General features: G+C 35.5%; 1 protein-coding gene across 1 annotated transcript; it reads left to right on the forward strand.

Moving 5' to 3' along the window:
• Positions 1-3,812: 3,812 nt before the first annotated feature.
• EMC2 (ER membrane protein complex subunit 2) lies at positions 3,813-55,949 on the forward strand. Its single transcript, XM_005891736.2, has 12 exons — positions 3,813-3,930; positions 9,901-10,014; positions 10,534-10,598; positions 14,745-14,830; positions 22,376-22,433; positions 34,166-34,251; positions 34,402-34,461; positions 40,331-40,412; positions 41,194-41,304; positions 43,342-43,446; positions 52,794-52,881; positions 55,778-55,949. The coding sequence occupies exons 1-11, from the start codon at positions 3,891-3,893 to the stop codon at positions 52,878-52,880; spliced, it is 894 nt and encodes a 297-aa protein (XP_005891798.1). The 5' UTR covers positions 3,813-3,890; the 3' UTR covers position 52,881; positions 55,778-55,949.
• Positions 55,950-72,089: the final 16,140 nt, after the last annotated feature.

Here is a 72,089-nt window from a genome sequence, read left to right on the forward strand (position 1 = left end):
TGGTGGAGCCTGGTGGGCTGCCGTCTATGGGGTCACACTGAAGTGACTTAGCAGCAGCAGCAGCAGTAGCAAGAACTTGAGCAAATAATTTAATTTCAGGACCTCAGATTAAGAGACATGAACAATGTCCATTAGTGATTTTCAAAATATGGGTCCTTACCGTATTACTGGGTCGTAACAAATATTTTTACAAAATAAAATGGAATTTATTCAATTTGAATAGAAAATATAGAGGACTTGCATTTGTGCTAAGTTACTTCAGTTCAGTTCCGTTCAGTCGCTCAGTAGTGTCTGACTCTTTGCGACCCCATGAATCGCAGCACGCCAGGCCTCCCTGTCCTTCACCAACTCCCGGAGTTCACTCAGACTCACGTCCATCGAGTCAGTGATACCATCCAGCCATCTCATCCTCTGTCATCCCCTTCTCCTCCTGCCCCCAATCCCTCCCAGCATCAGAGTCTTTTCCAATGAGTCAACTCTTCGCATCAGGTGCCCAAAGTACTGGAGTTTCAGCTTTAGCATCATTCCTTCCAAAGAAATCCCAGGGCTGATCTCCTTCAGAATGGACTGGTTGGATCTCCTTGCAGTCCAAGGGGCTCTCAAGAGTCTTCTCCAACACCACAGTTCAAAACCATCAATTCTTTGGCGCTCAGCCTTCTTCACAGTCCAACTCTCACATCTATACATGACCACAGGAAAAACCATAGCCTTGACTAGACGAAGTTACTTCAGCTGTGTCCAACTCATTGTGACCCTATGGACTGTGGCCTGCCAAGCTCCTCTGTCCATGGGATTCTCCAGGCAGGAATACTGGAGTGGATTGTCATGCCCTCCTTCAGGGGATCTTCCCGACCTAGGTATCAAACCAGTGTCTCTTTTGTCTCCTGCATTGGCAGGCGGGTTCTTAACCACTGAGCCACCTGGGAAGCCCCAATATATGACAAGACACATTAAAAAGCTAGTGTGCAAATGCTGTTTCAGTTTTAAATATCTATATGCATATTGTGTGATGTAAAATGTATTCCTTAATGTAAGATCCAGGCAAAAATGTTTGACATATGGTTTCCAAAAGAATCACACGTTCCTTATAAATCTAAAATGAAATTATTCTAGTTTACAGCTCAAAAACTCTACTGATTTCTTTTAACCTCATGTCACATAGTTTATTGACTGACAGACATCAGTAGCTGGCTACAAGGGCATTTAGTTAAAGGGAGTGGAAAATATTTATCCCTCAATTAGATGTACTTATCAGTTCAGTTGCTCAGTCATGTTCGACTCTTTGTGACTTGCATGGACTGCAACACACCAGGCTTCCCTGGCCATCACCAACTCCCGGAGCTTGCTCAAACTCATGTCCATCAAGTCGGTGATGCCATCCAACCATTTCATCCTCAGTCATCCCCTTCTCCTCCTGCCTTCAATCTTTCCCAGCATCAGGGTCTTGTTATACCCACTGTATGTCATTCAAAGACAACTCCTTGGGCTTTCATGCCCTCTGGGTAAATGCCAGACCCAAAGCAGATAGGAATTTGACATGTTTGAGAAATAGAAATAGATGAAAATGGTTGGGATCTAGTGAAAAGAGAATAGTAAGATATGAAGGAAGAGATGTAGGAGGGAGCTGCATTGAGTAAAACCCTGTAAACCATGGTAAAGTGTTTATAGAGTATATTTTTGTTGCTGGCGGGGAGCAATTTGAAAACTGTAAGCAAAGGACTTTTTGTGTTTTTGTTTGTTTGTTTGTTTTTCTTTTAAACGACCAGGAGGACTACTGCATAGAAAATAGATTTATACAGCAAGAATGAAGCTAAGGAGGTTAGGAGACTATGACACTCATTCAGGTGAGAGATGATCTTAGCATCAATTAAGGTAGTAGCAGTGGAGACAAAAAACAAAAAATAGATGGATTTGGAAAAACACAATACAGGATCTGCTAACAGATTTGATATAAAGGGGTTGCTAGAATTTTAGTTTGTGACACCAGGTGGATGTTTCACCAATTCTGATGGGGCCCACGATGGCAGGAATACAGACTTCTGTTTGGGAGATGTTAAATTTGAGATACATACTAGTTATCTAAGTGGATATGTCAAAAAAGTAGAATTGGGTTTCGGGGCAGAAGTAAGGACTGCTGGATTTGTACATTTGGGCATCAGTATATAGATACTATTTATAGCCACAGGACTGTTACTTCCCTGAGTGTCATGCAGTATCTCTTAATTTTGATAACAACTCAAGTAGATATTTTCTTTTTATATTGATGAGTAGCCTCTCTTTATATCTGAGCAACTCTCATATTCAAAAATACATACATTGAAAGTCAAGCAGCTACTAAATGATGGAGCCTGGAATTTCTTAATTTTTCGAATGAAGCCTTTTTTAAAAGATCTGGTCTGCAGAGAGTGAATCTCGTTCAGAATTTAAACCAAGTTTATAAATTTAGTAGTCTTTTCTATCCTTTTGCAACTTCCCTTGAGCAGGTGCCAGTGACAAGTTTTTTTTTTTTTTAAACTCTATTCCTTTGGCATATGGGATAGGACTCTGTTTCCCTTTTTTCTCATATCTTGACTGTTTCTTCTTCACTGGCCTTCAACTATATCTTTCATGCAGAGATTTCTAGCCTTCTTTCTTCTCTTTACATATTTCCCCTTTACATTTTTATGTTTTCATTGGTTCAAATACTAAACATATGCTTATCTCATAAGTGTTAGTCACTTAGTCGTGTCTGACTCTTTGCGAACCCACGGACTGTTGCCTGCCAGTCTCCTCTGTCCATGGGCTTCTCCAGGCGAGAATATTGGAGTGGGTTGCTGTTGCCTGCCTGTCTCCTCTGTCCATGGGCTTCTCCAGGCGAGAATACTGGAGTGGGTTGCTATTCCCTTCTCCAGGGGATCTTCCTGACCCAGGGTTGCAACCCGGGTCTCTTGCATTGCACGCAAACTCTTTAACGGTCTGAGTCACCAGGGAAGCCCAAATATACGCTTATGACCCTCAATTATTTTGCTTCCAATACAGACATCCCCCGCCCCCCCCCGGCTCCAGGTTCAAAGGTTTCCTGAAATCAATTAGCCTGGAGGTTCCCCCATGCGATTAAAGAGGAGGAGCGAAGTGCAGGGGCTGTGAAGGTCTCATTTGATTTGTATATTCATTCATATTTCCTTATAATCATTATATCGACTGCTTCTATGGAGTTTCAAAACTAGAGTGGCAAGCAGACAGTGACGCACGGGGAGCGTTAACTAAGGGTTTAGCGCGGCACGATGCCCTTCGTGTGAACATTAAGTCCTCGGCCACAGGGGCATAATGTACAAACACAGAACCCTGCTTAGTTCCTCAAACAGATTTAAAGAACATTTTTTGAAGTGGATCAGTTTTGCCCAACATTAAAAAAGAAATCGAAGGCAAATCCCTTCACTGAAGGAGTAAAGTTGGGCACAGATGAGAGATTCGAGCAGAATGCTGCACAGCAGCAGGTCATGAAGAGAATAAGGTACTGATTAGGGAGTGAGCAGAGAATGAAGCACCCATGTAGAAAAAAATGAAAAACCGGGGATGGCATACATAAAAAAAACAAAACAAAAACAAAAACCAAGAAAACAACCCAGCTTTTGTTAAGTCATGGTAAAACACACACCTCAAGCCAAGCCGGCTCCAGCGGCTCCGCCGAGGTGTCCTCACAGTCCCAGCGCGCCGCGCGCCGCCCAGCTCGCTCCGCCCAGTTCCCCGACTGCCCTAAGTTAGAGCCGCGTGCACGTGCGCAACGGATCCCGCCCCCTTCGCTCCCTCGGCCAATGAGAACTGGTGTCGTAATTCGCCACTGCTTGGTATCGTGTCGCGTGACCACGTCTCCCCGCCCCCTCACCCAGCCACCTCCAGGTTCTGAGAAGATGGCGAAGGTGTCAGAGCTGTACGATGTCACTTGGGAAGGTAACTGCGGGCGGGGTGGCCGCGGAGAGACCGAAAGCCGCAGGAGGCGGTTCGGGAGTACCTGCTGCCCTCGGAGACCTGGATTCTCCGATCTCTGTTCGGCTCTAGTCCGGCCGAGCTGGGGTGATAGCTGAGGTAGTTGGCTGAGGTGGAGGTGGAGGTGGAGGCTGACCCCTTCCTTGGTTCGGCCTCTGACTGGAGTCTGCAGTGGTCCTCACCGCTTGGGTCGGTAGACTGACTGACTGACCAACCGGCCTACCACTGCGCCCACCCAGCGGCCAAGGGCAGCTTCATCTATAAGGCAACCGGGATCTGCGGCTGTCACACTTTTCCTGTGGCTGCTGGGCGGCGCGGAGGAGGCGGGATAGCTGCCCGCTGAAGCGTCTTTACAGCCGAGAAATCCAGGGCCTGTAAAGGTCCTTCAAATACTCTGTAAGGGGTAACAACTCTGTGTAGTAAAGTGTTTGGAAAACCCGTAAACATATCTGATTATTTCCCCTGCCAGTTTACATTCCCTTCTCTCTTCAAAATTGGGTTTCTGATTTCCCCCCTTTTAAAATGATCCCCTGTCCCACTCCCCTCAAGACGAATTTACACACACGACCCAACTTGCTTCTTATTCCCTGCCAGTAATTCCTTTTCTGAAGGTGAAATAAGTTCTCGTTTAATGAGGTGGAGTTGGCTTTAAATTTTGAAGCAGTCAAACTTTGAACCAATTCTGAAAGAGATTTTCCCTTAAAATCTTGAGTGGGAGGAGTGCATGCTTAAGAAAAGAACCTTGAGTTTCTCTAAGGCATGGAATTTGTGTAATTGAAGTTTATATATCCAGCGTTTCACAGTAGACTTCAGTAGCTTGTTTGTTGGGATATTTCAATGATGTTATTTATTTAAAATATTTTATTAATGCCTAATGACATGTGGACTGAGAGTTGTATTGGTTGTTCAGTGTCTAGTAAATCTCTCGAATATTGAAAGTTGTGAACAATAATGTTAAATGGCAAAATTCCTTTATTCTGCAACTAATTAAGTGATTTATTATTGGTTTTGTGGCCTCTAGCATACTGTGAACCACTGTGTTCCTACCTGTACTGGGCAATCTATTAAAGTATTATGTTCTTAGTGCTAGATCTTGACGATACCAAATTAAGTAACACACAGTCCCTACCTTTAGGGAGCTCATAATCTGGTGGAGAAAGATAGACTTGTAAAAACGTAGTTTTAAAAGGCTGTGTCAGGATATATTCTTTTCAGTAGCTATGTGGCTATTATTTTTAATGCTTTTAAAAAATGTTTCAAATAGTTCATGGTTTTTTTGAAAGTGCTATTTTGAAGGTATGTTCAACATAAATTTCCTAGATGATAATATCATGTGTAGACACATAGGAAACGAGTAGATGCAGTAGAGGTGATTTAACTGAGTAGCTTAGACCTTACACTCTGGATATTGTAAAGATGAGTGACATAATTACTTAGATGAGTAAATAATTACTTCACAGGTTTGTTGAGGAACAAAAGGGAAAAAATATGTTGAAGTGCTTTTAAACTATTAAATAACAAAAAAAAATGATCTGGCTCCTGCTTGTGTCTCCAGCTTTATCTTAAGCTACTCTCCCAGTTCCCTGGTAGCTCGGATGGTAAAGTGTCTGCCTACAGAGCAGGAGACCCGGGTTTGATCCCTGGGTCAGGAAGATCCCCTGCAGAAGGAAATGGCAACCCACTCCAGTATTCATTCCTGGAAAATCCCATGGACTGAGGAGCCTGGTGGGCTACAGTGCATGGGGTCGCAAAGAGTCGGACACGACTGAGCGACTTCACTTCACTTCACTTCACTTCACTTCACTTCACTCCATTCTCCCCCATTACTCTTTGATCTGGCCATGCTGGCTTTTGTTGAATTCCCTATGTGCCATGCTCCTCTTGTCTTAAGACTGGACATAAGCTATTCCTTCTGATCAAAGTGTTCTTACCTCCTTCTTCTAGTCTTATACTCTACCTATTATACTCTATCTGATTTCTTAGAATTCTGCTCAAAAGTCACATTCATACTTCAGAGAGCCTTCCCGCCCCCCTTCCCGCCCCCACTCCCCATCCCCTCCCATTCCTATCCCCATACCAAAGTTTAAAAGAAAAAGACAACAAAAAAGCAACAAAATTTACCCTTGGTCTTTTAACTATGTATCCTCATACTATTGAAATACTTACCAATTGTGTTACATTTAAAAATTTTGTCTCTCCTAGAATGAAGAGAAGGCCCAGGCCTTTCTTGTTCTAGAGGGTGACATACTGGAGGAATTCAGTAATCTGTTGACTAAATGAATTATTAGTAGGATTAAAAATGAACATTAGGGACTTCCCTGGTGGTCCAGTGGCTAAGACTCTGTGATCCCAATGCCATGGATCCAGATTTGATCTCTGATCAGGGAACTATTGATGAGCCTCATCTAAGGGTGAGCATGCTGCATCTAAAGATTCCACAAGCCACGACCAAAAAAAAAAAAAAAGCCCCAAAGATCCTGCATACTCAACTTAAAAAAAAAAAAGAAGATTCTGCATGATGCAACTAACCTGGTGTGGCTAAATTATACATATACACATACATATATATAAGAATGTTAACAAATCATCACAAAGAAAGACTAAAGTCATTTTTTTAGTGTTGGAATGATTTTTTTAGTATCTTAGATGGTATACTTAACAGTATACCATTTGCTCATTTATAATTAATGAGTAGAATTAAAATTGTATTTTAGGGCACTTATAGGAAAAGAATATTATAGATTTTTCTTTCAGAGACTTAGGGTAACAAGAGGGTGATGGGAGGACCCTCAGGGATAGTTTTTTGTTTCAGATTTTTGCAGGAGGGAGTGTCAGTTGACCTGTGTCTTTTAAGAATTCCATTGAATACCATCATTAATTTAAGTAATGGAAATTGTTAGTTCAAAGACTAGTGTGATTCTTGTAATAGGAAAATTTATCACATATTTATAAAAGACATATACTAAAACTCTTAGTCTTTATTGGGCTCTGTAAAAAAAAGTAGGTATATGGTTTATTTATTCAGCCAGTTGAAAGTTACTGATGTTTATTATTAAATATATAGAGGAATTTGCAGGTGGGAAAGAGAGTTGAAGGAGGGTATAGTCAAGTCAGGTCTCTTGAGAATAGGGGGTTTGGGCAGAGTATGGGTAGGATGCCTAGCACAAAGCCTGGCCTATAATTGGCATTGAATGAGTATTTGAAAAAATAATTTATTGAAAATGAGGGGATTTTAGTTGTATATTCTCACTGTCTCTACTTCTCTTTATTCAGTCAAACAACCACAAATTGGTTTCAGTACTCTATTAGTTCAGTAAAATTTCTAGAGAGATCTAATGCCCAGTCTAATGTATCTGTTTTGTACATCTATTACATTTGTCATTGCAGATCATTCCCTCTGAACAATTCTTATGTTGGTTTCTTAATAGCATTAGGCTCTCTTATTATTTTTCAGAACTTTGCTGCATTCTCTACATCTGTTTGCTCCTTAATTTTTGATGTCCTCAGTAGTCCTTTCCTTAGCCCTCTTATTAATTTGTTATTGGTGATGATGAATCCTGAGTTCAATAGACTCCTGACTGATGCAGACATAGATGTTATGTGGTCTGTGAATGTCCTGAAATCATATGCAAAATTGAATGTGTGTGTGTGTTTTCTCTTTATTTATTTTTTTAAATGTATTTGTTTTTAATTGAAGGATTGGTTTCTACCAAATATCAACGTGAAACAGCCATAGGTTTACCCATGGCCCCTCCCACTTGAACATCCCTAAGAATGTTTTTGTTTTTTTTTTTTTCTTTTTTTTTCCTAAGAATGTTTTTAAACATGTACATATTTCTGGAAAAAGTTGGTTCAGAGGTTTCATCAGCTTCAAAGAGCTTGAAAAAGATTTAATGTCTTCTGTGGGTAATCATCTACACCTAGCTCTAATTACTGTATTAGTCTATATGCTAAATGACATATTAAACATATATTTCAGTACTTTGCGCCAGGCACTGTTCCCATTATGCAGCATTCTTAACTTGTAAAAAAAGCAATAGAATACAAAGGTTAAACTAAACGGAACAGATCAAATATGGAGTCAGGTTTGTTCTTCCCTATTTTACCCTGCTCTCTTTATTTTTCCTCTTCTGGTGACTGAAGCTTCAGATTTTTTTTTCTCAGGGTCTCTAGGAGAAGTCTTTGACAGAGAAACATGTTCCCCACCCCTGTAATGGGTTATATAAATGAAGAATTAACCTGAGCTCCATTTTGCAATGTCCAGTAGAAACTGCTTTCCTTTCCTTTGCCCTCTCCCCCTAATCTAGGTGTGTTGGGCAATTTCCCAGTCCCTTAGCACATTCAGTCAGTTCAGTTCAGTCGCTCAGTCATGTCCGACTCTTTGCGACCCCATGAATCGCAGCACACCAGGCCTCCCTGTCCATCACAAACTCCCGGAGTTCACTCAAACTCATGTCCATCGTGTCGGTGATGCCATCCAACTATCTCATCTTCTGTTGTCCCCATTTCCTCCTGCCTTCAATCTTTCGCAGCATCAGGGTCTTTTCAAATGAATGGGTTCTTTGCGTCAGGTGGCCAAAGTATTGGAGTTTTAGCTTCAGCATCAGTCCTTCCAATGAATATACAGGACTGATTTCCTTTAGAATGGACTGGTTGGATCTCCTTGCAGTGCAAGGGACTCTCAAGAGTCTTCTCCAAAACCACAGTTCAAAAGCATCAATTCTTTGGCACTCAGCTTTCTTTATAGTCCAACTCTCACATCCATACATGACTACTGGAAAAACCATAGCTTTGACTAGAGGGACCTTTGTTGGCAAAGTAATGTCTCCGCTTGTTAATAAGACCATTTTTTTGTAAATTCAGGTAGGGTCTATTATCATCTTATGATTATTTGTGTTTTCTTTTGTAGACTTTGAACTGTACATATAAAAGTAGTGAAAATCCCACGTGTTTCTCTTTTATTTATTCTCTAGAAGAATAGCATATTGTTATTGATAATTTAACTCATGTATTCAGTAACATTCAATAACAACTCAAATCAGCTATTTAAATCTATACAACATGTGTGTCAGTAGAAGGAAGAAGGTAACTTTATATGAATATGTAAGATTTTTCAGAGGTAAGAGTAGAAAGTATGTATGTACCTGGTGAATTGGACAGTTCATTCTACCTTAACTATATAAAAAAGGGATCTTTTTTTCTGATTAGGTACTCTCCCACCCCCAGTTATAATTTCTGCTTTTATCAAAATGCTGTTCTTTGAAATTCCAGAGTTCCCTATCGTATTATAACATGCAAAGTTGTTCTCTCAACTTTCATTGTTTGCTAGTGCCTTTGACCTTACTTTACATTATTCGTTTTATTCTTTATATATAAGCAAAAATTTCCTTTGTCTTAATTTTTCTGTGTTGATTTCCTTATGTAATTGTATTTTGTATGTTATATGGACTGTTGTAGTAATGTTTTAAGGGAGTTTTGTGATAAATGTTCGTTCAGTGCTGATAGCCTAATATGATACCCTTATTATGAAAATTTTATATTCTTGAGTCAGTGGAGCACTTTGAATTTTTTGAGAGTTCAGTGTGTAATATTATTCAGTTTTCTGAAAAAATAATCCTTAGCTTTTGTCAAATTCCAAACATTGTAACCTCAAAAAATCATGATCCATAGTTGCCTGAAGGGATAGAGGATCTTTGTAGCAGATCAATGCCATATAGTAAAGATAGCTGTAATATCAGTTGCATTTTCAGTCTTCTAAAGGATCTGTTGCTCTTGTTAAATTGATTTTCCACTTTATGAAATTTGAGACACCACAGATTTTATATTAGTGTGAGTGTATTTTCTTTACACAAGGTGAAAGTTGATTTCATCTTGTCAATTTGTTTGACATTAATCAAATATTTGTATATATAATTGCAAGCTTATTTTTTTCAGAAATGCGAGATAAAATGAGAAAATGGAGAGAAGAAAACTCACGAAATAGTGAGCAAATTGTGGAAGTTGGAGAGGAATTAATTAGTGAATATGCTTCTAAGCTTGGAGATGATAGTAAGTTTTTAAATCTATTATAATAGTTCATGCTCAGCACATGTTTCATTTACAGTTTAGTTTTTTTTTTTAATCCTGCCATTATTATTTTTCTGCTCTTAATATCAATCCATGATTTATTAATGTTTAAAATACTTCTCAGGAAGTCTGAATGATAACTTTTATTTTTAGAGGGACTTATAATTATTGGTAGTAGTGAAGCTATCAAATAGACATTTTTGTTTTAAAGCTCACAAGGCTGTAGTCCTGGGCAGATCAAAAATGTATTTCACAATGAATCTTTTAAAACAGGAAAGTTATTAAATAATGACTTTTTTTTAACCTGGTAAGATGTTAAAATATTATGCATTGCTAAAAATTTCAGGATGCTTTTTCCTTAATTCCAGATGTAATATAATAAATCACTTTTCAGTTGTAAATAATGTTCTTTAAAATATCAGAAGCAAGAAAAATTCATTATCTAATTTCTGTTGTGAGATTTTTATATTAAATTCAGTTTTTTCCTGTTTGTGTATTTAGTTTGGATCATATATGAACAGGTGATGATTGCAGCCCTCGACTATGGTCGGGATGACTTGGCATTGGTGAGTATATTTTATGTTATATTTAATTTCCTTCACAAAGTATGTATAAGCAGTATGTGGCTTGTAGTGAATGCTTTCTGTAGCTGCTTTTTAGTGCTAGTCTTGAGTTGGTAGGACGGACTAGGTACTTTGGGACACATTATGTTTTTATATCTTTTTAGCAATCCTGAAAAGTAGATATTTAGTATCCCAGTTTCACTGAAGAGGTTAAATTAGTTGGTGAAGGTAGTTTACTTAATAGGTGGTTTATACTATATTATAGAGTTAAACATATAGTTTAAAACAGATTTGTCTTTTGGGTTGTTAAATGGCTTATGTTGTACATAACATTAAATGTTGTTTTGAGATATTTTAAATGTATATCTTAAAATTATTAGAAAATCCTAACATGTACAGACGGAGAAGGCAATGGCACCCCACTCCAGTACTCTTGCCTTGAAAATCCCATGGATGGAGGAGCCTGGTAGGCTGCAGTCCATGGGGTCACTAGAGTCGGACACAACTGAGCGACTTCACTTACACTTTTCACTTTCATGCATTGGAGAAGGATATGGCAACCTACTCCAATGTTCTTGCCTGGAGAATCCCAAGGACGGGAAGCCTGGTGGGCTGCCGTCTATGGGTCCACAGAGTCAGACACGACTGAAGCGACTTAGTAGCAGCAGCAGCATCATGTACAGAACATGACTTAAAATACTCATCAGATCAGATCAGATCAGTCGACCAGTCGTGTCCGACTCTTTGCGACCCCATGAATCGCAGCACGCCAGGCCTCCCTGTCCTTCACCAACTCCCGGAGTTCACTCAGGCTCACGTCCATCGAGTCAGTGATGCCATCCAGCCATCTCATCCTCTGTCATCCCCTTCTCCTCCTGCCCCCAATCCCTCCCAGCATCAGAGTCTTTTCCAATGAGTCAACTCTTCACATGCGGTGGCCAAAGTACTGGAGTTTCAGCTTTAGCATCATTCCTTCCAAAGAAATCCCAGGGCTGATCTTCAGAATGGACTGGTTGGATCTCCTTGCAGTCCAAGGGATTCTCAAGAGTCTTCTCCAACACCACAGTTCAAAAGCATCAATTCTTTGGCGCTCAGCCTTCTTCACAGTCCAACTCTCATATCCATACATGACCACAGAAAAACCATAGCCTTGACTAGATGAACCTTTGTTGGCAAAGTAGTCTCTGCTTTTGAATATGCTATCTAGGTTGGTCATAACTTTCCTTCCAAGGAGTAAGCGTCTTTTAATTTCATGGCTACAGTCACCATCTGCAGTGATTTTGGAGCCCAGAAAAATAAAGTCTGACACTGTTTCCACTGTTTCCCCATCTATTTCCCATGAAGTGATGGGACCGGATGCCATGATCTTCATTTTCTGAATGTTGAGCTTTAAGCCAACTTTTTCACTCTCCACTTTCACTTTCATCAAGAGGCTTTTTAGTTCCTCTTCACTTTCTGCCATAAGGGTGGTATCATCTGCATATCTGAGGTGATTGATATTTCTCCCGGCAATCTTGATTTCAGCTTGTGCTTATTCCAGTCCAGCATTTCTCATGATGTACTCTGCATATAAGTTAAATAAGTAGAGTGACAATATACAGCCTTGATGTACTCCTTTTCCTATTTGGAACCAGTCTGTTCCATGTCCAGTTCTTACTGTTGCTTCCTGACCTGCATACAGATTTCTCAAGAGGCAGGTCAGGTGGTCTGGTATTCCCGTCTCTTTCAGAATTTTCCACAGTTTTTTGTGATCCACACAGTCAAAGGCTTTGGCATAGGCAATAAAGCAGAAATAGATGCTTTTCTGGAACTCTCTGGCTTTTTCCATGATCCAGCAGATGTTGGCTGTTTGATCTCTGGTTCCTCTGCCTTTTCTAAAACCAGCTTGAACATCAGGAAGTTCATGGTTCACATATTGCTGAAGCCTGGCTTGGAGAATTTTGAGCATTACTTTACTAGTGTGTGAGATGAGTGCAATTGTGCGGTAGTTTGAGCATTCTTTGGCATTACCTTTCTTTGGGATTGGAATGAAAACTGACCTTTACCAGTCCTGTGGCCACTGCTGAGTTTTCCAAATTTGCTGGCATATTGTGTGCAGCACTTTGACAGCATCATCTGTCAGGATTTGGAATAGCTCAACTGGAATTCTCTCACCTCCACTAGCTTTGTTCGTAGAGATGCTTTCTAAGGCTCACTTGACTTCACATTCCAGGATGTCTGGCTCTAGGTGAGTGATCACACCATCGTGATCATCTGGGTCATGAAGATCTTTTTTGTACAGTTCTTCTGTGTATTCTTGCCATCTCTTCTTAATATCTTCTGCTTCTGTTAGGTCCATACCGTTTCTCTCCTTTATCGAGTCCATCTTTGCATGAAATGTTCCTTTGGTATCTCTGATTTTCTTGAAGAGCTCTCTAGTCTTTCCCATTCTGTTGTTTTCCTCTATTTCTTTGCATTGATCGCTGAAGAAGGCTTTCTTATCTCTTCTTGCTATTCTTTGGAACTCTGCATTCAGATGTTTATATCTTTCCTTTTCTCCTTTGGTTTTCGCTTCTCTTCTTTTCACAGCTATTTGTAAGTCCTCCCCAGACAGCCATTTTGCTTTTTTGCATTTCTTTTCCATGGGGTATTTAAGTGAGGCCTGATGCATTATGAAAGTAAGTTGTAATTTAATTTTAATCAATTTTAAAGAAAAATAATAGCTATATTTTTAAACACTCATATGCTAGGCATTATTCTAAATGCTTTACATCATTTTTATTTTTATTTTGCATGCTTTATTTGATCTATATAATTATTTCTTAATTTGACTTGTTTCATAGTATCACTGTATTTATTGTATAAATCAGGAAGCAGTGGTTTCTGTTTTGTAATCCTGACCTCTTTAGTGCTCCTTCATGCTGCTTCCTCATAAGCCAAGAAGAAATACAAAAAAACAATACCAGAGAGTAGAAATACCTGGATAACATATACAAGTCTAATGGGCATTGTCCTTTTCATTGTAATTTATGTTAGCAGTACATTTATTCTGGTGGAGTTGCCCATGATAAAAAATATTCCACAAAAGCTTTGTATTACCTTTAAAACCTATGAGGCATAGTCTTTTGAATACCAAAGAGGTGGCAGCTTATTTTTTGCAGGAGATTTTGAAATTATTTTTTGTATAGCAAAATGCCATTTGATAAAGTAGGAGATCAAGTGATTAGATAACTTTTTTTGTAACAGTATTTTTTTAATGGTTCAGAATTTCAGCACAGTTAGCTTGACTGAACTAGTACTATGAGTTTTGCATGATATTAGAGAACTAATTGAACATCATTTCCAGTTTTAATTAACTTGAATATTTTTATTATAGAATTTACAGACACAGACTTTGAAGCTATACTGCCAAATAATATTAAAACTTATTTTCTTATGATTAATAATCTGTTAATTAGTTAAATGCATTTTTAATCACATGTTTTGGGGCACTAGAAAGGATCATTTTTATCATCCTTAACATTTCTAAGACTCTTATAATCCCTCATGCTCAATAAATATTTGATTATTTGTTTAGTTGAGTTGATGGGTGAATTATGAATATCTGCCAAAAGAAGATTGGTACTCCATTGATACTGTGTCTGTATTTTATGGCCTTAAATCAGGACAAGTATTGTGACAAGGTGATTGATTAATATATTATTTGAACAAGGCAAAATTAAAGTGTTAATAATATTTGATCAAGACTTCAGTGTACTACCAAAGAGCTTAATTTTTATCTAGAGACTGCTTATGCAGTAGTTAGGAAGAAAAGGCCAGTAAACTGTTGTAGTTAGTTAAGATGGGCTTGATTCATTATGGAAGCAGTTTTTAAGGAGGAGTGATATGATAGTATTCAAAGAGTTATTAGTGGATCCCATAATCTCATTTTCTTAGTTAAGAGTTTGACTAGTTTCTGAGAACTCACTATTGTCCTCACTATAAATTCACAGTTGTTCTTTCACTCCATTTTTCTTTACTGATTAATTTCATTTATGTCATTAGATCTCAGTAATGAAACTATTTAAGAAGATACACTGAAGACTATGAAAGGCATTCCTTGTAGATCATTTAGTATATGTAGTGTAATTACTGCCCGTCAAGTCTTTTTATAATTTTTTTCTTTTTTAGTTTTGTCTTCAGGAGTTGAGAAGACAGTTCCCTGGAAGTCACAGAGTCAAGAGACTAACGGGCATGAGATTTGAAGCCATGGAGAGGTAACTGAATCTTACAAATAGTGTGATCCTGTTTTCAAATGGCAAACATGGGGTCTTAAATTTAGGTCCTCCTGCACCAGTGGCAGCATCATTAATTATGCAAGATCTTTTGCTACTCAGCTTCAGAACAGTGTCAGAGTACTTCTCAGCATCAATCCTCCAAGTTATTACTCTTAGATAGAATTTGACATATGACTTGAATCCATTTATCATCTTTGGCCTTGTGGAATGGGATCATGCTTTGGAGTAAGAACTGGCTTCATATCCTATTTCTAAGGATTTATTATCTATTGACCTGGAAAATTATTTAACTTCTTTAAGTTTTTTCAGTCTTATTCTTCTATAAAACAAGAATATTACCAGCTTTTCAGGGTTGTTTTGAGAATTAGTAATGATATATGTATAGTACCCTCACAGGCACTCAAAATATAGAAGCTATTATATATATATTTTTTTTTTTTTAATTGAGATATAATTTATATAGGGACTAAGACTAAGGGGAAAATATGCTCAGTCATGTTTGAATCTGGAGTGGGTTGCCATGCCCTCCACCAGGGGATCTTCCCAACCCAGGGATGGAACACAGGTCTCCCGCATTGCAGGCAGATTCTTTACCTGCTGAGTCACCAGGGAAGCCCGAAATTGATATATAACATTATATTAGTTTCAGATGTATAGCATAATTATTTGATAAATGTATATGTATATTGTGAAATGATTACCATAATAAGTTGAACCTCCATCATCATAGTTATAAATTTTTATTTTCTTATAAGAATGTTTAAGATTTACTCTGTTAGCAACTTTTAATTATACAACACAGTATTGTTAGCTATAATAAACCATGTTGTATTATGTCCCAGACTTAATTTATTTTATAACTGGAAGTTTGTACCTTTTGACCACCTTCACCCATTTCTCCCACTCCCCATCCCCTCCTCTGACAACCACTAATCTGTTCTATGTATCTATGAGTTCATGTTCTCTTTGATTCTATATGTAGGTGAGATCACACAGTATCTTTCTTGGTTTGACTTACTACACTTAGCATAACGCCCTTAAGGTTCATCCAGGTTGTCATAAATGGCAGAATTTCTTTCCTTTTTATGGCTAATATTATATTGTATTAATATATACAGTTAATCTTTGAACAGCATGGGTTTGAATCATGTGGATCCACTTAACACATAATTTTTTATTGATAGTAAATATTACAGTGCTGCACAGTCTGTAGTTGTTGAATCTGTATGTAGAATCTTGAATAAGGAAGGACCAAGTATATGGAGGGCCTATTCTAAGTTATATATATATACGGAATTTCAACCTGATGGAGATTTGGTTTTTAAACCTACGTTTAAGTTATTATGTATTATTTATGGAATTTCAACTGTGATGTAGGCTTTCCTGATCTCTGTATTGTTCAGGGGTCAAACTTCTTTATCTGTTTATCTGTTGATAAACACTTCTGTTATTTCCATGCCTTGGCTAGTGTAAATAATGCTGCAGTGAACATGGGGCTTCAGATATCTTTTCAAGTTAGTGATTTTATTTCCTTTGAGTGAATACCCTAAATTGGAATTGACTTTATCAAATGGTAGTTCTATGTTAATTTTTTGAGGAACCTTTATATTGTTTTCCATAGTGACTGTGTCAATTTACATTCCGTCTACAGTCCAGTTCCCTTTTTTCCACATCCTTGCCAAGACTTGGTGTGTTTTGTCTTTTTGATAATAGTCATTCTAACAGGTATGAGATGATATAACATTGTGGTTTTAATTTTCACTTCCCTGATTACTGATGTTGAGTACCTTTTCATGTATTTGTGTGTCTTCTTTAGGAAAATGTATATTCAATTCCTGTGCTCCTTTTTACTTAGATTGCTTGTTTTATTTTTGCTGTTGAATTATATAAGTTCTTATAATATTTTGGCGAGTAACCTCTTATTAGATATGATTTGCAAATGTTTTCTCCCATTCCATAGGTTGCCTTTTCATTGTGTCGATGTTTTCCTTTGCTGTGCAGAAGCTTTTTAGTTTGATGTAGTCCCACTTGTTTATTTTTGCTTTTGTTGACTTTGCTTTTTGTGTAAAATTCAAAAAATCACCAATACTGATGTCAGGGAGCTTACTATTTATGTTTTCTTCTGGGGGTTTATGGTTTTGGATCTTCTGTTCAGCTCTTTAATCCAGTTTGAGTTTTTCTATGTGGTATAAAGACAGAGATCCAGTTTCACTCAGCTGTCTAGTTTTCCAACATCATTTATTGAAGAGAGTGTTTTTTTCCTATTGTATATTCTTAGCTCCTTTGTTGTAAACTAATTGACCATATATGTGTGGGCTCTCTGTTCTGTCCCATTGATCTATGTGTCTGTTTATGTCAGTACCATATTGTTTTGATTACTATAGTTTTGTAATATAGTCTGAAATCAGAGAGCTTGATCCCTTCATCTTTGTTTTTCTTGCTCATGATTGCTTTGGCTCTTTGAGATCTTTTGTGATTCTATACAAATTTTAGGATTGTTTTGTTCTATTTCTTTGTGAAATGCCATTGGAATCTTAAGAATTGCACAGAATCTATAGATTTCTTTGGGTACTGTGGATATTTTACCAATATTAATTTTTCCAATTCTTGAGCATGAGATATCATCTCATTTATTTGTGCCTCATTTATTTGTATCAGTTTCTTTCATCAGTATCTTAAATTTGCAATATATAGGGCTTTCAATTCTGATTAAATTATTTCTAGGTATTTTATTCATTTTTATGCAGTTATAAATGGGATTGTTTTCTTAATTTCTCTTTCCGATAAGATTATTAGTGTATTGAAACAACAGATTTTTGTATATTGATTTTGTATCCTGCAACTTCACTGAATTTGTTAGTTGTAACAGCTTTTGATGGCATAAGCGTTAATTGTCTTCACCTGTCTGGCAGTTTTGGATGCAGTGGCTTTCCCTGTAAGTTTAGTTGTCTGATGGATCTAAGAGTAGTTGGTTTATTATGTTTAGCTTTTTCTTGTGAGTATAGGAGTGATGATTTCCAGTCTTTATGTGCCAGACCAGGAACCAGAAATCTGAGTATCTTTTCATGCAGTTGTTGGACATTTATATATGTTCTTTGGAGAAATGTCTGTTCACATTTTCTGTTTTTAAATTGGATTAATTTATGTCTTTTTATTATTTAGTTGTAAGAGTTCTTTATATATAGTCTAGATACAGGTCTTTTATCACATATATTTGATTTGCAAAAATTTTCTTGCATTACATGGCTTGTCTGTCACTTGTTCAGTGATGTCCTTTGATTACAAAATGTTTTGATTTTTTAAAAGTTAAGTTCACTTTTTCTTTTGTTGCTTATCATTTGGGTGTTATTTCTAGAAACCATTGTCTAATTCAAGGTCACAAAAATTATACCTATTTTCTTCTAAGTGTTTTATAGTTTGGGTTTTTACATTGTGATCATTGACACATTTTGAGTTAATATTTTTTATGATATGAAGCAGATGCCAACTTTATTCTTTCTTTTGTAGATATCTGGTTGTCCTAGCACCAGAAAAAACTACATTCCCCATTGAATTGTCTTGGGCAATTACATCAGTTGAGTGTTAATTATGTGATTGTTTATTTCTGGGCTTTGAGTTCTGTTCCATCAATATATATGTTTATTATATACCACACTGTATTGAATCCAATAATGATATTGTAGCTTTGTAGTAGTTCTAAAATTGTAAAGTGTGTCCTTCAACTTTGTCCTTTTTTTTTTAAAGCTTATTTTGTCTGTTCTGAGTCTCTTAAGTTTTTATATTCATTTTATAGTCAGATTGTTGTTTCTTACCTTTATAACTTGGTGCTTTAGGTGAGACAGGGTTTACTTGTATTTCACTTGTATTTTTTTCTTGCAAGATTTATTGATACAGTTTTTCTTAACCCTTTTATTCCTTTGCTTTTGGCTTATCTGTTTTATCTATGTGTATTTTACTATCTTTGGATCTTCTAAGCAAAGGGCATGGATGAATCAAATAAAATAGTATTGCAGGTTCAGTTCAGTTCAGTCGCTCAGTCATGTCCAACTCTTTGCAACCCCATGAATCACAGCACGCCAGGCCTCCCTGTCCATCACCAACTCCTGGAGTTCACTCAGACTCATGCCCATCGAGTCAGTGGTGCCATCCAGCCATCTCATCCTCTGTCGTCCCGTTTTCCTCCTGCCCCCAATCCCTCCCAGCATCAAAGTCTTTTCCAATGAGTCAACTCTTCGCATGAGGTGGCCAAAGTACTGGAGTTTCAGCTTTAGCATCATTCCCTCCAAAGAAATCCCAGGGCTGATCTCCTTCAGAATGGACTGGTTGGATCTCCTTGCAGTCCAAGGGACTCTCAAGAGTCTTTTCCAACACCACAGTTCAAAAGCATCAATTCTTCGGCGCTCAGCCTTCTTCACAGTCCAACTCTCACATCCATACGTGACCACTGGAAAAACCATATCCTTGACTAGATGGACCTTTGTTGGCAAAGTAATGTCTCTGCTTTTGAATATGCTATCTAGGTTGGTCATAACTTTTCTTCCAAGGAGTAAGTGTCTTTTAATTTCATGGCTACAGTCACCATCTGCAGTGATTTTGGGGCCCAAAAAAATAAAGTCTGACACTGTTTCCACTGTTTCCCTATCTGTTTCCCATGAAGTGATGGGACCAGATGCCATGATCTTCATTTTCTGAATGTTGAGCTTTAAGCCAACTTTTTCACTCTCCACTTTCACTTTCATCAAGAGGCTTTTGAGTTCCTCTTCATTTTCTGCCATAAGGGTGGTGTCATCTGCATATCTGAGGTTATTGATATTTCTCCCAGCAATCTTGATTCCAGCTTGTGCTTCTTCCAGCCCAGCGTTTCTCATGATGCACTCTGCATATAAGTTAAATAAGCAGGGTGACAATATACAGCCTTGACGTACTCCTTTTCCTGTTTGGAACCAGTCTGTTGTTCCATGTCCAGTTCTAACTGTTGCTTGCTGACCTGCATACAGGTTTCTCAAGAGGCAGGTCAGGTGGTCTGGTATTCCCATCTCTTTCAGAATTTTGCACAGTTTTTTGTGATCCACACAGTCAAAGGCTTTGGCATAGTCAAGAAAGCAGAAATAGATGTTTTTCTGGAACTCTGTTGCTTTTTCGATGATCCAGCAGTTGTTGGCAATTTGATCTCTGGTTCCTCTGCCTTTTCTAAAACCAGCTTGAACATCTTAATGCCTTATGTATATAGTTTTCAAACTGTAAAGACAATGTAAGTTTTATAATAAAATACCAAAAAGACTAGAAAATCCTAAGAATTCAGATTATTAGTATCATTGTATTAATGAAATGAATGGTTTCCTATTTTCCTCTGTCATTTCCAGTATGTTTCCCAAAGGTTATATACCTGGGAAAAGATCCCCAGGTGATTCTCATGTACTTTGTCTTGTCAGAACCAGTGCTTTTTAGCATTAATTTTTGCCCTTGTTTATATACTTTATTGTTTTGTTTTATTATTATTTAATGATTTTATTTTCTGTTTCTGTAGTTGCAGATTCTTGTGAGGCTAGCATACCTATTATCAAATATTATCATGTATTTGATTTCCAAAGTGATATTCTTTTTCTAAGCTATTGCTAACTCTGATTAACTTAGGATGTAGTGATGCTGTTTGGCCTTTGCATGGTATAATCATATTTACAAATTAAGTCTGCTTTTAATTTTCTCAGTAGTCTGCTACCATTAGTTAAAATATTCTTATCTGTTGGCATGACTGTAATGACAAATACAGGCTTGATCATTAAAATTGTGGGGCAATGTTCGATTAAAGGACGTGTCATGTGATGATATAGAATATTCTATGTCTTGAGTATCATTAAGAGAAAAACTTAAAAAATTATCATAGAGACCTTAAGAATAGATCACAAGAGTATATCTTCTGTCCCTAGTTTTATAAACACTGCTATAAAATTTTTAAACATAGATTTTTGCTTTCTCTAAAGATCTCTATTTGGAAGTGAAGAAATTGATTGGAAGGGAGTTGGGGGTTATGGATATGATTAAGAAGGAATTTCAGAATCACTTAGCTATATCCTTGTACTCCAAATAAGATTACCATATATAGGAGTGTATTGTTAGATAAAGTGCTTTATGTGGTATCTGATGTATCACTCCTTTTCATTCACTATCATACAATGTTAATCTTGGCTTCTTAGTTTTATCCTGTCATATTTGATTATTTTTTCATTTGATAAATTTGTTTCCCATGTGAGATTGTGAACTATGGTGTTGGAAAAGACTCTTGAGAGTCCCTAGACTGCAAGGAGATCAAACCAGTCAATCTTAAAAGATATCAGTCCTAAATATTCATTGGAAAGACTGATGCTGAAGCTGAAGCTCCAATACTTAGGCCACCTAATGTGAAGAACTGACTCATTGGAAAAGACCCTGATCCTGGGAAAGATTGAAGGCAGGAGAAGGGGACAACAGAGAATGAGATGGTTGGATGGCATCAGTGACTTGATGGGCATGAGTTTGATCAATCTTCAGGAGTTGGTGATGGACAGGGAAGTCTGGCATGCTGCAGCCCATGGGGTCGCAAAGAGTTGGAAATGACTGAATGACTGAACTGAACTGAACTGATATGAGGTTGTAACCCAGCAGAGTATATTATGTGTACATACTTGGTTTAGTCACTAAATCATGTCCAATCTTGCGATCCCATGGGCTATAGCCCACCGGGCTCCTCTGTCCATGTGCGTGGGATTTTCCAGGCAAGACCAGAGTGGGTTGCCATTTCCTTCTCCAGGGGATCTTCCCCACCCAGGGATCCAACCCAGGTCTTCTGCACGCAGGCAGATTCTTTACCGACTGAGCCACCAGGGAATTCCTTAATAGGTGCTTAATGAATTGAACTTTACCAGCTCAACTAAGAAAAACTCTCATAAATATTTATTAGAGGAGAATTAACACTTAGATTGGGGCTTCTCAGGTGGCTCAGTAGTAAAGAATCCCCCTGTGAAGCATTAGTGTGATCCTTGGGTTGGGAAGATCCCCTGCAGAAGGAAATGGCAACCCACTCCAATATTCTTGACCGGGAAATCCCATGGACAGAGGAGCCTGGCAGTCTACAGTCCATGGGGTCACGAAAGAATCAGACATGACTTAGAAAATACTTAGATCATTTCCTTGTGAAAATATTTGTTAAAATTAAACTTAAAAAATAATTTATTTGCTGTAATTCTGGGTGTAACTAGGACCACAGAGGTATCTCTTTGAGCTGTAGTTTTTACCTTTGTATTTAGACCAAGTCGAATCAGTATGTTTTTGAAGTAAGTTTTTCTATAAATATTTTATTTACGATTTTTTTTTTTTTGCTTAGAAAATGACATTGTATCAAACTTACTGTTATGTGAAGATCAGAAGATGCTTAGTAGTAATTGTAAATACATATAAAGTCTTCCTAGGTTAATCTTTTCTGTATTTACTATTTGTCATTAAATTTTAAGGTAATGATTCTTAATATTTCTTTTTCTTTTTAAATAGATACGATGATGCTATTCAGCTATATGATCGAATTTTACAAGAAGACCCAACTAACACTGTAAGTTAGCTGGTTGTCCTAAAGATCAGTTAATTCTGTGTTAAGAAGTGAAATTATTTTAGAAATAATGGAAAAATACACATGGAAACATTTTATTTTGTTATTTGAAATATCTCATGATGGGTCACTTGAAAAAAAGTAGGTTTTAACTCTTCAGTTAAATCTGACTTACAAGATCTCTTATTAGAAAGCAGCTAGTTGAAATTTAGATAGAATAAATTTTATGTGCTTATAAGAACAAACACCTGTCAGAACTTATAGTTTCTGTAATATTTTCAAGTTTATTAAATACTAACTTGTCTTGTTTGGGTAGTTATATTTTAGTTCTCTTATTGAAGAATGAAAGATGTCATCTCAGTAATTAATGTATGGAATTAATTAATGAAAGGCTTTTTGGTAGTATGACCTGTTATAAAAATATCCTGGTGAAAAAAAATTTTTTTAATATTGAGAACATTTTAGTTGATTGGTATAATGGCTTAGATTATTTCTTTTAATATAATCCCACCCTAGGGAAATTTTCTCTGGTAACTTCCTAGGTGTTATGTAGATATTTAAATGGTAAGGATTTTCAGAATATAGAAATTCAGAGAAAAGTTTTGACAGCTGCAAGCCTATGTGTTATTAAAAAGCAGTTAATTTAGATATTCCAAATATCTAAAAAGTTGAAATTGAAAAAATTTAATAATCTTTTAATTTTATTTATCCTAATACGTTGCTCTCTGTTTTAATAAAATAATCCCTTATAAAAAGCACCATTTTTCGTTCCCTGAAGATTTTCTCATGTACTTATTTGAGCTGTAAGATTTCACCAGTTTTAAAGGTATTCATTTTTTTTTTGCAGCCATATATTGAAAATATGATACCAGATTTCTGAAAAACTTGTTTCATGTAATTTTCTCATGCTAGTTTAAAAATTGGTAGTTTGTAATGTATTTTCTAGAATTAGAAGTCAAATATTTCTGTGTCAGTTTAAGTTGGACATATTTTAAAGAAATTACTTCACTGCAGGGTCTAAGATAATATGTAACTAAATATTATCCTGTCTTTGTAGTACTTACCATGTTTTATGACTTGGCTCCCCTCATAGATTATCTGAGGGGGTAGTAACTAAATCATTTGGTTGTTAGGTAAACATTTTAGAACAAAGTGACTGAATTCAGCTTTGTTAGATGTATTATTCTTTCATCAAATGTTATTTTTATCTAATCTTCTCTCAGTCCCTTCTGTCCTTCTAGAAATATTTATTTGAATATCTGTCAGGAGCCACCAAAGGGTTGGTGTTACTAAAAATAAAGACAGTATTTCTGTTACCATATCCATAGAAAGCACTGTGGTAGACATTAAGGGAGAAAAACAAAGCCATATAAGACCTAGAACTAATAAAGTCTGGTAGGGGAAGACTTTACTTACATTAAACAGTACAGACAGAGTGCCTGAAGAACTATGGATGGAGGTTCATGACATTGTACAGGAGGCAGGGATCAAGACCATCCCCAAGGAAAAGAAATGCAAAAAGGCAAAATGGTTGTCTGAGGAGGCCTTACAAATATCTGTGAATAGAAGAGAAGCAAAAGGCAAAGGAAAAAAGGAAAGATATACCCATTTGAATGCAGAGTTCCAAGGAATAGCAAGGAGAGATAAGAAAGCCTTCCTGAGTGATCAATGCAAAGAAATAGAGGAAAACAACAGAATGGGAAAGACTAGAGATCTCTTCAAGAAAATTAGAGATACCAAGGGAACTTTTTTATGCAAAGATTGGCACAATAAAGGACAGAAATGGTATGGACCTAACAGAAGCAGAAGATATTAAGAAGAGGTGGCAAGAATACACAGAAGAATTATATAAAAAAGATCTTCACAACCCAGATAATCACAATGGTGTGATCACTCACCTAGAGCCAGACATCCTGGAATGTGAAATCAAATGGGCCTTAGGAAGCATCACTATAAACAAAGCTAGTGGAGGTGATGGAATTCCAGTGGAGCTATTTCAGATCCTAAAAGATGAAGCTCTGAAAGTGCAGCACTCAATATGCCAGCAAATTGGGAAAACTCAGCATTGACCACAGGAATGGAAAAGGTCCGTTTTCATTCCAATCCTAAAGTAAGGCAATGCCAAAGAATGCTCAAACTACCGCACAATTGCACTCATCTCACACTCTAGTAAAGTAATGCTCAAAATTCTCCAAAATTCTCTTCAAAATTCTTTGAAGCCAGGCTTCAGCAGTATGTGAACCGTGAACTTCCAGATGTTGAAGCTGGATTTAGAAAAGGCAGAGGAAGCAGAGATCAAATTGCCAACATCCCTTGGATCATCAAAAAAGCAAGAGAGTTCCAGAAAAACGTCAACTTCTGCTTTATTGACTATGCCAAAGCCTTTGACTGTGTGAATCACAACAAACTCTGGAAAATTTTTAAGGAGAGGGGACTACCAGACCACCTGACCTGCCTCTTGAGAAACCTGTATGCTGGTCAGGAAGCAACAGTTAGAACTGGACATGGAACAACAGACTGGTTCAAGATAAGGAAAGGAAAACTTCAAGGCTGTATATTGTCACCCTGCTTATTTAACTTATATGCAAAGTACATCATGAGAAAAGCTGGGCTGGATGAAGCACAAGCTGGAATCAACGCTGGGAGAAATATCGGTAACCTCAGATATGCAGATGACACCACCCTTATGGCAGAAAGTGAAGAGGAAATAAAGATCCTCTTGATGAAAGTGAAAGTGGAGAGTGAAAAAGTTGGCTTAAAGCTCAGCATTTAGAAAACTAAGATCATGGTATCCGGTTCCATCACTTTATGACAAATAGATGGGGAAACAGTGGAAACAGTGACAGACTTTATGTTCTTGGGCTCCAAAATCACTGCAGATGGTGATTGCAGCCATGAAATTAAAAGACTCTTGCTCCTTGGAAAAAAGGTTATGAACAACCTAAAAAGCATATTAAAACACAGATACATTACTTTGCTCACAAAGGTCCGTATAGTCAAAGCTCTGGTTTTTCCAGTAGTCAGGTATGGATGTGAGAGTTGGACTATAAAGAAAGCTGAGCGCCGAAGAATTGATGCTTTTTTTTTTTTTTTAAACTTTACATAATTGTATTAGTTTTGCCAAATATCAAAATGAATCCGCCACAGGTATACATGTGTTCCCCATCCTGAACCCTCCTCCCTTCTCCCTCCCCATACCATCCCTCTGGGTCGTCCCAGTGCACTAGCCCCAAGCATCCAGTATCGTGTATCGAACCTGGACTGGCAACTCGTTTCTTACATGATATTTTACATGTTTCAATATCATTCTCCCAAATCTTCCCACCCTCTCCCTCTCCCACAGAGTCCATAAGACTGTTATATACATCAGTGTCTCTTTTACTGTCTCGTACACCGGGTTATTGTTACCATCTTTCTAAATTCCATATATATGCGTTAGTATACTGTATTTATGTTTTTCCTTCTGGCTTACTTCACTCTGTATAATAGGCTCCAGTTTCATCCACCTCATTAGAACTGATTCAAATGTATTCTTTTTAATGGCTGAGTAATACTCCATTGTGTATATGTACCATAGCTTTCTTATCCATTCATCTGCTGATGGACATCTAGGTTGCTTCCATGTCCTGGTTATTATAAACAGTGCTGCGATGAATCAGGCTCTACTACAAAGCCACAGTTATCAAGACAGTATGGTACTGGCACAAAGACAGAAATATAGATCAATGGAATAAAATAGAAAGCCCAGAGATAAATCCACGCACATATGGACACCTTATCTTTGACAAAGGAGGCAAGAATATACAATGGATTAAAGACAATCTCTTTAACAAGTGGTGCTGGGAAATCTGGTCAACCACTTGTAAAAGAATGAAACTAGACCACTTTCTAACACCATACACAAAAATAAACTCAAAATGGATTAAAGATCTAAACATAAGACCAGAAACTATAAAACTCCTAGAGGAGAACATAGGCAAAACACTCTCTGACATACATCACAGCAGGATCCTCTATGACCCACCTCCCAGAATATTGGAAATAAAATCAAAAATAAACAAATGGGACCTGATTAACTTTAAAAGCTTCTGCACATCAAAGGAAACTATTAGCAAGGTGAAAAGACAGCCTTCAGAATGGGAGAAAATAATAGCAAATGAAGCAACTGACAGACAACTAATCTCAAAAATATACAAGCAACTCCTACAGAATTGATGCTTTTGAACTGTGGTATTGGAGAAGACTCTTGAGAGTCCCTTGGACTGCAGTGAGATCCAACTAGTCCATCCGAGGAAAATCAGGGTGATTTTCCTGATTTTTCCTGAAAATCAGGACTGATTTCCTTTATTCCAGTATTCCAGTATTCATTGGAAGGATTGATGCTGAAGCTGAAACTCTAATACTTTGGCCCCCTGATACAAAGAACTGACTCATTTGAAAAGATCCTGATGTTGGGAAAGATTGAAGGTAGGAGGAGAAGGGGACGAAAGAGGATGAGATGGCTGAATGACATCACCGACTCAATGGACATGAGTTTGAGTAAAATCCGGGAGTTGACTATGGACAGGGAGGCCTAACATGCTGCAGTCCATGGGGTCACAAAGAGTCAGATCCGACTGAGTGACTAAACTGAACTGAAACAGTAATGTTACTGTGTAGAAGTTTCATGGTTATATCCATAGTTAAAATTCAAGCTTTTATACTGCAGGGTTTTGGATTGTTTAACACTGACTTTATGACTCTTTCATCGATCTTGTGCTCCTGTATTCCTGGATATCCAGTATAAAAATGAGGTTATTCATTAAAGTTTTAAGGAGCTCTCTTTCCCTCTCATATGCATTCACTATTATTTCAAAAAATATTTGTTGAGTGCTTGCTTTGTGCTTGGTATAGAGACTAGAAGGATGATTTAGACATTATCCTTGACTTTGGTTTAGAGAGATAGCATGATATACTTAACAGATTATAGACCTTGAAATAGACTTACTAAATCCTGATTCTTTGGTGATTTGCTGCAGTATTTCTGAGCCTTGTAGGCCTTGATGGTTGAGCATGGCTTAATTAAGACAGATGACGGGCTGGGGAAAGACATCATATTCCATTATGTAACAAGTAAGCCTTAGGGTTATTAAAGTACAAGACTTACCTTGGGAGAAAAGAAAAAAGTGATTGAAGTGGAAGTTTCAGATTCAGGGAGGTTGCTAAAATGGGTCATCTCATCTATTTTTTTAAAATTGTGAAACGCTCTTTTGAAAAAAGTAATATGTATGCATATTAAAAATTACAAACAATACTAGCATATATGTTGAAAAATAAGTCCTCCGATCCCAGATCTCATGCCCTCCTTCACTTAGGCAAATGTTTCTTAAGAATTTTTCCAGAAATTTTTTCTCATGCACACACAAATAGGTCTGTATGCATGTGTGTGTATGTGTGTGTGTCCCTTTAATAGTGAGAATGGTTGGAAATGCAGATGGTGACATACTCTACCTTTTACGTAAAAGTGTTCAGTTGTGTCCAACTCCTCTGTCCATAGCATTTTTCAGGCAAGAATATTAGAGTGGGTTGCCCTTTGCTTTTCCAGGGGATCTTCCCAACCCAGGATTGAACCTGTGTCTCTTCTTCTTCTTCTTCTTTTTTTAATCCTTCCCTTCCCTCCCTCCCACCCCTGCTAAACTGTGTCTCTTGGGTCTCCTGCATTGGTAGGTGGATTCTTTATCCTTGAGCTCCCTGGGAAGCCCCAAACTCTACCTAAGTCATCTATGTTAGCACATCCTTTATCTCATCCTTTAAGTTGCTGCATAGCATTGTAGTATAAGGATGTATAATCCTTATTTTGATGAAAAACTTTCTTGAACTAATTAAGTCCCTTTGGTATCTGATGCATTCCTCCCAGAAGCAGTGTTGAAGTGCGTGTCATTTGTAGAATAGATTCCTAGAAGTGAAATCTGAGTCAGGAGGTCCATGTATCTTAAAAGTTAACAGATACTGCCTAATTTCCCTCCACAAAAGCTTTTTAGTTATCTATACTCACTTACATGGTATATGAGAGTGCTTCTTTCCCAGTATCCTCCCACATGGTGTATTATCACCTTTTTTCATTTTTAATTTTTGCCAATGGTGGCTCAGACGGTAAAGTGTCTACCTGCAGTGCGGGAGACCCGGGTTCGATCCCTGGGTTGGGAAGATCCCCTGGAGAAGGAAATGGCAACCCACTTCAGTACTCTTGCCTGGAAAATTCCATGGACTGGGGAGCCTGGTGGGCTACAGTCTGTGGGGTCGCAAAGAATCGGACACGACTGAGCGTCTTCACTTTCACTTTCAGTGTAATTAGTTAAATATATAATTTGCATATGAGAGATTCTGAGTATCTTTTAATATGCTTAAAAGGCCATTTTTATTTCTCTTTTTGAACTGCCTTCTTTAATGCAGTTATTTCATGAAATTTCATTTCTAGTCTTATTGAAGACAGCATGGTTCTAGCACTCTGCATAAGTTTAACCTACCCCTTCTTCACCACTGATTCACCACTGAGGAAGACTAGGGCTTTAAGGGGCAATATTTTATACCTTTTAGTTGGCTCATTGTCCTGAGTGATTGGCAGTACAAGAAGTTCAACATTTGTGAACAACCTGGTGTTACACTTCAGAATTTTTTTTTCTGCATTATCAATTAAGTTTTTATTTCTCTTTTTGATTTCTTCTTGTTTTAATTGTGGTTGATTTGCAATGTTCTTTTTGTTTCAGGTATCAGAATAGTAAGTTGAGTTTTTTTGTAGATTATTCCTTTATAGGTTATTACATGATATTGAGTATAACAGAATTTTAATTCTTAGAAAATGGGGAGTGAAGTCAAATTTGATTGGCAAAGTACCACCAGATTTTTTGTTTTAAAGATAACTGCCAGTAATGTGGGAGATGGTTTGAAAGGGGTTAAAAGAGATGAATTATGTAATTTGGAGACGGTTCTGTCTTAGGCTAGAGATTATGGGGATCTAAGGTGGCTTACTGGTAAAGTACAAACTAGAACTCCCTCTACCCCAGATGTTGAGATCCAGAAAGACCACTGCCTCTAAGGCTTATGCCATGCCCCTTATTTTGGAATTAGATATAATTGCCTCTGTGCCAAGCTTGAAGATGCTTTTAGAAGGCCATATTTCCCAGGGTCATGGCATAAGCCTTGGAAGCAAAAGAACCTGGAATTCTCCTTTCCCTCTGTTGGCCAGTGGTCTTTCTGGGTCTCAGCATCTGGGGAAGGGGTTGCTCTGCATTGTACTTACTGGTAGACCTTAGTCCTTTAATCCTTTTCTAGGTTCTCGTCCTGTGTGGCCTATTTTTTTTTTTTTTTGAAGATGTAACATGTCTTTCAGGAAAAAATTGATAGCTAACTATAGTAGATAATTGGAGAAGGCAATGGCACCCCAGTCCAGTACTCTTGCCTGGAAAATCCCATGGGCGGAGGAGCCTGGTAGGCTTCAGTACATGGGGTCGCGAAGAGTCGGACACGACTGAGCGACTTCACTTTCACTTTTCACTTTCATGCATTGGAGAAGGAAATGGCAACCCACTCCAGTGTTCTTTCCTGGAGAATCCCAGGGATGGGGGAGCCTGGTGGGCTGCCGTCCATGGGGTCACACAGAGTCGGACACGACTGAAGAGACTTAGCAGCAGCAGCATAGTAGATAATGGTACAGAGGTATGTAACAAATTTATGATCATAAGAACTTTTTGGCGTTTCATATTTTATAATAGAAATCCTGGCTCCATTATTAAAATATCTTGTAAAATGTGGAGCACTTTTCATTTTTGACTTAAAGATCAATCTAAAGAAGAAATTCAGAAGAATTCAAAACATTGGCATATTTCATAAGATGTGAGAAAGAAATATAAATGGAAATTGATAAGCACTTAAGACTCAGTGTTTAGTCTAATGCTATTGTTTAAACTATTTTGGCATATAATTTATGTAGAGTAGACTGCACATATTTAAAGTGTATAATTTAATAAATTTTGACAATTATATACACCTGTGAAACCATCACCACAATTAAGATAGTGAACAGAATCATCGTCTAAAGTTTTCTTTGCCCCTTCTGATTTTTATATTCATATATATATGAATATATGTAAATATTGTTTCTTGTAGTACATAATTAAATTACAAACAATTTTATCCTTTTGGGTCTTTGTGAGACAGGCCCAGAACATTGTTTATCCTGGGACTAATTATTCCCCAATAGGTCTATCTTAGTACTCTATCCACTGTCCTAGGAATCATGGCGGAGAAGGCAATGGCACCCCACTCCAGTACTCTTGCCTGGAAAATCCCATGGATGGAGGAGCCTGGTAGGCTGCAGTCCATGGGGTCGCTAAGAGTCGGACACGACTGAGCGACTTCACTTTCACTTTTTCACTTTCATGCATTGGAGAAGGAAATGGCAACCCACTCCAGTGTTCTTGCCTGGAGAATCCCAGGGGCAGGAGAGCCTGATGGGCTGACGTCTGTGGGGTCACACAGAGTCGGACACGACTGAAGTGACAGCAGCAGCAGCAGCAGGAATCATGGCATTTTCCAGTCTGGCTGGTAGAAAGACACTGTTCCCAGCCTTGTGTGAGCTCTGGGGCACTTTTCCCACTAAATGTTTCTCTTAGATATTTTCTTGGCATTTGACGTTTCCTCGTACACATGCACTGATCAGTACTGATCAGTACTAATCACTACTCCAGGGGATCAGTATTCTCGTAAACATGCGCCCATCAGTACATAAGTACTGAGTACTTAAGGGGAACCCTTGAGATTCAAAGGAAATCTCTTTAGAGTCTTATATATTTTTCTTTCTTTTCTTGTACTCTGCCCCATGAACTCTAGCGTGTTGATCTTCTTGGACTCTTGAGTGCTTTCTGAACTCATGGATTCGTCTGGGCTCAACCTGGTTTTCTTTTCTTGCACAGCACCCTTGAAACTCTCAAAGCAGTTGAACCAGGGCAATAAAAATAAGGCTCACCTTGTTCGTTTCTGCCTGTCAGGAATCTCTCTCTCTTTTTTTTTGCCTTTTGTCCTCTGCCTTAAAAATAGTTGTTACATATATATTTATATATAGTTACAGTTGGCATTTTCAGGCAAGAGGATAAAACTGCTCCCTGTTACTCCATCTTGGCTGGAAGTGAAATCCCTGCTTAGTAGTCTTTTTAAATGATCTTGATAAGTGAAGTTTTTTGTTTTCCAAAATGTTATATTATTTTTCTGTAGAAGGACTATTGTGTGTGAATTAATGATATATTGTTGCCTGTATGATGCTGATTGCCATGTAGGTTTTTCTTTAAACTGTCATGTGTAGTTTCATTTAAGAAGACTGATTTTACATAGTTGAATAGTTACTACTTAAAAGTTTGCTTTTAACCTTAGAATACTAGGAGATAGAATACTGTATCTTAGGTTTAGAGTGGTTTAGCAATATATTGCTTATATAGTAGAGATTTGGGAGCATGTTTCCCAAATTGATTAATAAAACCTTATATTTTAAGTCTTTGCTTGTACTTCACTGAGGTGTTTATAAGGTGGAAAACTCTTTAGTTTTTAAAATAGACTATTAAAAAGTTAATACCAATTTTTTTTGTCTTACATTATTTTAAAATTGTAGTATTCCACCTACTACCAATATCTGTTCAAAATAATAGTAACAAATTAATTTGTAATATCTCAGTTTTTTTCAGGAACTCTAATCAATGAATCTAGAATGGTAATGAGAAATTTGAGATCCCTACTTCTCATCTTTCCTCTCTTGATGCATTTAGGTTGTTTAAACCTCTGTTTTCCGTTTATGAAAGGGTTTTTTATTTTGTTTTAAAGGCATTTAAAAATATTAATTATCTATGAAACACTAGTAATGCTTTGTAAACAGTATTCGACAAAATGCTGCTGTCCTAAAACTTTGGTGTGTGTTCAACAGGAGAGACATGATTCTGTTGTCAAATCACTGAGAAAAAGTTAGTATTAGATGTATTTTTTAAAAAATGAAACTCATTTGTGAATAATGGTATCCATTACAGAGTTCATACCACATCTCTTACTATGACTATAGAAGTACTGGTTCCTATTCATGTTTGTAGTTTGACTTTTTGTCTCTTATTTACGGAATTTGAATGCAGTATTTTCAACAGGTTTCACTGCATCTGTTCAAAATCATTTTAACTGGCAAAGATCCAAGGACTGGGGCAAGTTACTTTTAGAGCTTCACTTTTACTTTCCTTCTGTATTCTTTATGAATTGAGTGTATTTATTATGGTCCTTTCATTGTTGTAAATAGTAAAATTATTTAAAAAAATATTGCTTACTGTGCGGCAGGCATTGTGGTAGGCCTTCAATATGAGCTGTGTAATCAAGGATATATATTTTTAACAGATGTGTTTTTTTAATTACCAAAATATTATTATCACTATTATTATAAATATGGCTCTTGGTTTTATTTATTGGAAGTCTCTTATTAATTTTATCTGATGTTTTTTTACTTTCAGTTTTTCAGAAAGTCCACCTTTCCACCCCAGGACAGATAGCTCTTTTGATCTAAGGAGGCTTCATTCATTTTACTTTCCTTGTCTGTATCTTGTGGAGTGTGTGTTATTTAAAAGAATGACAGTCATGTTCATAATTAATAAGCCTAATTTAGCCCTAATTATAGTGTGTTTTATTCTTTAGCCTTCTGCATTAAACAGAGATAAAGGGGATGTAAATTTAATAATTCACACAGTACCCTCCAGTCTCTGATTGTTCACTGTGGCCCCAAACATAAAGTCTTGATTATACACAATGCTGCCTTTGCTCCTGAGTTCTTCCTAATATTCAATGTCCTCCCTCCATATAGTTTTCTCTTCTGCTTTCTTTATGTCTACTTGCATTTTGTATTTCAGTTCAGGTATCACATCTGGAACCCTCTTTGGTGTCTTTCCACCTCTTCCCCTCAGGCTATATTAGGATCTCTTCTATGTTGTCACAACATCCTAGGTACCTCTATCATTGTCTTTTTATTTGATGTATCTTTCTGTTATCAGACTTAACTCCCAAAAGGAATTATCTGTTCCTTTTTTAATTCTTATTTTCACTGTCTAGCACAGTACCTGGCAAACAACAGATGTTCATTATGTGTTTGATTAATGTGTAAATAAATGGCATTTATTTTTCTATTTATATTTGAAAAGCTTTAAGGTGCAAGTTTTAAATGTTTGGTGTATTATAAAAAATATTTCTTTCAGAACCCATTTTATTTTTTGAAAGACTTTTAGCTAGATTTTTCTCTTAAAATTGTGAAAAAAGTTATTAGAGGCCATATTTGTATAATGACATTCAAGTGGCCACAGTAAGATTATTTTCTAATCTCCACTATCCCTCTATCTCTTAAGATACAGATCTTATGAATGAGACAGAGTAAAGGACTTTAGGCTGGATAAAGATTAAGATTCCCTGCTGGCTTGTAATTATCAGAATCTGGAAGGTTATTTATTTGAATGAAATGATGCATATATTGTATACATCAAAAGTAAAGCACATGTGATTGTTAGAGGAATGTTTGAACTCACCAGTGGGATGTCATGGGGTATGTTTATAAACTCCCACTAAGCAGTAGTTCTACAATGGAATTTCATTGGCATTGAGATAATAATTTGCACAGTCAAATTACCTTCTTTACAAAAACCCAGGGAATCATGAAGGCCTAATCCTTTATTAATGTCAACCCACAGGCTGCAAGAAAGCGTAAGATTGCCATTCGAAAAGCCCAGGGGAAAAATGTGGAGGCCATTCGGGAACTGAATGAGTATCTGGAACAGTGAGTGTCTTACAAGAGGATTGTGTTTTGTTATTCTGATAAATCTTTTTTAATTAAAATGGAATTTGCATTTGATTTCCTTTTTGCTTCCATGCTGTTCATTTACCGAATATCTACACATTTATTTTTTTTTCCCTTTACTCTCACCAGATTTGTTGGAGACCAAGAAGCCTGGCATGAACTTGCAGAACTTTATATCAATGAACATGAGTAAGTCATTAAACACATAAAATTTTGCTAGGAAATGCAATTTTCATCACTGTGTAAGTTCAGGAGTTATAGTAGTTTCTGAAGGATCGGTGAGAAGATGTGAATTGTGTCAAATTAACAAAATAAATAAAAAAACAAATTGACAGTTTGTTGGTTATAATATGTGAATTGTTTTAAGTAGGTCGTTGTGTTTTGCTAAATTATTTTTATTTGGGAAGTAAGTTTTCTTTTAAATCCAGATGGCATTCTTTGAAATTAGAAAGGCATGTATTTGCTGAGCTAAGGTTATTTATAGTGAATGAAAATTGTGAATTTTTAGAATTTAAATTGTTCTTATATACAAAGAGTATTATACTCCCTGCTGTTTAAAAATTCTGTCAATTGTATGCATTTATTAGCCTTAGCATGAAGAGAATCAACTCTTCCAAAGTAGAAGCGTTCTGTTGCCTGGGTAAAAAACCAAGAATAATCAAGAATGTTGAATGTTGTAGGAACTTGCTTATTGGATATTTAATGTTTTTGTTAGCTTTTTTTTTATTGCTGCAGTGACAGGAGGAAATCCCAGTGTGAGAGGATTAGCCCAGTCTTAGTGCAAGTTTTCTAATATCACAGCATTAATGCTAACCTCTATCTGGAGGCAGGTTTTTTTTTTTCCCCCCTTAGTTCTGAGTCTGAAGTATATCAGATTGTTTCTTTCATCCCTTTTGAGAGAATAGAATCAGATTCTCATGCGCATATTCTTATTGTGCATGAATACTTAGAATACTTAACCTCATTCTCATAGTACAAAATAGCTGACACAGGAAATAAAATCAAATGAAGACACTTGTCTGTTGCCTTTGTTCAGGGCTATATGTGTATGTAAAAGGAAGAGTTAAGGTAGTTATATGTATAATTCTAATAAAAGTGGGAGCCAAAATAAAAGTAATAGCTGTCATTTAATGAATGTGTACTGTATTCTGGGAACCATTTTTCAGTTCTGTTATACATGCTAGCTATCAGATGTTCTTTGTTTTTTAATAGGAAGTTATTTCCTGAATCATGTTAAGTATACATATGGGGATGTTTATATGATCATTCATGTAAATGTACTTAGATTTCTCTTATATATATAAGAGTGGTAGTGTATTTGGTTAAATGGTCATGTTTCTACTTTTCATTGTTTTAAAGTCAACATTTATATTGTTGATAAGTTCAGTTGGTAAGTCACGTCTGACTCTTTTGAGACCCCATGGACTGCATCATGCCAGGCTCCTCTGTCTTCCACTATTTCCCAGAGTTTGCTCAAATTCATGTCCATTGAGTCAGTGGTGATATATAACCATTTAAATAACATGAACTGAATTTTTGGAGTGCAGTAAAAAAAAAAATTAACAGTGGTTTTAATCTGTTCCTAAAGCAGATGGTAGTTATTTATATTTTTGTGCCTTTTGAAGATTTTGTGATTAAAACCATTTACAGAAATTTCAAAGCATCAAGGAAATTTTTTCTTTAAAGAAGTACCTAATACAGAAAATTTGGAAAACCCAATAAAGAATAAAGACAAAGACAAAAATCATGTGTAATTGCATCATCCTAAATTAACTACAGTTTATATTTGATATTTTCCCTTCAATATCCCTTGAAATAGAAACAATTATCTTTTGTAGCTTACAATTTTCACTTAGTTATATATTATCAAAAATTCCTTATCAGAGAAAATATTCTACAATGTGATTTTAATATTATTCCATCTTATTAATTAACCCTGGTATTCCTAATTTCCTAGTAAAATATAGTAATGCTGTACTATCTTCATTTTATTCTATTTGTTTTTAAGAAGTAAAATGTTATTTATAGATTACATGATTGCCAATTTAGAAAATTCTACAGAGTCTACAAAAAAGTCACTAGAACTAATGAGTATAGTAAACCTGCAGATAAGATATCACTTATATAAAAATCATATTTGTAAATACTGGCAACAAACAGTTGTAGTTTTAAATTAAAAGAAAGCATTCATAATAGCATAAAACACTTTGAAACATATATATTTTTTTAATGTAAATTGTGTGCTGAAAACTACAAAACATTAATTAAAAAAATTAAAGAGCACATAAATAATACCAAATTCATAAATTGGAAACTCAGCATTGTTTTGTTTTTAATTGAAGTGTAGTTGATTTACAGTGTTAGTTTCAGCTATATAGCATAGTGATTCAGTTATACATACATGTAATGGTTGTCTTTATTTTTAGTTGTTTCCTTGGGCTAAATTCCTCAAAGTAGAATTACTTGATTAAATGATATATGCATTTTTTAGTGATTTTGATAAATTGTTCCTAGGTGTTCACTAGAAAGGTAGTATTAATTTACTCTCACAGCAGAGTTATTAGAGTGTCCCCATAACAACAGTGGGTACTGTTGTTCTTTTTAATCTTTGCAGATTTTAATAGCTGAAAATTGGTTACACTTTTTTTAGGAGCTCTTTATATAAATGATATGAGCTAATACTAATTTTTTTAACTTATAGAAACTTTATATTTTTAGATGGCTAGATATATCAATTTATATTGCTTTCAGGTTTTCTATCCTCTAAGAACCATATAAATATATTCTCTTTTTTTTTCTACTTCTTTATCAGTTTTACTTTTTTGGATGTATTTGAAATATTTTGATAGTTCTTAAATAGGTTATACTGTATTTTTAACCTATCACTAAATTTATTATTTGCTTCATCTTATAATAGCCACATTCAGTTTTGCTTTGTTTTGGGTCTCTAAAGAGTTTATTGAGATATTGTTGGATAGAATCTTGGAAGAATCACCAGAAGTCAAGAGATACAAAGACAGAACAACATCTGAAAAGTAATTTCTTTTTATGGGAAATGATAATTATGTTCTGCATATCCTTTTGTCTTGTGTTACAAAGCTCCTTTTGATCTTGAAGCTAGTTACTTACAAAATGATTGTTTATTTTTTCCAGTTGAACATTTAGAAGGAAAATTTTAGATTTAGGGTGAGTGAAAATAAATATGTTAATATGTTTTGAAGCTATTTGAAAATTAGAATGTTCACTTAATTCATTTAATTTGTTTCAGCAAGTCATTGTGGTAGGTAGGATGTTTTTGGTAGAAGTGGTAAGTTATTGTCAGATATCAGTTTACCACAGTTTTATGCACACAGTGGCAAAAATGTAGCAAATTAGGAATTGCTTGATACATTTAACATTTTGACATTCTTTTCTGCATATTAATAGTTATAGTAAATCACAGGCAGATTGCTAATCTAGATCTAGACTTTTTTACTCAAAAAAGATTTCCACAGTAGGATGTTAATCTCAGTCTGTTCAGTGTTTTTATAGAGAAAAGGGGATATAAATTTCTGCCACATACATTTTTAATATCTTTAAGTTGCTTTTATTTAAATTTGCTTCTGATTTATAAATTCTAGATACAGTTATTCCACTGGTATATATCACACTGGTTGATCATATTGAGACACTTTTCTAAATATAAAAAATTAGTTATAATTTTTGCCTTAATCCCAACAGTACATTATAAACATAATTGTGTATTTTGAACAAAGATACTGAATTTTTTTTTAATGTGATTTGTTGTTAAAACTGGCTATCAGCAAGGAGCAGTTTTTAAAAGTTAATTATGAATGTCATTATTGTAGCTCTAGCTTTACTGTAAGATTCTATAACAAAGGGAATCATCAAGATCTTGTAAGGAAAAAATCATAATACTGATAAAGCAGTCTAGGAGCAAATACTGTAGCCTATACATATGCTTTTGTGTGGAACAGAAGAACTTCACAAACACTTTAGTTACTGACTCTAATGTAGTAATAACAGTGGTTATTCTATTTTAAATGGATTCTCATTATTTTACTTCTCTAAATCTTAATTTCATTGAATTGTTGTATATAATAAATTAATATAAGTATTTGGGATGGTCAATACCATCTGGATGATACATACCATCCTTGGGAGAATTTTGAAAATAGTCATCACTTAAATCACTTTCTTATGGCTCAGTACTCTTGGGCACTGCTGCCTGAGAAAAACTGGATTAGGCCATTTCTTGCTCTTTCCAGCTCTAAGTTTATTTCATTCTATACTTTATCTGCAAAATTTATTTGATTTTACATTTTGTAAAACTGGGGTAAGGTATCCCCTCCTTGTATGTGATGTTAATACTAAATAATTTTTAACAAAAATATATTGGCATTACTTTTTAATTAAAAACTCCTGTATACCCATTTTATGTTACTTAATGCTATGTAAGAATCAAGAGTCACAATTTTGCTCAACCATTTAAGTCTCTGAGAACATTTGTTCTTAGCGTTAATATGAATTTTTGGTGTACCCTAGTTAAAGGAACACATTTAGAAGGGAATTATCTTTTTGATGAACTTGAGTGTTTAAGGTAGACTTCCTCTTCTATACAGTGATGAATAAATATCAGATTGATAGTCACAATACTTTTGTTCTAGACGTTTATTCAGTTGTTTGTTCAGTGATTGTATAGCTATCATACATTAAGAACTAATACTAGATTTGGGGCATAAAAATGAAAAGGGTTAAATAGCAATGTGATCTTTCATGAGAATTATCTTTGAATAAGATCTTTAATAAATCTAAAATGCTATTATTTGGGGAGATCATTTGGGGAGGGTGTTTTTGGTTCCTTTATCCCTTTGGGTTTGATTGCTATATCCCTTTTTATGTTACCATTGACATATTCTTAACTACCATTACCACCACAATTTTTCATTGTAGTGTGTAGTGCATATAGGCAGTATGCTTAGTAGTTGAGAGTATAGGTTTTCTGCTTATTTCCTAAGGTATTGGTGGAATTAAATGAGTTAATATTTGTAACAGCCAGAGAAGTACATGATACATAATAAACACATAAAAACAGTTAGCTATTATTAGTTTTGCACATGTGAAAAAACAGCCTACATATTTTGAAAAGTGAGTATATCAGACATTAGTGTAAAATAGGTACCTTTTTATATTGACAAATGTCAAAATTAATTTTAGTATCCTTTTATCTGTTACAATGTCATCACTTCCTCACTGGGACTAAATCTTATAATACCTGTGTTCTTTAGAATTTCCTTTAAATAATAAGGATATTTACATGACCTAAACATATAAAATACATTAAAGGGTAAATTATAGTCATGTAGGATAAAGCAACCCACTCCAGTGTTCTTGCCTGCAGAATCCCAGGGACAGGGGAGCCTGGAGGGCTGCCATCTATGGGGTCGCACAGAGTCAGACACGACTGAAGCGACTTAGCAGCAGCAGCAGCACCAGGATAAAGCTATTTTTCCAGAGCTCTTTGTGGCAATTTTTTCTTTAGGTGTTTTAGTAAAGATTTTGTTTCTCTGCCACATGATTAAGTAGTAGTAGAGTGCATATCAAAACCACTGACTTGAATAGGTTGGTAATGTCTGTGAAAGATTTTTAATGAATAGAGAATATCTAATAAAATGTTTATTTCCTCACCATACTTTAGCTATTTGAATATTAAATTATCAGTGGATGTCTGAAACTTATTTTATGTATAAACTGATCCAGGATCTTGAAGACTATGTTGTTAGTAATGTTTGAATGTCATTGTAGTGACCCAGTTTTTAAAATGTAATGTCTTTTGATCATAGACTGCTTCAGGATTTAAGCTTCTGTTTATCCATTTCATTAAAAAAAAAAGTGATATTAAAAAAATTTAAAAAGTGATATTATTTGTATTTACAAGTTCAAGATAAGTACTTTATTAATAAAACTTAATTTGGATAATATCACTAAAATTGTTTTAAAATCATTTTAAGGTGAAACTGACATACTATTTATGACTTTTAAAATTGGTGTTTTTCAGCTATGCTAAAGCAGCCTTTTGTTTAGAGGAGCTTATGATGACTAATCCTTACAACCACTTATACTGTCAGCAGTATGCCGAAGTAAGTGTTTCCAAAACCTAGTTGTATGTGATTTTATTTTTGTTGGTGTTGTATATTATTATGGAACTAAGAATATGTCCTTAATGTCAAGCAAGTATATAAATATTTAAGACATATTATGAAAATTGATTTGTGAAAGTAAAAGTTTTACATTGTTAATATTGTAATGGAAATACTGATTTTTCAATTAAATGCCCTTATTTAAAATAGTGAAATTCTTTTTTAATTGTGTAGTATATTCTTTTCAAATTACGAATTATGTCACAGTTATCACCATTTAATGGCTTTTAAGGCATTTACAATGATTATGACTTTTACATCCATATTTTAGGAAATTTATATTACAGTCATTATTTTGGGAACTTAACTGTTAAGAATAGCAATGCAGTTGACTCCTATAAGGTTAAAAGGACTTCATTGTTAAGGAATGTCAGTGGAACTAGGAAAGGACAAGTTAGTATGAATTCTAGGTTTATAATGCTAGTATAGTAATAGAAAATATAAAGTTGTAAAGCATTTGCAAGGCTGGCTTTTTTATATTGGCAACAGTTTTTAATTTTAAAAACTACTCAGTGATCTTGATGTTCGTAGAATGGTTTTGGGAGGTAGGTTTTACTTAAAATTTAGATTAGCTCTACAACTTTAAGATGAATTCTTTTAACAGCTTGCATTTGTTTACAGAAATATCTGTTTCAGTTACTAATGTCTATGGTATGATGAAGCATGCTACATTTCAAAGTAGTAAAATAAACAGATTTCAGCACTCTGTAATTTTTAACAGGTTAAATATACCCAAGGTGGACTTGAAAATCTCGAACTTTCAAGAAAGTATTTTGCACAGGCATTGAAACTGAACAACAGAAATATGAGAGCTTTGTTTGGACTTTACATGGTGAGTTGAGGTACATGTTTAATGTTATTTTATGAAATGTCATTTAAAGTCCATTACCTGTCCAAGTTTATCACTTCTCCTTTTTTTGTGTGTATTTAATTGATAAGCATATGATGTTTTTCCTCTTGTTAATTATGAGCAACAGGTTATAAGGCAGTTATATTTTTGAATGTTAATAGAGCTTAGCTATTTGACATTTCATTGTAAATTGTCTTTTATCAGAATTTAAATCTGCCTTTGTAAAATTAAATAGTAGCGGATACAAAGCTGTGTTATGTATTTCTTGTTTTGTTATTCTTGGGTTTATGCCCAACATTGTATTAATTTTCTTAAATTATAATTGTTTGATATATTTTTAAATAAAAGATATATTAGAAGTAAAATTTCTAGTGCCAAATTAAAACTTTTTTTTATGGTATAGACAAACAGTTTGGAAATTATTTATGGCAGGCATGTAATTAAACATTTCTTATGTTTATGTATGCCAAATGATGAGCTTAGAAAAAGTCAATTAATAATAGCTATGGGAAATAGAGGAAGAATTTACTGAACTTCAAAATTAAATAAAATGAGCTTCTTTCTACAGTCAGAAAGACTATAAAAATAAACTTCATTAATAGGCCAGTTCTTTGAAATTTTAATTTATTTTAGTCTTTTCATGGACTTTTGGATGAATGTTTTGTTGAAGCCTAGTGAAAAAGAATTGATTGTAGAAATGGAGGCAGGAAGAAACATAAATGAAATAATTTTCAGCAAAGAAATGGCAAAATAGAATTATAAAACAGTTAAAAGGACTTTCAAAAAAACTACTTCTGGATGCTACCAGTGCCAGTTATAGTAGCTTGCAGATACAATATGGTAGCAATGTCTATTTTTACCAAATACATTAAATGCTAATTTAAAAAAATAGGTAATGAATTATTAAATAGTAAAAGTACATAGTACTTTATGTGTCAGGCTCTGTTATGAGCTCTGTTTTTTATTGTAAATTATTAAATTCTCACATCAACTATTTGAGAAGGTACATTATTATTAATATTACCATTTCATGGAAAGTGAAATTAAGACACAGAGCATTCTGATTAATTTGCCCAAGGTTGAACACAAGGTACTAAAAGATTGAGCTGGGATTCCAGTTCAGGCAGTTGACTCCAGAGACATTTTCTTAACTACTGCATTTGCTTACATTCATACCGAAAAGGTAACATTAAAGACATAAAAGTTTAAAAATCAGATTTTGGCATATAAATTCCTTAGTGACAGAGAAGAAGACAGGAGGAAAAAGCTTATAGCATAGGCTAGGTCTAAAAGAAACCACAATGAACAGATCCTCTTAAGACATAAGATATATTTAAGCATAAGATAAAAGTTAAATCTTTCTCTTACCAGAAATACATACAATTAAAAATTAGAATATGATTATGAGGTTTTACAGATTCTTTCATGGATCCCAAAGTACCAGTCCTTTGTTTAAATACAGTTTTTAAAAAGGAAAGGGTGAGTTTAATTGGTTATGGAACACAGTTTGGAAACTGTTGGTATAGTGAAAACAGAAATAGGTTGGAAGTGATGATCTCTTTGTTTCTAAGACTTTTATTAACTTACTTTAAGTCAGTTTACTCCTTTTGGACTTCATTGTTTTTCACATGTTAATGTAGGAAGTTGGATTAAATTGTTTTTGAGGTTCCTTATGTTAATAGTAATTCTATAATTCTGAAATAGAAAAACTGAAGTAATTCAGTAATAAGAAATTATAACAGTAAAATCCTGTAGTATTTAAGTGATAATGAAATTTTACCTTCCAGAGTGGTGGTAGATAACTAATAAAATAATTTTAGATGTTATTTAAGCTATCAGTTCATTGGATTATTCTGTTTGAAAATATGTTTTCATTTGTAAACACTAATTTATTCAACTTTGCATTAAAAACTACACAATTTAAAAAACTCTTAATTATTAGCCCATTGCAACCTTTTGATTGTCTTGGCTACATAAAAGGAATAAAATTGTTTTTAATGTTTTTTTGTTTGCTTTTAGTCTGCAAGTCATATTGCTTCTAATCCAAAAGCAAGTGCAAAAACAAAAAAAGACAACATGAAATATGCTAGTTGGGCAGCCAGTCAAATAAACAAAGCTTATCAGGTTAGTACTAATAATTTTATATTATCCCATAGGTCAGTTAATGTATTTCTTAGTTGTTTATTTTTCCATAAGCTATAAATCCAGGTATCTATCATTGAACTTTTATACTTTTGGGTCTTTAGCAAATGTGTTTTAACTATGTAAATTAACTGGTAGGATCACATATTTTTTTCCTCAAAAGGAGTTTGTTACTGTTATGATCCCATAAAGAGCCTTATCATCTCAGCAATTCTGCATTTGGCAGATAAAAAGTAATTCAAAAAATCCAGAAAGGATAAATAAATTGCATGATGCATTTCAGAGGCAGATTGGGTATGTGAATTTATAATCAGAGATAACTCAAATAATAAAAACGGAGGAAGGAAAGCCTAAAAGTAAACTAACAAGACTACATAACAAAATTTATGTACTCTGCTTCCAGTCAGATCTTACCTGAAATGTCTCCACACGTTTCTTAGTTTTCTGAAGCTCATCCCTAGGAGATTCTTCAGGAAGGATTCATGGAAAAACACTTGTACTTATATCTTGCATATTCGTATTTTATCCATCTATAGTCTATATTTGAAGGCCAGTTTGACTTCTTTACATCCTTTGGCTATTAAATACATTTACCTAAGTATTAAACATGTTGTTCTGTTTTTATTTACTTATTTAGGGTAAAATATTGCTGTCAAAGCAAGTTTGATGCCATCCTGATGACTTGAACCTATCGTCTGATTTTTGAAGGGAATTTTTTATCTTTAAAATCCAGTAATTTTACTGTAATAACGTTTGGTTGGTTATTCTTGAGTCAGTTTCCCCAAATATACTGTAAACCTTTTTACTATTTGGATTCATTCCTCTTAATTTGAGAAAAGTTGCTTTTCTAGAATAATTATTTTGAATTATTTTGCTTGATTGCTTAAGTTTTCTTTTTCAGGTTTCCAATTATAAGTTCACTGGATCTCCTTTCCCACTTCCTATATTATTCCTCTTTTTTTTTTTTTTAATATTTCTGTCATTTCCCGTGTTTTATTCTCTTCTTTTTCTTCATAGTAATTTTTTATAGAGTTCATATTCTTTTTGTTTTCTACATTTAAATAAGATAGTTTTTCTGGGCTATTAAGAGATTGTTTTTATGGTGTAAGGGGAGTTGGAGATAGGACAGGATAATTTTCCCAGCTTGGCCTTTATATACTTTCTCTTTGAAACAGAGAACTCACATATGACCTTTGTATACATCCAGTCTTTCTTAGAACTAGGTCTGGTTCATAATGATATTTCTGGCTTCAGCCTTTCTCTACCCCTGTTGGTCTTCAGGTCTTGAATTTTGAGGTGTTGTTCTCAGTTTTAAATGTTACATTTTGTTGTTGTTTCTCCTGGGATTTGCTCCCCCTGAGTGTTACTACCTCCCAGCTTCCCCTTCTCCCCTTATTTGGATCATCTCTCCCTCTTAACTTCAGTGTTTCTGACCTGTTCAATTTGGTTTCAGTTTCAGAAGTTTTCCTTCAGTATGAAGTTTTTTACCTTCCGGAAGAGGGTGTTTGCTGGATATTTCAGGGACTTTGAGGTCTTAGGCCATTATTGATAGATTTGTTTAGTGTCATATTTGCATGCAGTTTTTTTATACTTTGATTTGGAGGCTTTGAGACTGTCCTGATTTTACAAACCATTTGCTGATTCATCAGTTCATATTCTGGAGAAGGCAATGGCAACCCACTCCAGTACTCTTGCCTGGAAAATCCCATGAACCAAGGAGCCTGGTGGACTGCAGTCCATGGGGTCACTAAGAGTCGGACACGACTGAGCAACTTCACTTTCACGCATTGGAGAAGGAAATGGCAGCCCACTCCAGTGTTCTTGCCTGGAGAATCCCAGGGATGGGGGAGCCTGGGGGGCTACCGTCTATGGGGTTGCACAGAATTGGACATAACTGAAGTGACTTAGCAGCAGCAGCAGTTCATATTCTTTTCATTTCTGTGGCTTATAGAATACTAAGGTGTCCTCTTTTGCATCCTCTTGTGCCTCCCACATAGCTGTTGAGCTTTTGTAGGTCCCACTACTATCAGTAATATTAATATATTAATAACAACCTTTTAGGGTTTTGAAGAATTGCTATATATATATATACACACACATATATATGTATATATATATGTTTTTTTTTTTAAAGATGTCTTTTTTTGGAATTGTTTCTTGTTATTTTGGTTTAGTTTTGGTGTTCTTTGTTTTTGTACTCTTGACTGGGGAGACTAAAACAATTTCAGTTCAGTCGCTCAGTCGTGTCCGACTCTTCGCGACCCCGTGAATCGCAGCACGCCAGGCCTCCCTGTCCATCACCAACTCCCGGAGTTCACTCAGACTCATGTCCATTGAGTCAGTGATGCCATCCAGCCATCTCATCCTCTGCCGTCCCCTTCTCCTCCTGCCCCCAATCCCTCCCAGCATCAGAGTCTTTTCCAATGAGTCAACTCTTCGCATGAGGTGGCCAAAGTACTGGAGTTTCAGCTTCAGCATCATTCCTTCCAAAGAAATCCCAGGGCTGATCTCCTTCAGAATGGACTGGTTGGATCTCCTTGCAGTCCAAGGGACTCTCAAGAGTCTTCTCCAACACCACAGTTCAAAAGCATCGATTCTTCGGTGCTCAGCCTTCTTCACAGTCTAACTCTCACATCCATACATAACCACAGGAAAAACAAATTTAAATTTAAAACAATGTATTGCCCTGCAATAACACTATTTAGTCACCTTTATATAGTTTTATTATATATAATAAAACTGTTGGCATATTGCAAGTCAGAATATTTATAAGTATTAGCTAGGCTGTGCTTCTTCAAATGGAGGTTGAGATAGCTCAGATCTGTAATGGGGTTCCACACAGAGTAGGCTTAGGCAGGGGAGTATGAGGCAGGGAGGGAGGGGTAGTTTGTGATTTAAAAATAAGACTTGGATAAAATGAAAATAATAGTATGCGAACTACATCGTTGTTTTTAAGATATTTTTGGGAAACAACTAGCTGCTCAGTGCTTTTTTTTTTACATGGTATGACTATATTTCTAAAATAAATTTTTATTAAATTATAACATACGTAGGAAAAAAAACCCAAGTCACAAAGGTGCATTCTGATGAATTACACAAGTCAATGTATCCAGACAATAAATAGAAACATTATATCACCCTAAACCTTTATGATAGCTTTTTTCAAATTCTACTTCTGTCCCTCTCAAAAGTATGAATTTTTAATCCCATAGTCTTGGCTTTTTTTGAACTTTGTGGAATCAGACACTGTGTACATATTTTGTCTGGCCTATTTCACTATTTATGAGATTTATTTTAAGTGTGTAGTTCATTCATTTTCATTGTAGTTTATTGTATGACCATACTGTATTTAGTCAGCTGTTGATAGACATTTGGATTATTTCTTGTTTGGGGCTATTATGAATGACACTGCACTGATACTGCTGTGCAAATCTCTTGGAGTATATGTACAAGTATTTCTGATGGGTGTATACCTTTGAGTGAAATACTGAGTCATAGGATGTACATATATCTAAATGAAGTAGATAAAGCTTGTTTTCCAGGTTACTTGTTTACAGTCCCATCAGCAGTGTTTGAGAGTTCTCATAGTTGCACATTCTCACCAACACTTCCTTCTGTTAGGTTTTGTAATTAGTCATTATGATGTATGTGTAGTGGTATCTTGATCTTATTTCATATCTCCCTGATGACCAGTGAGGTTGAATACTTTTTCATATTTTTATGGTTGTTTGGATATCTTCTTTTATGAAGTCTATGTTTTCCATTGGGTTATGATTTTTTATCTTGTTTTTTTTTAGCGTTTTGATTTATGGGCCTTTTGTTCCTTATATGTGTCAAACAGTTCAGTTCAGTCACGCAGTTGTGTCCGACTCTTTGCAACCCCATGAATCGAAGTTTGCCAGACCTCCCTGTCCATCACCAACTCCCGGAGTTCACCCAAACTCATGTGCGTTGAATCGGTGATGCCATCCAGCCATCTCATCCTCTGTCGTCCCCTTCTCCTCCTGCCCCCAATCCCTCCCAGCATCAGAGTCTTTTCCAATGAATCAGCTCTTCGCATGAGGTGGCCAAAGTACTGGAGTTTCAGCTTTAGCATCATTCCTTCCAAAGAACACCCAGGACTGATCTCCTTTAGGACTGGTTGGATCTCCTTGCAGTCCAAGAGACTCTCAAGAGTCTTCTCCAACACCACAGTTCAAAAGCATCAATTCTTGAGTGCTCTGCTTTCTTCACAGTCCAACTCTCACATCCATACATGACCACTGGAAAATGTAGCATATCTTTTTAACTCTTTTGTTGCAGTCAGTCTCAAATGATTTTGATGAAAAAAGTTCTGAAGATTATCTTCTACATAATCATTTCCTTTATGGTTTGTGCTTTTTGTATTCTGTTTAAGAAATTATTTGCTAATGATCATAAAGATAATCCTGTGTGTTTTTGGAGTTTTTTTTCTCCTACTTTTCACATTAAGATCTACAGTCATTTTGGAATTGATTTTTACATATGATGTAAAAATAGGGGTCAGTTTCCTCCTATGCAGCTTTCCAGTATTTTTATCTCTGTTTTCTGTCATTGAGTCCCATTCTGTTGAAGCTAGTACCTTATAATAGTTGAGAGAGAACACAGATGCTAGATCTGTATCTTCTGGCTTCAGAGTTTTTCTCTGACATTTATTAGTTATGTGGCCTTGGACAAATTACATGCCATCTCAGGGCCTAGCTTTTCATCTGCAAGATGGGCATAATAAAAGTTTTCTAAGTATTAAAGGATTTGAAACATATGTTTCACCATATCACAGTTACACACACTGTATTGTGCTTACTAATTGCATGCTCTAAGTTCACTTTATCTCAGTTACATTAACAGTAACAACCATAACAGTAAACAGAAAGTTTATTGTAAGATAGGTACTTTTCCTATTTTACAAATGAGGAAATTAAGGCAAACTGAGACAATCTGACTCCAAATTTGATGTTCATAATGGCCACGATGTACTACTGCCTTTATAGAGAAGTATCAGGTGTAAATGTTTCTGAAGCTGCAGTTATTGTTTCCATTCCCTTTTCGTTTATTTTCTCATGTGAGCAAGATGACATCCTGCCTTCACTTGGTTTTCTGTTTCAAGCCCAGAGCTCTCCATAGTAACCGAATTTACAGTTTCATTTTGTTTGGGTTTTATTTTTCCCCCGTCTTTCTCCGTGTCTTTGACTTTTGCACTAAACTCCATGATACCCAGTGGTGTTTTACACATCTTTCCTTTCCAAATTGCCTTTTCTTGTCTAAGGAAAGGATAGTATAAAGACTGTTTATCAGTTTCTGTCATCTCGGATACCACTCCAGGAAGATAACATCTCTCGGTTGATAATCTCAGATTTCTGTGTAGCAGCCTAAAATACCCCTCAACAATGGCAAGCCACTCCAGTACTCTTGCCTAGAAAATCCCATGGATGGAGGAGCCTGGTGGGCTACAGTCCATGGGGTCGCCACGAGTCGGTCGCGACTGAGCGACTTCACTTTCACTTTTCACTTTCACGCAATGGAGAAGGAAATGGCAACCCACTCCAGTGTTCTTGCCTGGAGAATCCCAGGGACGGCAGAGCCTGGTGGGCTGCTGTCTGTGGTGTCGCACAGAGTCGGACACGACTGAAGCAACTTAAGCAGCAGCAGCAGGAACCACCTACTGTATAAAATTTATTTTGCCTCTAGATACTAGTAGTGAGTTTTGAGTAAAATATTTCAGTGCTTTTTAAGCTTTCATCTCTGTGCTTTTTCTACAGTAGGTTTTGGTTTTCTTTCTGTGAATCAGATTTCATAACTATTTGTATCCATTGCCCTTTGCTATCATTTTGTTTTAAAATAATGACTTATTTGCTTATATCTGTAGGTGTCATGTAGGCTTGGGCTCAGTTGAGTAATTCTGCTAGTCTCCAGTGGGCTTTATTTTTTTCCTGCCCCATGCCAGTGGTTGGTTGATGGCCTCAGTTAAATATCTGGTGGCTGGTCTCTGTCAGCTGGGAATGCTGGGCCTTGTATTAAATATTTCTCACTTTGCAAGCTAACTTGGACTTACTCACATGAATAAGTTTCAGGGTTCCTGGAGCAGTGAACAGGTGAACTCCAGTGCACAAGGGCATTTTGAAATCTGCCTGTGTCACATATTGCTAATATTCCTTTGAGCAAAAGAAGTCACATGGTCAACCCAGATTCAGGGGATATAATATTTCACCTCTCAATGAGAAGAAAAACATGTGGTCATTTGGGAATTTATTACACTTTTGTATGACTCATAGTTCCATCTTTCTGTTTTATTTTGCCTTTTTCTTTTTAGCTACTTTATTGAGGTATAATTTATAGACAATAAGACATTTTAAGTGTACAGTTGAGTTTTGACAAATTATACTTCTCTCTCACCACTGCCCCATTCAAGGTGTACAGTTTCCATCACCCAAGAAAGTACCCCTCTGCCACCTTGCAGTCAGCCCCATTCCACACTGCAGAATAGCACTGATTTGACAGAACTTTATATATAAATGAGATCATTGGTTATGTATTTCATGCCTGGCTTTTTTCACTCACCATGTTTTGGAGATTCATCTATCCACTACTCCATTTTATTTATCTTACTACTTTGTTCACCCATATTATTTTCCACAAATTATGTGAATTTGTGAATGTTAGCCCAGCTTATCCTAGTTATCACAATGGAGAAATCATTTACCTTTGAATTTGATAAGTTTTTATTATTTGAGTGACCTTTCTGGTGAGTTTTCTTTAAGACCCATCAGGAAACAATGAAAAAAAGAGTTTACTTAAAAATCTATGAAAAAAATGCAAAATTTGTGATTAATGTGGAAAACTACAATATGACTTTCAGAGATTGATGTTTTAGTAATATAAATCTCTGGGATCTAATTGAGAACTTTATGATGTGTCTAGGCATATAAACAAGTATAAAGTATATAATAAGTATTCCTTATTGTAATGTTTTTCTAGGCATTTAAAAATTAGAGAAAATGAGATCTTAAGAACTCCTTTCTGTCTTTGTTTTTACTTAATGAAACAGAATATGGCTGCTACTTGTTCTTTAATTAGGTAATTGGTTTAGCATGTTCAGTAGAGGCGGGCAAGTTTGATTAATGCTCATGAAAAACTTTAATGTTAACCTACTCAAAATAATTTTCCAGATAAATGCTTCTTTGGTACTCTGTTAAATTTGTCTGTGCGTATGTAGTTTATGATTACTGAGGTGATCCTGTTACTATCCTTTTGGGAAATAGAAAATTAAATCATGATTTGAGGGAAAAATAGGATTCCAGCTTAATCAGTTAAATTGCCATATAATTCTAGAATAGACAAAATAATTGCATGTCAGGTAAAATTTGAAGTGATTGATTTATATTTCCAACTTTCTTTTTATTTGTTCTGACACAGATAAGTCAGTTTGGCTTATTCTGAATTGCAGTAGTCAGTAGCATTGATAGACAATCTTTGTAGGTGGTTTTCTAAAATAAGCTAATTTTAAAAATCACAAATTTGTGTTTATTATTATTTTTATTACATTTAAGTACAAACCAAAAAAAATGCTATATGTTAAAGTACTTGGTATGACTTCAGCACTACATAATTTTTTCATTTTTATTTTCCATTTAAAAAATTAGTGTCCTATTTTGTACCTCCCCCAGAATGCTTTTTCTTAGAATTAGACCTTTATATATCTGATTAGGACCATTCTTGTTTACTTTGGGTAGGCAGTGGTAAAAGAAAAGGCTTTCTGTTCTTGGTAAGTCCTTGTGAAAGTGACTCTATCAACTGGGTAATAGAAATAAGAAGCACACTCCACATCCTTTACTCACCAGGGGAAATTATGAAAGGGCAAAGTTTTAAATGTGGTATTGCCATAGTTTCTAATTATGACCTGTATATTCAGCATTTGAATTCCTTAAATTAGTAATGTCTTATAAAAGGCAAAGTGATCTTGACTCTTATGAGAAGTTTTTTTCTTTCCCTGGCATTTCCTCTAGAAATCTCTTTTATTAATAGTTACTCTGTCAAATCAGTATTCAACTACAGACACTAGTGGTTTAGGAACTAGGAGAATGATCATGTTAAACTGCAGTTGAGGAGGTCAGAGGCAGGTTAGCAATTCCTGAAGCCTATTTCCTCTATGATGTTACCTGTGCTTGATCACTTAATCTTTCTCAACAGGTCACATGAAGTTTGCCAAATTAAGTTAATTACAAAAGAGAAGGAACACATCATAAATCAAGCACTAAGTACTTAAGACAGCATTGATATCTGAAGGAAAGATCAGTCACTTGAAAGTATACTGAGTGCTTGGATGTTAACTTGAAAATATTATACGTTGCTAGTAGAAAATGTTGATCAGTACTTTAACCAGAGGAAAAATAGGTAATATAGATATAATAAATCTTCCCCTACCTTTCCAAGGAAACATGCTTATCTAGTAAATGTATAGTGTTAAGTCAAATGATAAATGATGGGAATTGTCAGTGTAGTTAGAAAACACATTTTGAAATCAGCATGGGGTATTCAACTGTATTTTCCCCACTGATTACGTATTTATTGAATTTTAGTAAGTCATGAATTTTTTTGAATATTCAAAGATAGTATTTAATACCCTATGTTTTGTTCTCATTGTAAAATCCATTCCCAGTTTGGTATTATGAAATAAATTATGACTTAATAAACTAGAAATGCATTCTTTAAAACATGTTTATATTACTTCAACATATAGCATAGAGTTTTATTTGATAGCTTTTCACTATAGAAATGTGACGTTATCTAGTCAACTAATAAAACATGAAAATTTTTTAAAAATTGAAACCGACTGTAAAAAATTTTAGAGAAATCTTACAACTTTAAAATGTTAAATAACAGTACTTTACATTTATATTTTATCTTTATTTGAAATTAAAAATTTGATTAGAGGTCACACAAGTAGAAATGGTCCACACTCCTGCACAAATACAATTTTGTTTCTAAATTATGCTTTTTCTTTCATAAAGGTTTTTTGGTCTGAAAAGGTAGGATAGTTTGAAAATCAAATATATGTTTTTATAGATTATCATACTACTTAAACATTTAAACTGGTCAATTTTACAGGGAAGTTTTTGTAGTTCAGTTGAAGATGACTCCTTAATGAAAATGTTCTTAAAACCCCAGGTTTATTTTTTACTGAAGAAAAAGAACATACTTGATTTTGTGCTAGTGATAAAAATAATGTTAACTCTCATTAACAATTTGAAAGTAAGATTGTGATTTTGTACCTGCCACTGTAATTAAGCCTAATTGCATTTTTTTAAAATTAGTTTGCAGGTCGAAGTAAGAAGGAAACCAAATACTCTCTCAAGGCAGTTGAAGACATGTTGGAAACACTGCAGATCACCCAGTCTTAAGGTTTCAAAAAGTCTTTCACATTACATTTCACAACTGCAAAATTGAGCTCACTAGTTTGTGACTTGCTAGATGCCCAGTGCTATTTGTATATTGACTTTCTGTTAAGAAGGCAGTTGTAAAGATCGCGTTTATATAAACCTAGAAATGGCATTTAGTACTAAGCAGGTAGAAGGGGACAGCCCATGGAAAAGGGATTTAATAAGATTCGTACAGATCAGACATCATTCTTTTCATATCACACATATATAACTGCTCTTAAACCACAATCTGATATATAAATAACCTTGTTAAATAAACTGATAATTTATTAAACTTGCATATGAAAATTCTAGATTCTTTTTGTTATATTCAAATAGTGAATATATTGTTTTAAAGCTTAATTTCTAGTTAACTCCTTTTTTTGTGTGTGGTAGGAAATACATAGCATATGTAGTTGACAGAAGCAAAATTCTGGTAAATTATTTCATTGTCTTACAGTGTCAGGTTGAATTTTGCTCTACATTCCGGTGTGCTATTATTTTATATGCTATAATGTTATTCTGATAGATCTTGGTTAAAGTATATCATTCTCCAAAGTTCAGCATTATCATTTTATGAAATTTTGTTTTGCTATGGGACATAATTGAGATTTTTTACCTATAAAATGGTTTAAGGTTCATGTATGCTATGATAGTCAAATTTAACCCTTATGAAAGTTATATTTATCCAACTTTCAACACTAAAGTATTTAAAGGGCTATTTAGAAAGCATAGATAATAGGGATGAAAGGAGTTTCAGTGACTTAATTATTTTCCTTTAGGGAAAAATAAGAAATCTAAACTATTTGTAGAAGCAAATATTTTATAATTCTTGTGTCTCATTACCTCCTTAGTAATAATTACAATTTCTTTCTTTTTTCTTTTTTGAACAATCATTACACTACTGTTAGTAGTATTCGGTGTGTTTTGCAATAAAATAGAACTTGAAAGTTAAAGCACTTTATTCAGACTTTTAAGTTCAAACACTTAATATAAATCAGTTTTTAAAATAGGCAAAATATTACATATATAAGTACACTTAATTTTTAATTACTTGCCAATGTAATACAGAAACTCTGGTATGCTTGCTATTGTGCTCAGTAGGGCAAATAGAGATCATAGAAGAATTGATAAAGTAGAAGTCTGAAGGAAGAGAACTATTGTCAGTATCAGCATTTTAATTTTTTGAGCTGTTAGCAAATTGTTCTCCACATCTAGTCTAATTCTTTCATTTTGCATTTTTTTTCATTTTGTTCTGCCATAGATAATGGGCAGATGTGAAATAACTCTTCCCTTATGACGATACTTCCTATTAACTAATATTTGTTATCACAGGATAAACTGATTTTGCCCATGAATTTATTCACCATTTTCAACATAATCAGCCATTTCAGATAAAGAAAATAGTGCCCACATATTATTCCACTACCTTTTTCCTTTTAATGTCCTTCTGTGAGTCACTAGAATACTGTATACTTCAGCAGTATTTGTGTAATAAATAATTTAGTGCCCCTTATAACTGTCAGCCTTTAGTTTCACTTTTTTCCTAATTTTAACACCTTCTTTCCAGAAATTTTTAATTTGTTAAGTATATTGTTAATACGTAATAATTTATAGACTTCAGATCTTACAAGCATGAAATCGCAAGTATGAGAATTAATTAAATATGAAATATTAAAGCTAAAAATGGTTCCACAGAAAGATTATGGGGACCCTGGGTCCCTGATGGCATTGATGAACACCTGAACCAACAAGAGTAATTGCCAGCTTCTGCGCTAAGTACATGAGAAAAATAAACTTGATTATTAAGCCATTGTTTGTATTTTTTGTTACTTCAGTCATATATATTTCTGACTAATGATCCACCATTAAGCTCTTTTTAAAATGCAGAACTGTTATTTTAGACATGTGAGGGATGCTATTTCAGAATTCAATGATTTAAAGTTAAGTAGATAATTACATATAACAAAAGAAGTACTATCTTGTTCCAACTCAACACCCAGTATTTAAGCCAACAGAGGTGAGAAAAAGGCATATTTAGAACATCTTTAATCATGAGAATAACGTTGACTTGGGAACAGAAGAAGATATAGAAAAAATTGAAATGGAGAATTAATGTTTCAATATGCCAGAAGCATACAATTTTTTAATCACATATTTCAAAGATTTTTTTTCATTTAATTATAGAATCTCTTGATTCTCAAAGCAACGTCACTTACATTCAAAGAACTATAGTAGAGTTTAGAAGGGACATTAGAGAGATTTAGTTGTATTTGATTTTAGGATGAAGAAGTAAGGTTCTGAGAAATTAAGCTCTTCTGTGAAAGAACAGGAAATAGGATTAGGATGTCAGGGGTTCCCAAATCAATCCTCTTTCTAGTATATTCCAAGGCATATGTCTAGCCTGTGATAGGTTGTTCTTTGATAAAGATGAGAGCCAGATGTATCCAAGGGGCATTGCTTGGTGGCTGAGAAAGGACTAGAATTCAGATTTTCTGACTTGTGAAATAATTTTTTAATGGAATAATTAAGCCAGACTTTCATTTTTGATAAAATTGAATGTAAAGGAAATTACCCAATAAAGATAATTCATTTATAGTCAATGTGAGAAGTATTTCAAACTGTTTTAGAATTATTTCAAACCTCCTCACTTTGAACTTCTAATTTCTCCTATCTCCCTTCTCATTCTTGGCAAGTAACCTCTTGTTATAGGCTGAATTGTGTCTCTCCCCACCCTACCCCAATTTAATATTTGAAGTTCTAATCCCTGGTGCCTCTGAATGTGACTTTATTTGGAAATTGAGTCTTTAAAGTGGTCATGAAGTAAAATTGAGTCATATTGCTGAGCCCTAATCCAATATGATTGATATCTTTATAAGGAGAGATTAGGACACAAACATACAGAGGAGGCACCATGGAAAGACGAAGAGAAGATGTCCATCTACAAGCCAAAGAGTGTTTCCTCAGAAGAAACCAGCTCTGCTGATACCCTGATCTTGGATTTCTGGCCTTTAGAACTGTGATGAAATAAATTTCTGTTTTTTTAAGACACTCAGTCCTCTGTGTACTTTATTAAGGTATCCCTAGTTAGCTATCATAGCTCTCTTACTATTTCACAGAGAAAAAGAGAGATCATAAGCTGTATCAGATATTCTTGTGTGCAACTTCACCTCTTTTCCTCCTAGAGTAGAAGAAAGTAGCCCTACTCATTTTTGAGCTGTTTCCCACCACTGTCTTCCTCATTTTTTATACTTCAGCCATACTTTAATTTCATGAATTTGCCACCCTTTCTTTTGCTGCAAGAGCATCCTGACTTCTCCAAAACTTCATTTCTTTTCTTCACATTTGTCCTTTAACTATTTTCTTTTCTTCACTATACCTTTTTCTTTTTATTTCAGCTAGTTTCTTTCCTATTAACACTAAAATATGTTTAATTTTCTACCACTTTTTAAAACATCTTCCTTCATTTCCACAATTCACTTGCAGCTACTACTCCTTTCTCTGGTTTTTTTTTTTTTTACTGCCAGATTTCCTCACTTGTTGAACTCATGTCTATTTTCCCATTCTTAAATTGCTCCAGTCTGGCACCCCCAACTCCCCCCCTTCACCCCACATCGTTCCTTTGAAATAGTTTAGTTCCATGTCACCAATCTAATGGACATTTTCAGTCTTTTAAATCATAGCCATGTTCCATTCCTCTTATGTTCTATGATTCATCTCAAGTGTATACATTCTGCTCCATTTCTATTGCCACGAGCACCCTAGACCAAGCTACCATTATCTGACTCCTGGACTGCAACAGTAGCTAGATATCATCATCACTTTCCCCAGTCAGTTCATCACTACAATTAAAATGTGACAAAACATCACTAATAATAACTTTTTACCCTTCCTCTCTTTAAAACTCGTCAGTTATTTCCCATTTGATGCCTTAAATGTGACCTTTGACGTTCTATGTGAAATCAGAACCAAGAAGGAAGATTCAGATTTTCTTAATTGTAAACTACTTTCCTCTTCCCCTTTATTTCTGGATTTAGTTACACTTAAATTCCATGGCCTTGTTACACGTCTTTCTTCCATAAACTTGGTACTTGTTCCCTCTGTATGAAATAAAGCCTTCCCTGAACTCATCTTTCAGAGGTCATGTCCCTCTTTTTTTTTTTTTTCTTACTGTATATTTTTAAATAATGTCTTTTAAAATACTTTAAAAAACTCACAACAAGTTGCAAAAACAATACAGAGTTCCTGTGTACCGGTAAGCTTCTTCCTATTATCTTATGTAACCTTAGTAGATTGTCAAACCCAGAAATTGACATTGCAGCACTGCTGTTAACTCAGGTACAGATTTTATTCAGATCTCATAATTTTTACATGCTTACCTTTTTTTTTTTCCTCTTTATGTAGTTTCATATGTAGATTTATGATACCATCACCACAATCAGGATATAGAATATATATCTCAAAGGAACTCCTTGCTACTTGTTAATAGTTACATACTACACCCTCATCTATCACTAATAGCTACTATCCACTGATTGTTTTTCTCTGTTGCTATAATTTTCTCACTGTAAAAATGTTTTGTCAGTGGAGTCATACAATTTGTAACATATTGAGTCTGGCTTCTTTCACTGGGTATGTTTCCCTTAGCTCTATCAGTGCTGTATGTCTCAGTAGTTTTTATTTTTAAGTAATATTTCATTGTATAGATGCATCGCAGTCTGGTAATCCATTCACCATGAAAAGACATTTGAGTTTTTAACACAACAAAGTGGGGTTTATCCCAGATATGCAAGACTCTTGCTTTACTATTTGAAAATTTGTTAACGTAATTTATCATACTAAGAAGAAAATAAAAGCCATGTGATTATATTGATACAAAAAAACCATTTGACAGAATTAAATACCCATTTATGATGAAAAAGGTATAAAATTTGCATGTAGCATGGTATGTAATGAAATCTAAACATTAATTTGGAAATAAGAAGGATATGCACTTACCATGTCTGTTTGATACAGTACTTGATGACTTAGCTGGTGCAGTAAGAGAAGGGCATAAAAAGTATACAGCCTGGAAAGGAAGAAGTAAAACTCAGATTTACAGATAACCTAGTGGTCTACATGTAAAATCCCTGGAACTCTCCAAGAACATCCTGGAACTAATAAATGAGTTTAGTAAGATCACCAAATAATACAAGGCCAATGAAACTTTTATTTTTATATGCTATAAATGACATCATTTACAGTTGCTAAAAACATACAATATTAAGTATAAATTTAAGAAAATGAGATATGTTTGTTGAAAACTATAAATGCTAATGAAAGAAGAGCTAAATAAATGGAGAGATGTACCATATTCCAACATAGTGAAGATGTCAGCTGTCCCTCAAATGATCTGTGGGAAAAGACTCTGATGCTGGGAGGGATTGGGGGCAAGAGGAGAAGGGGACGACAGAGGATGAGATGGCTGGATGGCATCACTGACTCGATGGACATGAGTCTGAGTGAACTCCGGGAGTTGGTGATGGACAGGGAGGCCTGGCGTGCTGCGATTCATGGGGTCGCAAAGAGTTGGACACAACTGAGCGACTGATCTGATCAAAATCCCAGAATTCTTTGTAGATAGATAGACTTTCTAAAATTTATTTGAAAAGGCAGAGAAACAAGAACAGCCTACACAATTTTTAAGATGAAGGAATCAGACTGCAAAATATTAAGGTTTATTATATAGCTACCACACCATCAGGAGAGTATAGTATTGATACTGATTGTGTGCAAAGCCAGAGGGATAGACAAACACAGCAGTGAAAGAAAATGTGGAGTCCAGAATAAACTCACACCAGTATGGCAAATTAAGGAGGAATTATGCTGGGAAAATTTAAATAGTGTTGGAACAATTGGAAGTTTATAGCAAAAAAGAAAAATCCCTCAACTTAGATCTCCCAAGGTTAGGCCAGAATTCTTCAAGTGGCTAGATATAATCCTTTTTGAAAAATATGAATAAATTGATCTTGTAAAAAGTAAAAATGTTTTGTTCTGAGAAGAACCCTGTTAAGTGGAAAGACAAGCCACAGACAGAAAATGTTTGTAGATATATTCAGTAAATGACTTGTGTCCAGAATATCTAAAGAACTTTCAAAATTCAATCAGTTCAGTTCAGTTGCTCAGTTATGTCCGACTCCTTGCAACTCCATGGACTGCAGCATGCCAGGCCTCCCTGTCCATAGCCAACTCACAGAGTTTACTCAAACTCCTCCATTGAGTTGGTGATGTCATTCAACCATCTTATCCTCTGTTGTCCCCTTCTCCTGCCTTCAATCTTTCCTAGCATCAGGGGCTTTTCAGATGAGTCAGTTCTTCACATCAGGTGGCCAGAGTACTGGAGTTTCAGCTTCAACATCAGTCCTTCCAATGAATATTCAGGACTGATCTCCTTTAGGATGGACTGATTGGATCTCCTTGCAGTCCAAGGGACTCTCAAGAGTCTTCTCCAGCACCACAGTTCAAAAGCATCAATTCTTCAGCACTCAGCTTTCTTTATGTCCAAGTCTCACATCCATACATGACTACTGGAAAACCCATAGCATTGACTAGATGGACGGTTGTCGGCAAAGTAATGTCTCTGCTTTTTAATATGCTGTGTAGGTTGGTTATTACTTTTCTTCCAAGGAGCAAGTGTCTTTTAATTTCATGGCTGCAGTCACCATCTTCGGTGATTTTTGGAGCCCAAGAAAATAGAGTCTGTCACTGTTTGCACTGTTTCCCCATCTATTTCCCATGAAATGATGGGACCAGATGCCATGATCTCAGTTTTCTGAATGTTGAGTTTTGAGCCAATGTTGAGTTTTTCACTCTCCTCTTTTACTTTCATCAAGAGGATCTTTAGTTCTTCTTCGCTTTCTGCCATAAGGGTAGTGTCATCTGCATATCTGAGGTTATTGATATTTCTCCCGGCAATCTTGATTCCTGCTTGTGCTTCTTCCAGCCCAGCGTTTCTCATGAGGTACTCTGCATATAAGTTAAATAAGCAGGGTGACAGCATACAGCCTTGATGTACTCCTTTTCCTATTTGGAACCAGTCTGTTGTTCCATGTCCAGTTCTAACTGGTGCTTCCTGACCTGCATACAGATTTCTCAAGAGGCAGGTCAAGTGGTCTGGTGTTACCGTCTATAAGAATTTTCCAGATTGGTGGAAAATTTGATGTGGTCCACACAATCAAAGGCTTTGGCATAGTCAATAAAGCAGAAGTTCATAGTAAGAAAAGAATCCCAATTAGAAAATGGGTAGAAGAACAGACACCTCAACGAAGAGGCTACTGTAATGGTGGTAGGTGAAAAGATGTTCATGTTCAATGTAATTAGCTATTAATAAGGAAGTCCAAATTGCAGCTGTAAAGAATACCTATTAGACTGGCTAAAATAGGACTGATAACTCTATGTGCTGATGATTATGCTGAACAACTTTAAAATGTCAAGTGTTTAGCCTTTCTAGAAAATGGTTTGTCATACTTTTATATTATCACATACCTTATATTTGGAGCATTTGTCACTTTAATTATATTTTCAGGTGATTTTCTCCCCCAGTAGTTCTTTAATTATATGAGATCTGAGACTCTTATCTGTTTTGGCCCACTATTGGCATTACAGTTTTTAGCATGAAATCTACACATAGACACAGATGTTCATGTATACATCTCTCTCCATTTATATATTTGTATTTCCTTTTGCACACAATTGTAATAATCACAATGAGATGTAGAAGATATGGGCTTTGCATTGCAGTAGACACAGTAGAAAGCAAGAATAAATCAAGTCTTCTATACTCATTGTTTCTTAATGTAAAAATACAGTTAATTAGAAAGATCTTGATGCCCCAAGTTAAATTAGAAGCATACTGTAACAAACCATTTAAGCCAAAAATGATGGAATTCCAATAAGGTAATTTGCATCTCTACTATTTAATATAAAAATACAAACATAATAAGAATGTACAAACCATTTTCAAGTCTAAGCCCTGGAAAAATTCTTCTACTTCAACAAAATGCTGCCACCAAAACAAACTTGGACTAATTTGATGAATAAGTCTTTAATAAGAAAATACATACTTGCAGATGTCCAAATAGTAATGAACATTCCAAATAGAAAAGAGATAATAACTGAGGAAATCTGAGTTTATGACTAGCAAAGGAGAGAGAAACTACTAAGAATCTCCTTTAATTGCAATTTCAATTCCTTTTTAGGCAACGTAAATATTGCATGACATGGATAAGAATTATGTAAAAATACGATTTGTCAGATAAATGACTAAGAGAGTTGAGGTTTCTCAAAAAGCATGTGCTTTAAAAACTCTAGGTAATAACAATGTGTACCAAAATATCACATCAATTTAAAATCGATTTGAAGCTCTCCAGAGTGGTAACTATAGAGTGATTTCAAGAGTTGGCCTCAAATGACACCTGATTTTGGATCCAGTTTCACTAAACTGGCCTACGTGTCATACTCAGTATGACAGAGAGAACTGGAGACAACACAGCTCCATTGGTTGATAATTCCCCAGTGTCCCTCCCCTAGTCTGACTTTATTAAAAATACTGGAATTATGACTACAATTCTCGTGAGGGAAGTCAAAGTTGTGTGGTTCCAGATAAAAATGAAGAAAATGATCTTGCTAACGAGCTTTAAGTAACAGGATAGATACACTGATTTATAAAAACGAATGGCAGTTGGGAAATAGATATGGTCTAAATGTTTACATCACAAGTGGCTGCATCACGAATGGCACCCAAGAGTCAGCACTCTGCTGCTTGCACAAATGCAATCATAATGAATATTAGAATGAGAGAAAGTTTTAAAAAATAAGTTTTAAATACATAAAAAATAGTTTAATACAATATTGTTTGTTTTTCCATGTAGGTGTTTACTGCTAAATATTTCATTTTTCTGCATATGATTTCTCCAAAGTTTTCACACAGGGAAATATTTACCAGTTTAAAGAGAATCATAATACAAAATTTTCTGTCATGAATTATATCCCAATTTAGCTAAGCAACTTTAAACTTAATTTTCTACTAACAAATACCAAATATCACTAGACTAGTTTTTGAATTTAACAGTCACTGATTAGAAATAACAAAAAATGATTTTCAATTGTATTCTTTTCTTGCTGCACGCTTATAGAAGTACGCCACCTAGAGTAAATTTTATAACTTTTAAAGTGTAAAAACATCTAGACTGGTTTTATTATTTTAAACAATAAAATGTAGGCACATTTTTATCAAAATCAAGCTAAATATTATAATTGTGGAATTTTTCATATACTCTGTTTTGATATGTAACTGTCTTAATATTGCTTTCTGTAAAATTGACTATTTTTCAGTAGTTCCATATTAAGCAGTTTACATAATGTGCCCTGTTGAGATGGTTAACAAATCAAGTTTAGGAGTTACAGTTTTTAAAACCTGATCCAATTACATTAGGTAATCTTAACATGCTACTACCAACAGAAATAATTATGGAAGTATTTGAGAAATAATATAAATAATGAGTTTGGGTATATACATAAGTATAAGCATTAATCTTGTGTTCAATGAATTTTTAAGTATAATTGTGGAAGACATTGAGTAAGGACTGATGCTAGAAATTTAAACATACACATAGGTAAAATTTTTCAAATGCTGATAAAATGTGAAAGAAAAGAGCATTTTATTTGGCCTCTTGTGTTTTTTCAGGTAGACATGAAACATGCTTTTTTTTCTTGGTGAAAAAAATATGAAAGCATTTTTTAGATTTATCCATAGATCTAAATATCTTTATTGAGGAAACACTGTATAAGATATAGAGGCCTATAGGTTCTTTTAACTAGGCAGTGTTAAAAAGCATTGACATTTCTTTTTTTGCTTCCTGCCCCCCCAACTTTGTTAAAATATAACTGACATATAACATTGTGTAAATTTAAGATATACAATGTAATAATTAGATACATGTATATATTACAAACTGTTTAACACAATAAGGTTAAATAACACATCCTTAACCTCTTATAATTAGTATTTTTTTGTTGTGAGAACATTTAAGATTTACTCTCACAGCATTATACAAGTATGCAGTAGAGAAAAGTACTTGTCTGAATGCAGAGTTCCAAAGAATAGCAAGGAGAGACAAGAAAGCCTTCCTCTATGATCAATACAAAGAAATAAAGGAAAACAATAGAATGGGAAAGAACAGAGTTCTCTTCAAGAAAATTAGAGATACCAAGGGAACATTTCAGGCAAAGATGGGCACAATAAAGGCCAGAAAAGGTATGGACCTAACAGAAGCAGAAGATGTTGAGATGGCAAGAATACACAAAAGAACTATGCAAAAAAGGTCTTCATGGCCCAGATAACCACAACGTTGTGGTCACTCACCTAGAGCCAGACATCTTGGAATGCAAAGTCAAGTGGGCCTTAGGAAGCATAACTACAAACAAAGCTAGTGGAAGTAATGGAATTCCAGTTGAGCTATTTCGAATCCTAAAAGATGAAACTGAAAGTGCTGCACTCGATGTGCCAGCAAATTTGGAAAACTCAGCAGTGGTCACAGGACTGGAAAAGGTCAGTTTTCATTCCAATCCCAAAGAAAGGCAATGCCAAAGAATGCTCAAATTATCACACAATTGCACTTATCTCACATGCTAGCAAAGTAATGCTCAAAATTCTTCAAGCCAAGCTTCAACAGTACATGAACTGTGAACTTCCAGATGTTGAAGCTGGATTTAGAAAAGGCAGAGGAACCAGAGATCAAATTGCCAATATCCGTTGGATCATCAAAAAAGCTAAAGAGTTCCAGAAAAACATCTGCTTTATTGACTATGCCAAAGCCTTTGACTGTGTGGATCACTACAAATGGTGGAAAATTCTTAGAGATGGGAGTACTAGTCTCCTGAGAAACCTGTATGCAGGTTAAGAAGCAACAGTTAGAACGGACATGGAACAACAGACAGGTTCCAAATCGGGAAAGGAGTGTGTCAAGTCTGTATATTGTCACCCTGCTTATTTAACTTATATGCAGAGTACATCATGCAAAATTCCAGGCTGGATGAAGCACAAGTTGGAATCAAGATTGCTGGAAGAAATATCAATAACTTCAGATGTGCAGATGACACCACCCTTATGGCAGAAAGTGAAGAAGAACTAAAGAGCCTCTTGATGAAAGTGAAAGAGGAAAGTAAAAAGTTGGCTTAAAATTCAGCATTCAAAAAACAAAGAATATGGCAACCAGTCCCATCATTTCATGGCAAATAGATGGAGAAGCAATGGAAACAGTGAGAGACTTTATTTTTTGGGGCTCCAAAATCAGTGTAGATGGTGATTGCCGCCATGAAATTAACAGACGCTTGCTCCTTAGAAGAAAAGCTATGACCAACCTAGACAGCATATTAAAAAGCAGAGACATTATTTTGCCGACAAAGGTCCATCTAGACAAAGCTGTGGGTTTTCCAGTGGTCATGTATGGATGTGAGAGTTGGACTATAAAGAAAGCTGAGTGCCAAAGAATTGATGCTTTAGAACTGTGGTGTTGGAGAAGACTCTTGAGAGTCACTTGGACTGTGAGAAGATCCAACCAGTCAATCCTAAAGGAAATAAGTCCTGAATATTCATTGGAAGGACTGGTGCTGAATCTGAAACTCTAATACTTTGGTCACCTGATGCAAAGAGCTGACTCATCTGAAAAGACCCTGATCCTAGGAAAGACTTCAGGCAGGAGAAGGGGATGACAGAGGACAAGATGGTTGGATGGCATCACTGACTCAATAATGGACAAGCTCTGGGAGATGGTGAAGTACATGGAAGCCTGGCATGCTGCATTCCATGGGGCCCCAAAGAGTTGGACATGACTGAGCAATTGAACAGCAGCAATACTTTGATCCCTTTCTCTTTATGTTGTGTGTATCCCTCATTGTTTTTTGTTTTGCGTTTATCCTGAGGCTTACATAAAACCTTGTAATGGATATAGCAGTCTATTTTAAGTAGATAACAACTTAATTTGGAGTGTATACAAAACTCTACCCTTTTTTGCTTGCCCCACATTTTTATTTTTTGATGTCACAATTTATATCTTTTTATATTGTGTATCTGTTAACAAATTGGAATAGCTATAGCTATGTTTACTATTTTTTCCTTTAACTTTCATTGTAGAGTTAAATGGTTGGCACACCACCATATCATAGTATTAGAGTATTCTGAATCTATACTATATGCATCACCAATATGTTATATATTTTCATGTTTTTGTCTTACTAATTAGGATCTTTTCATTTCAGGTTGAAGAACTCCTTTCAGCATTTCTTGTAAGGCATGTCTAGTGATGATCAACTCCCTCAGCTTTTGTTTTTTGGGAAAGTGTTTATCTCACCTTTATTATGTTGCCTACGTTGCTCCATTTCTGGACAGTTTTGCCAGGTAAAGTATTTGTGGTTGGCAGTTTTTTTTCTTTCAGCACTTTGCATTTGTCATCTTACTCTCTACCATCCTCCAAGGTTTCTTTTGAGAAGTCCACTGATAACCTTATCAGGGTTCCCTTTTATGGGAATAATTTTTTTTCTTCTGGTTGCTTTAAAAATTCTCTCTTTGATTTTAGACAGTTTTATTATAGTGTGCTTTGGAGAAGGTTGTTTTGGATTGAAATTTTGAAGTGACCTGTTAACTTAATGAATTTGGATGTCTAAATCTCTCTTCAGGTTTAGAAAATTCTCAGACATTGTTTCTTTAAATGAACTTTCTACCCCTTTCTCCCTCTTTTCTCTTTCTGGGGCTTCAATTATACATAGATTGTTTCTCTTAATTGTGTGTCATTAGTCCCATAGGATTACTTCATTCCTTTTCATTCTTTTTTCTTTTTTCACTAGATCATTTCAAATGATCTGTCTTTGGACTCACTGTTTCTTTCTTCTTATTTTGTGCAGTCTGTTTGTGAAGCTTTTATTGGCTTTTTCAATGTGGTCACTGTACTCTCCAGTTCCAAAATTTCCCTTTTGCTTTTTTGTTCATGTTTTCTATCTCTTTGTTGAACTTCTTGTTTTGTTCTTATATTATTTCCCTGACTTCAATAATTGTTAATCTGTGTTCTCTTAATAGCTGCCTGAAAATTCTTTATAATAATTATTTTGAATTTTTTATCAGGTCATTCTTAGATCTCTATTTCTTTGGCATCATTTAATGAAAATCCAGGAGTTGGTGATGGACAGGGAGGCCTGGCATGCTGTGATTCATGGGGTCTCAAAGAGTTGGACACGACTGAATGACTGAACTGAACTGAATGAAAGTTATTGTGTTCTTTGGTGGTATCTGTTTAGCTGATTCTTAATGAGGCCACTAGCCTTGCATAGGTGTCTGTACATTTGAGGAAAAAGTCACCTCTTCCAGACTTCATGGACTGACTTCAGCAAGAAAAGACCTTCACTTGTGTGATGGGGCATGTTGGCACAGGATGTGACCCTAGGTCTAGTGGTTCAGAACACCAAGTATGCATGCATGTGGTGACTGTGGGTTCTGGGGAAGGGAATACTGTCTCAATGAGTTGAAGAGCTGGATTATAATATCAGTCATTATGTGGTCTTTGGTGAGCAATGTGGGGAATGTTCTACAGCTGGAAACGTTATTGGTTCTTCAGCCATGCTTCCAAGTCAAGTGACTAGGGACCAAGGCATACAGTGATGGTGGCTGAAGTCAAGGGTATGTGGGTCTGGGGGCCAGCTGCAGGTTCCTGTATAGTGACAGGGGCTGCTTGCAGACACACATATAGTGGTGGGGCCAGGGCAAGCAGCAAGTGCCACGGCCAACTGGGCAAACTGGCAGTTGTGGAACCCTGGCTGTCAGCATGTACTCCTGTGACTGTGGGTCTTGCCATGGGTGCATGCATGGCAATAAAGGTTGGTGACGAGAATCAGGCTAGAAGGTGCAAGTGCACAGAAGCTAACCCCAAGCATGCATGTGACAATGGGGGTTAGCCATAGAGGTCTAAGCTGGTGTTTGTACTCATGCAGCCACAGAGACAGGGTATCAGTGCAGATCCCAGGCTCTGATAGGGAGGAAAGAAGGGCAGAGGAGAGATACTCAGGCATCTGGCATCTGTAAACATGAAAACCTGTAGGGCTAACCCAAGTGAAATCCGAAGAGGTTTTGTTATGCTTGTGCTTGTTTCCTCAGTGGCCAAATCTGCTAGGGTCTTCTAGAGGAGATTACTGGGAACCATGGTCACTTGCACTGTGTGGCTGCTGCTGGTCGCCTTGCCCCTCTTCCTTATTCCTAGCCATATCTGTATTCTCAGCTTTGTCGGTCTCTGGGTGGGCTGAAACCAAAGTGGATTCTTCATGCAGTGCCTTGAAAGGCTGGGGAAACTGATGATGTTCTGTCTTTCCCAGTGAGGGGAATTCTTTCTGGCTGGGGAATTCCTTCCTGGCAAGGAGCAGTGCTAGCCCAGGGGAATGAGGGAGGCAAAATGGAGCTATTCTTCCTTTCCTTTTTGTGTGGCTGTACTCAGGGTTTTGTTCCACCGTGTTGCTAAAATTTCTTTAGTGCACTTCTGAATTCTCCCAGAGTTAACTTTATTCTGTGACCCTAGGACTAGTGGTTCAGGGTACCAAGTATGCATGCATGTGGTGGCTCTGGGTCCTGGGGAAGGGAATACTGTCTCAGTGACTTGGACAACTGGAGTATAATATCAGTCATTATATGGTCTTTGGTGAGCAATGTGGGATGTTCTACAGCTGCAAAGGTTATTGGTTCTTCAGCCATGATTCAGATAGCTGTTTGATTGCTGATCTTTGTGAGGAGATGGATTCTGAGGTCTTATTTGTTATCTTGATGATGTCACTCCTCAGCATTGACATTTCATAATGAATGTGATGGGGGAAGATTTCATGAAATTGAGTACAAAATATTTTGGATTTAAAACCAAAGCTATTTTGAGAGGTCTTGAGACTCCATCTTATTTCTACTTTAAAAGATCATTTTCTCTTCTAACTTTTGTGTCTGTTGGTAGATAGTGCTTGGAATTTTTGGTTTAGGGAGTTTAGAATTTGAAGCAGTTGTAGGCAAATGATGTTTCTTGTAACTTCTCACAAGGGATCTGATTTTCTAGTGAAATATTGCTTTGATTTATTAGCGTCCTTGTACAGGTGATTTCTACCCTTATCCAGAGGAAACATTCCTGCAGAATAGAGGTCTTACTTTCAATATCATTTCCCTATGTATTTCTGACACATATTATTGCCACAGTGGATTCTCATAAACAGTTTTTGTTATCACATTTTGTCTCCAAGCTAACTGAAATCAGTGAGGAGAGCTATTCAGTTGCTAAACTTTAGCAGTCTGATTAGGTTATCAGACTAAGAATTGGATTAGCAAAGTTTGAAAACTCTTCATGGTTTTTTTTTTTTTTTTTTTAATTGAGTATGGCAAATTTTATTTAAGGCATCACAGGATCTCCTTGATAGCAGTTATGGTTACAGAAGTTCAGAATGAAAGATTTATATTAATAAAATTTCTTAACCCACTAAAAAATGAACCAGACAGAAAAATTACTCATTGAGTTATAGTAAATGTCAGGTTTTTTTTTTTTTTAAACTAACATTTTTTAGTTACAAGAGACGCATGTATCTTATTTATAATATAGCTTCAAGACTTTAAATATGCTGCCCAGAATATCTTCCAGTTGCTATGGGGAGTTCTGTTACTCGTCAATGTAGGGTTTCCTACTTGGCAGCATTATGTATTTATGATGGCATCTATGTTTGCTGGTTGTTGCATTTGCAGTGGAACTTGTATTTCAGCCAGTTGAAGAGGGAGGGAAAAAGAAAGCAAATTAAACTTGACTTCTTGGCAATGAAGTAGTAGCTTCTTGTTACTTGGACCCATATATTCCAAGAACACCAAATTTAACAGCAGTTATGTGCCATAGTTACTCTACCTATAATTGACTGTATTTGCATTGTAATAAACTTGAATAATAATGGTAAAACCAAAAAGTTAAAAACTAAAATATTATGTCTTATCTGTTGACATGTACTTTTCAATTAGAATTTTAATATGGGAAATCAGCTATAAAAATGATGCTTATTTTCTTCTGGTCAAAGAAAATTATCATCAGTATCATTTTGTAAGCTTTCTTTTTCTTAACACAAGTGAAAACTTAAATCAGGGAATTAAAAAACATTTTCCCTCAACTTTTATGAGAGAAACAGTAGAAAATAAAAGTAAACATTAATATCTAAGGTTTCTTTTTTTAAAAAAACTACTGCATTTTAAAGTCAGTATATATTTATCCGAAGCCAAATATCTACCACATGAGCCTGTAATATTTGAAGTTCATAAAGATTATCTTCAGATGTCCCAAGAAGTTCCTTTTTATTTATTTATTTTTTGTATTTCCATACAAATTGTGAAATTATTTGTTCTAGCTCTGTGAAGAATACTGTTGGTAGCTTGATAGGGATTGCATTGAATCTATAAATTGCTTTGGGTAGTATACTCATTTTCACTATATTGATTCTTCCAATCCATGAACATGGTATATTTCTCCATCTATTAGTGTCCTCTTTGATTTCTTTCACCAGTGTTTAATAGTTTTCTATATATAGGTCTTTAGTTTCTTTAGGTAGATATATTCCTAAGTATTTTATTCTTTTCGTTTGCAATGGTGAATGGAATTGTTTCCTTAATTTCTCTTTCTGTTTTCTCATTATTAGTGTATAGGAATGCAAGGGATTTCTGTGTGTTGATTTTATATCCTGCAACTTTACTATAATCATTGATTAGTTCTAGTAATTTTCTGTTGAGTCTTCAGGGTTTTCTATGTAGAGGATCATGTCATCTGCAAATAGTGAGAGTTTTACTTCTTCTTTCCAATTTGGATTCCTTTTATTTCTTTTTCTGCTCTGATTGCTGTGGCCAAAACTTCCAAAACTATGTTGAATAGTAATGGTGAAAGTGGGCACCCTTGTCTTGTTCCTGACTTTAGAGGAAATGCTTTCAATTCTTCACCATTGAGGATAATGTTTGCTGTGGGTTTGTCATATATAGCTTTTATTATGTTGAGGTATGTTCCTTCTATCCCTGCTTTCTGGAGAGTTTTTATCATAAATGGATGTTGAATTTTGTCAAAGGCTTTCTCTGCATCTATTGAGATAATCATATGGTTTTTGTTTTTCAATTTGTTAATGTGGTGTATTACATTGATTGATTTGCAGATATTGAAGAATCCTTGCATCCCTGGGATAAAGCCCACTTGGTCATGGTGTATGATCTTTTTAATGTGTTGTTGGATTCTGATTGCTAGAATTTTGTTTAGGATTTTTGCATCTATGTTCATCAGTGATATTGGCCTGTAGTTTTTTTTTTTGTGGGATCTTTGTCAGGTTTTGGTATTAGGGTGATGGTGGCTTCATAGAATGAGTTTGGAAGTTTACCTTCCTCTGCAATTTTCTGGAAGAGTTTGAGCAGGATAGGTGTTAGCTCTTCTCTAAATTTTTGGTAGAATTCAGCTGTGAAGCCGTCTGGACCTGGGCTTTTGTTTGCTGGAAGATTTTTGATTACAGTTTCAATTTCCGTGCTTGTGATGGGTCTGTTAAGGTTTTCTATTTCTTCCTGGTCGAGTTTTGGAAAGTTGTACTTTTCTAAGAATTTGTCCATTTCTTCCTCGTTGTCCATTTTATTGGCATATAATTGTTGATAATAGTCTCTTATGATCCTTTGTATTTCTGTGTTGTCTGTTGTGATCTCTCCATTTTCGTTTCTAATTTTATTGATTTGATTTTTCTCCTTTGTTTCTTGATGAGTCTGGCTAATGGTTTGTCAATTTTATTTATCCTTTCAAAGAACCAGCTTTTGGCTTTGTTGATTTTTGCTATGGTCTCTTTTGTTTCTTTTGCATTTATTTCTGCTCTAATTTTTAAGATTTCTTTCCTTCTACTAACCCTGGGGTTCTTCATTTCTTCCTTTTCTAGTTGCTTTAGGTGTAGAGTTAGGTTATTTATTTGACTTTTTCTTGTTTCTTGAGGTGTGCCTGTATTGCTATGAACTTTCCCCTTAGGACTGCTTTTACCGTGTCCCACAGGTTTGGGGTTGTTGTGTTTTGATTTTCATTCGTTTCTATGCAAATTTTGATTTCTTTTTGATTTCTTCTGTGATTTGTTGGTTATTCAGCAGCGTGTTGTTCAGCCTCCATATGTTGGAATTTTTAATAGTTTTTTCTCCTGTGATTGAGATCTAATCTTACTGCATTGTGGTCAGAAAAGATGCTTGGAATGATTTCTATTTTTTGAATTTACCAAGGCTAGCTTTATGGCCCAGGATGTGATCTATCCTGGAGAAGGTTCCATCATGCGCTTGAGAAAAAGGTGAAATTCATTGTTTTGGGATGAAATGTCCTATAGATATCAATTAGGTCTAACTGGTCTATTGTATCGTTTTTAAAGTTTGTGTTTCCTTGTTAATTTTCTGTTTAGTTGATCTATCCATAGGTGTGAGTGGGGTATTAAAGTCTCCCACTATTATTGTGTTATTGTTAATTTCTCCTTTCATACTTGTTAGCATTTGTCTTACATACTGCGGTGCTCCCGTGCTGGGTGCATATATATTTATAATTGTTATATCTTCTTCTTGGATTGATCCTTTGATCATTATGTAGTGACCTTCTTTGTCTCTTTTCAGAGCCTTTGTTTTAAAGTCTATTTTATCTGATATGAGTATTGCTACTCCTGCTTTCTTTTGGTCCCTATTTGCATGGAAAATCTTTTTCCAGCCCTTCACTTTCAGTCTGTATGTGTCCCCTGTTTTGAGGTGGGTCTCCTGTAGACAACATATGTAGGGGTCTTGTTTTTGTATCCATTCAGCCAGTCTTTGTCTTTTGGTTGGGGCATTCAACCCATTTACGTTTAAGGTAATTACTGATAAGTATGATCCCGTTGCCATTTACTTTATTGTTTGGGGTTCGAATTTATACACCATTTTTGTGTTTCCTGTCTAGAGAATATCCTTTAGTATTTGTTGGAGAGCTGGTTTGGTGGTGCAGAATTCTCTCAGCTTTTGCTTGTCTGAGAAGCTTTTGATTTCTCCTTCATACTTGAATGAAATCCTTGCTGGGTACAATAATCTGGGCTGTAGGTTATTTTCTTTCATCATTTTAAGTATGTCTTGCCATTCCCTCCTGGCTTGAA

This window comes from Bos mutus, chromosome 14 (genome assembly GCF_027580195.1).
Source record: "Bos mutus isolate GX-2022 chromosome 14, NWIPB_WYAK_1.1, whole genome shotgun sequence".
NCBI lineage: Eukaryota > Metazoa > Chordata > Mammalia > Artiodactyla > Bovidae > Bos > Bos mutus.

Bases quoted from the DNA above. Each gene is read 5' to 3' on its own strand.
- EMC2 (XM_005891736.2), top strand. From the start codon at position 3,891: ATGGCGAAGGTGTCAGAGCTGTACGATGTCACTTGGGAAG. The intron at 10,599-14,744 runs GTGAGTATATTT...TTTCTTTTTTAG, and splicing joins GTCGGGATGACTTGGCATTG to TTTTGTCTTCAGGAGTTGAG. The intron at 34,462-40,330 runs GTAAGTCATTAA...GGTGTTTTTCAG, and splicing joins CTTTATATCAATGAACATGA to CTATGCTAAAGCAGCCTTTT.